General features: G+C 42.4%; 1 protein-coding gene across 1 annotated transcript; it reads right to left on the reverse strand.

The window, feature by feature from the left end:
• Window positions 1-8,514: 8,514 nt before the first annotated feature.
• Bms1 (BMS1 ribosome biogenesis factor) lies at window positions 8,515-51,025 on the reverse strand. Its single transcript, XM_036182178.1, has 23 exons — window positions 50,864-51,025; window positions 49,965-50,174; window positions 48,864-49,054; window positions 47,719-47,798; window positions 44,839-45,027; window positions 44,169-44,311; window positions 42,877-42,998; window positions 42,384-42,577; window positions 38,414-38,553; window positions 35,195-35,943; window positions 34,908-35,009; window positions 33,809-33,966; window positions 24,084-24,165; window positions 22,472-22,545; window positions 21,813-21,989; window positions 18,843-19,031; window positions 18,586-18,766; window positions 18,359-18,417; window positions 16,824-16,946; window positions 15,615-15,762; window positions 15,131-15,306; window positions 9,424-9,585; window positions 8,515-8,962 (listed from the first exon to the last, which is right to left on the reverse strand). Exons 2-23 carry the CDS (start codon window positions 50,138-50,140, stop codon window positions 8,738-8,740), a joined length of 3,840 nt encoding a protein of 1,279 aa, XP_036038071.1. The 5' UTR covers window positions 50,141-50,174; window positions 50,864-51,025; the 3' UTR covers window positions 8,515-8,737.
• Window positions 51,026-52,676: the final 1,651 nt, after the last annotated feature.

The following is a 52,676-nucleotide window of genomic DNA, read 5'->3' on the forward strand; positions in this document are numbered from 1 at the left end:
TTCAGGAACTCACCTCAGCCTCCCTGGGACAGGGATTAGGAGGCCTTCCCCAAGCCCATTCTACTGGATCCTGAAACCCTGGGTCAGCAGTTCACCCTTCCGTGTCCACTTCCCTCCCCCTGCTTCCTGTGATCGGCCCAAATTAACTACCTTAAAAAATGTGCTGAGGGGCTGGAGAGGTGACTCAGGAGTTAAGAGCACTGCCTGCTCTTCCAGAGATCCTAAATTCAATTCCCAGCAACCACATGGTGGCTCACAACCATCTGCAATGAGATCTGGTGCCCTCTTCTAGCCTGCAGGCATATATATTCAAGCAGAGTACTGTATACATAATAAATAGACAAATCTTGGCACAGCACAGGAATGACTTTGGGTCTCTTTAGGGGAGCACGGTAGCTAGTCCCAGCACCTGTTGTTGAACACCAGTGTTTCCTGTCTTAGGGATGTCCTGGACTAGAACATGGTCATGTGTCTGATGGTTCATCATGCCTCCTTCCAGGGCTGTCCTACAGCGGCCTCTTCCCGAAGGAAGGACCTGTGCCCAGATGCCCAGATGCCCTCTCTGGGCTAAGCCTTCTCTGTGCCTCCGTTCCTGCTCTGTCTACTTTCTCCATTTCAGCTGTGTTTTCCTCTCCCTCCCCAAAGCATGGGATGAAGCCCCTCTCCCCAGCCTTACACCCCCAAACACGACCCTTAGGCTGCATCTAGGAGGCTTCTCTCCTTGACAAATGTTTTCCACCAACTCCAGAGCATTCCCCCTCATCTCTCAACCCTCCCTCTCTCCCAGCATTAACCTACACCACACGTACACACCTTAAGAGGGTTCTACAGCTGTGATGAGACACCGTGACCGGGAGCAACTCAGGGAGGAAAGGGTCATGTCACTCACACTTCCACATCACAGTCCATCACGGAAGCTGGGCAGGACCTCCAGCAGGGCAGGAACCTGGAAGCAGGAGCTGAAGCAGAAGCCGTGGAGGAACACAGCTCACTGGCTCTCTCCTCATGGCGTTCTCAGTCTGCCTTCTCAAGCCACACAGGACCATGGTCAGGAGCAACACCGCCCCCATATCAACTGTTAATCAAGGAAATGCACTATACAATCTCGTCCGCAGGCAGATCTTATGGGGGCATTTTCTCAGTTGAGCATCCCTCTTCCCAAAGGACTCTAGCTTGTGACATAAAACTAACCAGGACACTCACACTCCGATACAAATACACACATGCATTCCCACAGGCGTAGGTGCACATTATACCCATGCATACTCACCCACATTTATGCTAAAGATTGATTTAATATAAAAGAATATATATATAATCGACTCAAAGTTGTCCAAAGTCACATAACTACTGACTGGCAAAATTAAAGGCTTTTGTACTTTTAGCTCAACACTGGGTGTTTTAAATGATACTTTTTTTCTTTCTTAAACAGCAGCAAACAAGCAAGCAAACACACAAAGTTCCAGATAAAATGGGCAAACTCACGTTATGTAGTTACCCTGGGAATACAAGCACTAAATAATCGTAAGCACTCTGACTAGCAATTATTCTTGTGGTCAGTGCTCATTGTATGCATGGGTCAGCCTCCCTGGGCTGGCCACAACCATCAGCCTTCTGTCTAAGGGGACATCTGAGCTCGAAGCTCCCCAGCCCCCAGTCAGGCTGGCCTTCCCCTTGCAGCCCTTGCCTATGGCGCCACCTCGTGGCTGATGCCATAACTCCCACTGAAGAGGCCCTGATGGGGATTCCTGAGACTGCGCCACAAGGCAGCTGCTGTCAACCTCACATGGAGATGCAGGGAAGGGGACTCATGCTCACCCCTTTATCCCCTAGGCTCTAGAGGGGAAGAAAGTCCTCAGAGTGTGATCCAACCGCATGTGACTTGTGTTTACTACTGTAAACATACAATGCAGCCTCCCTGAGTGCATTCAGACGCACATTGCAGGTGGTCGCATGCAGCTGTACACATTTCACCCCTTCCCTTCTACTCACCCCCTGTGGAGGTACAGCAGCTTACACAAGGAATCAATGCTACTTCCAATCACAAAGGCAGACATCAGAGCCATGGCTTATCCCTGGTTCAGCTTATCATACAGATAGGAAAACCGAGGATCCCCTGTGTGCATGCCTAGCGTCTGCTGCCCTGCATGTCCTGTGTGAAGAAGGGCCCTGGGCCAGCTCCGGGCCCTGAAAAGGCAACTCAAGGGAACAGCCACCAGCTCCGCTCCTGGTCACGGCAGCAAAGCCTCAGAAGGTACCCAACCACAACTGGTCAGCCTTCCAGTCAGGTGATCAACAGATGTAAATAGTTAAGAGATGGCATGGGCGCCCCAGGGGACAAACGACACAGGAGCCAGTGCCTGGCACGAAACTGGGTGAATCTAAAGTAGTGCAGGGCAAGAGAGATGCCAGGGCTACAGAGGAGGGAGGGGCCACTGTCCAAAGGCTCCTGGAAGACGGTAGGTAAGCTTAGAGTGGGTTCTGGGGAGTTAGCTCAATTCCTAGCTTCCTATGGGCATCATGGGAATACTCATTTTACAGTTTTTACGGGCTTACTATATGTCAGCTCCCAACCTATTAGCATACTGGATACTGACATCCTAACTGCTCTAGAAGAGAGGAAGTTTTTATCCAGAGGCCCTCAAAAATATTTGGGTACATATCAGCCTTTGTGGTCCATGAGTCCTATTTAGAGGATTCTCACAGCTTCATTCCCTTCTTGGAGACATATGGCAAAAGAAAAACATAAGTACTTACCCATTCAAAGTTTTAGAGATTCATAGTCTCTAGACTAGGCCAATTGCTCACAGCCTGTAGCAAACCTGCCAGTCCACTCCAGCAGTGTTCTCAACCTTCCTAATGCTGCTCCATAAAACCCCCTTAAAGCCTGCCAACAACCCTAGACTGCACACAACCCACCTCCCTCATTCTGGTCTAGAATTTCAGAAGGCTGGATCTAGGGACCGCAGTCTACAGCTTCAGAAGACTTCAGCTCTACTGGAGGCCAGGCTGGGCCTAGTGACCGGAGACCAGACCCGATCTAGGAACCCCAGTCTGCACCCCTCCCCCCTCTCCTGAGCTCTATTTCCTGGTCTACAACTTCAGAAGACTTTGGCTTTACCAGAGGCCAGGACAGATCTAGGGACCCCTACTCCCCCAAAACCCCAGAGAGGACACCCTACTGGACCTGAAGACATACTAGTCACCAGAACTTTTGCCATTTAGGCCAGAAGACCAGAGTGGAAAGAGAAAACAAGGAACAAAAGACCCATCTAACAAAGACAGATGCAGGAATCAATACCTAGACCTATAATCACCCTAAATCCAATGCCTAAATGCCAGTGTAAGAACACAATCAATAACAGAAGAGGCAATACAGCATCACCAGAGCCCAGCTATCCTGTAACAGCAAGACCTGAACAATTCAACATAGCTGAAGCACAAGAAAATAACCTTAAAAATGACCGAGGTCCTTAAGGAGGATATAAACAAATCCCATAAAGATATTGAGGAAAAGACAAACAAAAAGTTGAAAGAAATCAATAAATCCCTAAAATACAGCCAAGGAAAAAACCCAAACAATCAGATAAAGGAAACTGTTCAAGACCTGAAAATGGAAACAGAAGCAATGAAGAAAACACAAACAGGGAATCCTGGGAACGGAAAATCTGGGTATTTGAAAAGGAACTGCAGATGTAAGCATCACCAACAGAATACAAGAGATAAGAGAGAGCCAGGCAGTGGTGGCACACACCTTCCCAGCACCCAGGAGGCAGAGCCAGGTGGATCTCTGTGAATTCGAGGCCAGCCTGGTCTATAGAGCGAGATCCAGGACAGGCACCAAAACTACACAGAGAAACCCTGTCTCAAAAAACCAAAACCAAATAAACAAAAAACAAAAACAACAACAACAACAAAACCCAGATTCATCAGTTAAAGAAAATGTTAAATCTGAAAAATTCCTAACATAAAACATCCAGGAAATCTGGGACACTATGACAAGACCAAACATAAAAATAATAGAAATAGAAGAAGAAGAAACCCAGGGAATATATTGAACAAAATCATAAAAGTTCCCCAACCTAAAAAAGGACATGCTAATAAAGGAACAAGAAGCTTACAGAACACCAAATAGACTGGATCAGAAAAGAAAATCCCCTCACCACATAATAATCAAAATACTAAACATACAGAACAAAGAAAGAATATTAACAGGGGCAAGGGGAAAAGGCCAAGTAACATATAAAAGCAGACCTATAAGAATCACAGATATTTTATAACAAAATCAAATTTAAACAATATCTATCCACAAAACCAGCCCTACAGAAGGTACTAGAAGGAAAATTCCAACCCTAGGAAGTTAACTACACCCACAAAAACACAGGCAATAGATAATCTCTCATCAGCAAAGCCCAAAGAAGGGAAACAAACACACATACACACACACACACACCACCACCACCACCACCACCACCACCAACAACAACAACAACAAAATAACAGGTATTAACTATTATTAGCAATTATTAACATTATTAATTAATAATTATCAATATCAATGGACTTGATTCACCAATAAAAAGACGTAGGCTAACAGAATGAATATAATAACAGGATCCATCCTTCTGCTGCATACATGAAACACACCTCAACATCAAAGACAGACATTACCTCAGAGTAAAGGGTTGGGAAGAGATTTTCCAATCAAATGGACCTAAGAAGCAAGCTGGTGTGGCCATTTTAATAGCTAACAAAATAGACTTTTAACCAAAATTCATCAAAAGAGATGGAGAAGGGCATTTCATATTCATCAAAGGAAAAATATACCAAGATGATGTCTCAATTCTGAACATCAATGCCCCAAATCTAAGGGCACCCACATTTGTAAAAGAAACATTACTAATGCTTAAATCACACATCAAACTTTATACTCTAGTAGTGGGAGACTTTAACACCCCACTCTCACCACTGGACAGGTCATCCAGACAGAAACTAAACAGAGAAGTAATGGAACTAATAGATGTTATGACTCAAATGGACTTAATAGATATCTACAGAACATTTTACCCAAACACAAACGAATATACCTTCTCAGCATTACATAGAACCTTCTCTAAAACTGCAATATACTTGGCCACAAAGCAAGTCTCAACAGATATAAAAAAAATTGAAATAACCCACCCCCTGTATCTTATCAGATCACTGTGGAATAAAGCTGGATTTCAACAACAGAAACTACAGAAAGCCTATAAACTCATGGACACTGAACAGCTCTCTACTGTGTTACCACTGGGTCAAGAAGTTAAAGACATCCCAGAATTCAATGAAAACATACCCAAACTTATGGGACACAATGAAAGTGGTGCTAAGAGGAAAGTTCACAACACTAAGTGCCTTCATGAAGAATTTGGAGAGATTTCATACTAGCAACTTAACAGCACACCTGAAAGCTCTAGAACAAACAGAAGCAGACACACCTAAGAGGAGTAGACTGCAGGAAATAATCAACTGAGGGCTGAAATCAATAAAGAAACAGAACAATATAAAGAATCAATGAAACAAATAATTGGTTCTCTTTTTTCTAAATTTTCTTGATTTTTTTTTTTCTAAATCAACAAAATAGTACAGAGAATCAACACCCTTTTACAATGGCCTCAAATAATATAAAAATATCTTGGTGTAACTCTAACCAAACAAGTGAAAGACCTGTATGACAAGAACTTCAAGTCCTTGAAGAAAGAAACTGAAGGATATCAGAAGATGGAAAGATCTCCCATGTTGATGGATTGGTAGGATTAACATAGTAAAAACTGCAATCTTACCAAAAGCAATCTACAGATTCAATTAAATCCCAACAAAATTCTTTACAGATCTTGAAAGAACAATCAATACTCAACCTCATATGGAAAAACAAAAAACCCAGGATAGCTAAACAATCCTGTACAAAAAAGAACTTCCAGAGGTATCACCATTCCTGATTTCAAACTTTATTACAGAGCTATAGTAATAAAAACCACATGGCATAAAAACAGGCGGGTGGATCAATGGAATTGAATCAAAAATCCAGACATAAATCCACACCCCATGAACACCCGATTTTCAACGAAGAAGCCAAAATTATACAATGGAAAAAAGAAAGCATCTTCAACAAATGGTGCTGGCATAACTGGATGTCCGCATGTAGAAGATTGAAAATAGATCCATATCTATCACCCTGCACAAAACTCAAGTCCAAGTAGATCAAAGACTTCAACATAAATCCAGATACACTGAACCTGATAGAAGAGAAAATGAGAAATAATCTTGAACTCATTGGCACTGGAGACAATTTCCTAAACAGGACACCAATTGCATAGACACTAAAATTGACAATTAATAAATGGGACCTCATGAAATTGAAGTTTCTGTAAGGCAAAGGATACCTGAATAGGACAAAACAGCAGCCTACAGAATGGGAAAAGATCTTCATCAACCCCACATCTGACAGAAGGCTGACTTCCAAAATATGTAAAGAACTCAAGAAACTTGATATCAACAAACCAAATAATCCAATCAAAAAATGGGGTACAGATCTAAACAGAGAATTCTCAATAAAAGAATCTCAAATGGCCAAGAGACACTTAACATCCTTAGCCACCCGGGAAATGAAAATCAAAATGACTGAGATTCCATCTTACACCTGTCAGAATGGCTAAGATCAAAAACACAAGCAACAGTTCATGTTGGAGAAGATGTGGAGCAAGGGGAACCCTCCTCCATTGCTGGTGGGAGTGCCAACCTTCACAGTCACTTTGCAAGTGTGGCAGTTTCTCAGAAAACTGGGAATCAACCTACCACAAAACCCAGCTAAAACCCGGCAAATACCCAAAGGATGCTCAATCATACCACAAGGACACTTGCTCAACTATGTTCATAGCAGCTTTATGTGTAAGAGCCAGAACCTGCAAACAACCTAGAAGTCCCTCAACCAAGGAATGGATAAAAAAATGTGATACATTTACACAACTCAGCTGACAGGAAATTTAAAGGCAAATGGATGGAACTACAAAAAAATCATCCTGAGTGAGGTAACCCTGACCCAGAAAGACAAATATGGTATGTACTCACTCGTAAGTGGATATTAGTTGTAAACTAAAGGATAACTATGCTACAATTCACAGGCCCAGAAAGACCAGGTAACAAAGAGGAGGGTTCATGGGGGAATACCCAGATCTCCCTGGGAAGGGGAAATAGGGTGGGGGTGGGGGTGGGGGGTAGGGAGGTGGGGGTAGGAGATTATTTAGGGGGAGAGTACTGAAAGGGACTCCTAGAAAGGGAGTAGCATTTTGGGGTCAGGTAAAAACCTGGCACAAGGTAATCTCCCAGGAATCTACAAGAATGACACCAGCTTAGACTCCTAGCAATAGCGGATACATATCCTGAACTGGCCTTCTCCTGTGACCAGACTGGTGCCTAGCCCAATTGTCATCAGTCATTCAGCAACTGATGGAAAAAGATACAGACCTACAACCAAACATAGACAGAGTTCTGGGAATCCTGCAGAAGAGGAGAAAGGAGTGTAGGAGCCAGAGGGGTCAAAGACACCATGAGAAAACTCACAGATCAACTAACCTGGGCTCATAGGAGCTCACAGAGACTGAACCGACAATCAGAGAGCCTGCCTGGGACTGACCTAGACACTCTGCATATGTGTTACAATTGTGTAGTTTGGTCTTCTTGTGGGTGTTCTAACAATGTGTCTGACTCTTGCTGGCTTTGGGGACCCTACTCCTCATACTGGCTTGTCTTGCCCAGTGTTAATAAGAGGGGAGGTGCTTAGTCTTACTGCAACTTGATATGCCATGTTTTGTTGATATTCAGGGAGGCCTTCCCTTTCCTAAACAAAAACAGAGGAGAAGTGGATTGATTAGGGGGTAGGAACAGAGGGGAAATGGGGGGAGGGACTGGGAGGAGAGGAGGGAGGGGAAACTGTAGCAGGGATGTAAAATAAATAAATAAATTTATTAAAAACAAAACAAATATAGTTAAGTATAATGCATGAGGATCATCTAAGCCAGGACCACAATTCACTGGCTTAAAGCTTTTTAAAAGGATTTACTTTAGGCCAAGCATGGTGGTACCTACCTTTAGCCCCAGCTCTCAAGATGCAGAAGCAGGTGGTAGATCTCTGTGAGCTCAAGGATGGCTTGGTCTACATAGTAAGTTCCAAGACAACCAGAGCTACATAGAGAGACCCTGTCTCAAAAACACCAAAAACAAAAAGTACTTACTTTACCTAGCTATCGTGTTAACCCATAAAATAAGACATGAAATACCCACTAGGAACAGCGATAAAAGAGATTAAAAAAAAAAAATCAAGAAAAGATTGCTAAAACAATGCACCCTTCACACAAAATCTAAAAGCTTGAGTTAGTATTTTTTTCTCCCTAGGAATCTCATGAACATAGTAGAGTAAGCAGTTATTTATAAGCAAACCATCATGTATTCACCCCCAAACAAATCACTAGGCCAAAATTAATGGGAAAATAGTTTAATACTTTTTATAGCACAAAATAAACCGAGACAGGAAGAAGCAATGAGCTCATTCAGGCCTAGGTGACCCTGCCGTGACCTGTCTCACAGCACACATCCCTCCAGCAGGTTCCACAGTCTTCTCAAGCTCCCACCCTGACTTGTCATAAGCACCGAAGCACCATGGCTGCAGCTCTAGAGGACAGCCCCCCATTCTGGAGACACTTCAGCTCTCCTCGGCTCCTCTCAGACTAGACTTCTGACTTCGTTTCTGCTTCTGACCCTGGATCCGGAAGAGCTTCTTCCTCAGGTCCTTCTGCCGCCTCAGCTTCTCCTCTTCCTCCTTCTGCTTCATCTTCACATGCTCCTTGTTGTGCAGGTGTCTCTGCTCTTTGGCCTTTTTCATTTTCTGTCTGTGTATTGTGCTCAGAGCATCAAGCAGAGCCAGGACCTGACAAGACAAGAAGGGGTGAGCACAAGCCAGGGGGAGCCTGCCTGTCACCTATGTAATCAGGACCTCACCACACTGACTGCTGCTATCAAATGAGATTCAATCCCAAGTGAAAATTGAGTGAAAATTCATCACAACTTGCATGGGGATGTAGGTATGTATGCAGTTTACCTTTATGATAAAGACCCACATTTATCACTATATGGAACCAAATACAACTAGCTGAGTGGTTCACCAGATAGGGGTCCCTTACTCCCTATCCAAATATAGGTGGACTATGAGTAACCAAGGGTGTCAAGTCGCCTCTGGTTCTTCCTCCAACTTCCAGGTCAAGGGCCCTGCATCAGTGTGGCCCCTGTGCTCCTGGTGAGCTCAGAATGCAGCAGACATGACAAGTGTGCTGCTGGAAGCCCTGTTTCTGTATCTAAATGCAATGAGAAATAGTCACTCTCGGACAGTACCTTCCTCTCATGAGGTTCACGTATGACAGCCGGTCTCTGCCTGTCTTTTGGCACTCTGCCTGCCTTTGCTTGGATCTTGGGCTTGTTCTTAAATGGCAGAGCTTTCTGCAAGGCTTTTGGAATGTGCAGTGAGTTAAAATGTTTCTTTTGTCTCAGGATTGGCTGAAAAGGAAAAAATAAAACAGAGACTATGTTTAAAAGTATAACTTACATGTACTTAAAACCATTATGTAAGATCTTCTCGTGGATTGACTTTTCTACAAACTCAGTCACACCAGCATCTGCTGACTACCAGAAATCAGGATTCAATCACCCATCCGATGTGGACAGCCTCAATGGGCATCTACACAGCTAGACAAAACAGAGGCACACATGACATTTACATTCTTCTGAAAATTCAACTGGGCCCAACAGAACAGAGAAGAGATTCAAGGTAGCTCAGGAGAGAACTTGGGTTTTATCTTTGAGACTCTAGGGCGGTTCTCTTCCAGCATAACAAGGACAGTCTAGCTTCTCACTGTGACTGTCAACCTCTCTTCCCCAGCAGTCAGTTTAACTCTGATTCTGACTGACCGATGGCAGAATAAGAATTAATCAGCACATAATTCTGTGTTCAAATTGAATAGTTTGCCTTCGATATTTAACCACTCCAGTGATAACTATAAAACAGAGTTCTGCAGGAGCCAAGCCAATGGAGAAAAGCAAGTGTGCAGAGAGCATCTCTACTGGGCTTCCATTTCTCTAAAGACATCACCCATTATCTTGGTTAAAGAACTCAAACTTCCAGATTTAAAGAACTCAGATAAACCTTCTCCAAAAAGGAGGTAGAGCCTCACTGGAAGGTGGGTCCCTAGAGACAGGTCTTGAGGGTCTATGGCCCGGACCCACGTTCTATACACTCTGCTTCCTACCTGTGGATGCAATGTGACAAGCCTCTTCTTGGTCTTGCCATCATGCCTTCCTTAGCATGATGGACCATCTCTTCTTAAAATGTGAGCAAACCCAACCCTCCCTCCCTAAGCTGTTTCTAACCAAGTATGTGGTCATAGCAACGAGTTAAGTAAATAATGGACCTTACTAATAACTTCAGAACACATTGGGGACTCTACACTGAAACCGGGCACATGTGCAACCTGTAGCCCATGTTATACCTGTCTGACTTTAGAACGGTCCAGATGCCCAGAAAAAGAAAGAAACATGGATTTAAAAAAAGGGGGGTATGATTAAAGAGCAATTAACAAAATAGCAGAAATAAATCTTTCCCTAATATACACAGAGTAGCTAGATGAATTTTTAAAAAGACAGTCCTGTTACATGCTGCCCAGCAGAAACACAGTTTGGTGTTAAGTACACCTAAGTTAAAAGTGAAGGTTCAGAAGATATCCAATGCCATTAGTAACACAAAACTAACAAAACTCATACTCTTTATATGCTCTGGATCTATCATCCAGTCTAAACGTCAAGATAATGGAAAAATAGGAAACAATAAAAACTCATCCATTAACATCATCTTCCCTAATTATTGGCAGCTTCATATTAACTAGAATAGCATTTCTTATAGGATTCTACTCAAAAGACCTGATTTATAGAAGCCGTTAATACATCCTGTGCCAATGCATGAGCCCTTTTAATTACATTAGTTACCACATCACTAACAACTGGCTACAGCACCTGAATTATCGGTTATCTGCTTATGTCAGAGAAAACAGGTTAAGTCAAAAACTGTTACAAGAGGGGCTGGAGAGATGGTTCATCAGATAAGAGCACTTGCTGCTTTTCCAAAAGAGCTAGGTTCAGTTCCCAACACTACAGACATCCATAACTCCAGTTCCAGGAAATCCAATGCCCTCTTCTGGACTCTGCAGGCACCAGGTGTACACATAGCACACATAGGCAAAAGACCATACACATAAAAATAATAAAATCATTTTTAAGGAAAAAACCTCTTATAAGAGACAAAGATATGAATGATAAAAGTCCAACTGACTGTGATGACATAACTGTAAGCACACATATGTTCCCCACATGTATGTACCTAAATATACGCACATGCTACAGACAATAGAGATGGGCAAAGCTCTTAGCCTAAGACCTGAAACTCTGAAGCAGCTATAGGGAAACAACACACTGGCACAGGTAAGTCACTCGGGAAACGAGACCGGTGACTGACAAATAGGGCCTTGTGAAATTCAAAGAACCCTGCCAACCATGTGAGAAAATGGGCTACGGAATGCAAGGGAATCTTGGCCATCTATACATCTAGCAGGTGACTAACAGAACAAAGAACTCCAAAAACACTATAAACAAAAAAAGCAAACAGCTCTACCCAATGAAAAGACGCTGAATACAGATTTCCCCAAGGAAGAAATACAATGGCTAATAAATTATTTTTAAAACTGTTCAACATCCTTAGCCACCAGGGAAATGCAAATTAAAACCACTCTGAGATTCTCTATCATCCCACTCGGAATGCTATCATCAAGATGACCAATGACAACAAATGATACAAAGTGTGTGCAGAAAGAGGAAGATTCATTTACTGGTGACAGAGTGTAAACTGTTCAGCCATTATGGAAATCAGTGTGAAATTTCCTCAAAAAGTTAAATGATAGGTCTTCTATATATATGACCCAACTATACCCCTCTTGGACAAACACTCGGAGATCTACATCAAACTACAGAGGTACTTGTGTTCATGTTTACTGCACATCTCTTCACAACACCAAGAAAGGAAACCATAGGACATCATCTATGACAGACACTGATGTGAATTTTCAAAAGTATCAGAAGAAATGGAATCCAGAACTAAAAAGTGATTACATGTAGGATTTATCCCTATGATACAAGGAAAATCAAACTGATACAAATCAATTAATGTGACTGGTTAAAAAGCCACTCACAGAAAAATGTTTATTTGGCTCACAATTATTGTGGGATGGTCAGGTGATAGGAACTTCAAAGAGCCACTACCCAGTCAAAAGCAGAGAACAATGGAACACAGTACAGTGTTCAGCAGGCTTTTTCCATTCTTATACAATCCAGGATCACCATCTCTCCAGCCCCTCTTGTAACAGTTTTTCACTTAACCTGTTTTCTCTGACAATTTATAGATTTGATTCAAACCCTATCAAAATTCCATAGAAATATAAAAACAATTCTAAAATGTGTATGTAAATATAAAAAACAAAACAATAACAAAAATCAAATGGCCCAAGGCAAAAAAAAAAAAAAAAAAAAAAGTAGAACAAGGTATCCCATTTCTTGATTTAGGAAGGAACACTGCGAAATGCTACCTTCTGGACACGACAGACTGTACTCATGAGCCTACAGTGGCTCATCTGCACAGACCTGCACAGACCTGCACAGAAGCAAGCCAGTCAACATTCCAGCACTGGGGATGGGTTTGGGGGTGTGAGGTTGAGGAGCTACTGGTGTTTGATGGCTAATGGAGAAGTAATTCTTCTGGGGGTACAGGCAATGGTAGGGGACGGACTGCCTACTGCCTAGACCCACGTGGATTCAGTAGATTATTCTTTAAAAATAAAGAAGAGAACATAAAGGTGTAAGGTAGGACTTGGGAGGTCCAGAGATATCTGGGGGTGGATATGATCAAGATACACACTTATATGTATATGCCTATTGTTGAATATTTGTTTAAATATAAAAATAAAAAGATGTGTTGCATTTATTTAATTAGGTAAAGATGTGTTGCTGTTTTACTTTGCTGCCTATTAGTCTAGGCACACTACTGGTCTAATAAAAAGCTGAATGGCCAATAGTGAGGGAGGAGGTACAGGCAGGACTTCCGCACAGGGAGAGTAAGTAGGAGAGATTTAGGCTCAGGGAAGAAAGAGACACCAAGGAGACACTAGGGACCAGCCAGCCAGACACAGAGGAAGCAGGAAAGTAGGTCACAAAGAATGAAAGAAAGGTAAAAAGCCCTGAGGCAAAATGTAGATGAATGGAAACAGGTTAAATTAAGTTATAAGAGTTAGTGGGACAAGCATAAGATAAGGCCAAGCATTCAGTTAATAAGTCTCTGTGTCTTTATTGGGAGCTGGGAGCAGCCCAAAGAAAATTCTAACCACAGTATATACTCACATACATGATTATATATTATATAATTTATATAATATAAATGCATGGCCAAAGAATAAATAAAATAGTCTTTAGAAACTTGTATTACTAGGCTATAATAATGAAAATTGCAACATAGACCATTAGTATGGAAGGAGAGCAAGAAATGACTCCAGACCCACATGGTCAGCTAACTATATGCAAGGGCAAGCAAGAGGATACAGGATAATCTTGTCCATCAACATGTGAAAACTGTCTCATTAAAAGTACGAAAGTAACACTTAATCATACAGCTAAATCAACTCAAAATGGCTCAATGTTAGACCCTAAATGTTTTCCAGGAGAAAAGTGCCTAGATTTTTTTTTGGATATCACACCAAAAACCCCCCAAACCCCAAGGGAAATGACATTAAAGTGAAAAGCTTTGGCACTGCCCACAGAACAATCAACAAAATGCAAAGGTAAATGCTAAACAGGAAAGGAGTATTGGTGAGCTGCCCACCTCACAGGGCTTAGGAAACAGAGCTTAAAAGGGCCTCCCAAGCAAATCACACTGCAACAAATAAGCAGAGCCAGGAACCAGCTCAGTCTAACAATGAGAGCGTCAATGCGTGAAACCTGGGTCCAATTCCAGTAAGCTCCTCCAAAACAACCTGTCTAAAGCAATGGGCAAAGCCCCCAGCAAGCATTTCTCCAAAGATATAAAAACGGCAGAAATGCAGGATGAGTGTGACAATACCCAGAAGAGATAGGATACACACAAGAACCATAGCTTACACAAATGTTTTGTGTTTGGGACTCTTGTCAAGTAGACTTTTGAGTGAGGGGGTGAAATGGCAGAAATGCTCGGCTGCTTCACCCACAGTATGTAACCAACCATCTTACCAAATCCATATGTATTACAATGTCATTAGTAATCCTCAAATATAACATTATGATTTTACAAAGCGTTTTAATCTCATTTCCAATTTGGAGAAAACCACTATAATCATTTTTCTGTTCCATCTCCAAAACAGCAAATATACAACTATTGAGATCAAATTTAGCACCAGACTTTACACTTGAAAATACAAGTCACGGACTGGAGAGATGGCTCAGAGGTTAAGAACACTGGCTGCTCTTCCAGAGGTCCTGAGTTCAATCCCCAGCACCCACATGGTGGTTCACAACCATCTGTAATGAGATCGTGTGCCCTCTTCTGGCATGCACGCATCCATGCAAGCAGAACACTATACATAATAAATACATAAATCTTAGGGCTGGAGAGATGGCTCAGTGGTTAAGAGCATTGACTGCTCTTCCAGAGGCCATGAGTTCAATTCCCAGCAACTACATGGTGGCTCACAAACATCTATAATGAGATCCGGTGCCCTCTTCTGGCCTCCTGCAAGGACACATGCAGGCAGAACAGTGTATACATGATAATAAATAAATAAATCTTGGGAAAAAAAGAAAATACAAGTCACATAAATAAGACACTATAGGGTTGGTGGACTAGCCCAGAGGTAGAACACTTGCTTAACATATACAAAGCACTAGGTTTGATCTCTAGCGCCACAAAAACTAAAAATATTGCAAATAAAGCAGCTGTGTGATGCTGTCTAGAAACACAGACACATGAGGCCTGTACCTTGTACAACGAGTCCTTGTTTGGCTTTAGTTTGATGCCATGGGCAAGCCTCAGCTGATGTGTTGTCCGCATTCCTGACCAGGTGTCTTTCTCACCCACTGGTTTCAACAAAGATGTTACAGGGTTATAGAAGGCCGGGATGGAGACAGGATACCAAGTTCGCATGAAAACAATATCTAGAAGAAGAGGTTTTGAAAGAAGGTCTGTATCCATTTCAAACAATATACAGACATGTGCACACCCCAAGTCATCCCAACATCTCTACTTGGTTGAACAGTATTGGAAAGAGAACTTAACCAATTAAATTACTGCTAACTATTGCAGAGCTCCGGGTGTGAGCCCAGCAGGTACAGTGTGAATCAGCTGAGTACAGGATACTCAACTGGACAGGGCTGGAGCTGACCCGCCAACTCCTTCAATCAACACCAGTGAGAATCAGTAGCAAATGATAACACAGTATCAACACAACACAAAGGAGTCTTACCACTCATTAGCAACTTGTCCTCAAAGCTGGCCCTGAATGCTCCTTCTGGAGCCCGGAGTGCTTTCTTGATCTGTCCCCTTATGCCACTGACAGTTCGAATGACGGCACCTTCAAATTTGGCTACTTCCAAGGCAGAATTAAACATTCCCTACAGACAACAAAATAAAAACACTCACATACATTATCACTTACAGCATTGGTTAAAAAACAAAAAGCAATTCACTAAAAGTGAAATACTATCATCAAAAGTATACTACTCAACTTTACGTTCACTGAAATAACCTCTTTACAAGAAGAAAGGAGTATCAATGGGTGTGAACTGGCCTGGACTGCCTTGGCCTCCTCTTTTTTGCAGTGCTGAGAACCAAACTCTAGGCCTTACACTCTATCATGGAGTACTACCACCCTCCTTATACAAGCACTCTATCACGGAGTACTACCTTCCTCCTTTGTATATAAGCACTCATCACTGAGTACTACCTTCCTCCTTTGTATATAAGCACTCATCACTGAGTAATACCTCCCTCCTTACACAAATACTCTATTACTGAGCTCCACCTCCTGTCCTTAGGATCTTTACTCTGAGTCTTTAGTAGAGACTCCTTCCTGAATGAAACTTTCAAACTACCATCTGTAAATAATGTATAGTCTGCTGAAATCTTGCCATTTGTTGCAAACTGCTAGACAAACTTTCTATTCAACAATCCGACAAATTTAGGATTTTTTCCCCTTACTGACACATCTTTAAAGTAATACAACCCAGTGGATGAGTCTGTGTTGTCTCTGGAACAGACTGTGTAAAAGTCACAGCTGTAGATACTAAATATCTCTGACTTTAAGTACAGTACAAATCAATATAAATAAAACAAAAATATCGAAGGTCAAGATTTCAAATACTTTTCTAAAAACTCTAAACTTGTACTTTTGAAATACAGGAAAATCTGCTATTTAACCTCATTTGATGATTCCCAGTCAAAACAAAGGCCTACTTTGAACACTGTTAACACGACCTTCATGTTTGTGGGTAATGTGTATATGACACACAGATCTAAGTTTCTATCCCAAAGATAGCCCACTACAAACATAAAACTATTTCAAAAACTGAGAAGAAAGTCCATATTGGAAATACTGCTAGTGCTAAATATTTCAGGTAAATAAAGAGTATTCTACTCTTCCTTTAACAATAATTTGTAACATGAATATACAGACCTTAATAAATGAAGTATTCTTGAATATTTTATAAGGAAAACCAGTTAGTTTTAATTTCTTCACAATTTTTATGGATTTATCCAGGTCAAGGACAACTCCAGTGGCAGCAATCCGAAATTCAGGCTAAAAAGAACCACAAAAAATTGAAAATAAGAGTAATAGGAAAAGAAAAATTACAATTCTCTGTGATATAATGCCAAAATTCCATTCACTTAAACAGTTAGCTACGAAAGACAGAATTTCTTTTATTTCCTTACTAGGTACTTACTTATAATTTTGTTTGCTTGAGAAATGGTTTAATGTAGCCTAGGCTCACCAGCTATGTGGCAGAGGATGCCTTAGAAGGCTGCCTCCTGGGAGATTTTAAGTATGTTAAGCCACGACAGCTGACTTCATCATTCTCCTGAGAGTGATTTCATGGTAACAATTTCACAACGATCAATTCAGAACCAAAGGAAAAGGCAAATTCAGTTGCAACATTTAAAAATGAGATTTTGGACCTCTAGGTGGGCTACTTCCCTTCTCTCATATGTTATGTAGAACCAATAAATGAGGCTTGCTCTGTCCAGTCAAAGACTACTGTGAACATACTTTGTCCACAAAATGTACTGTAATAATTAGTATCCAGTGAACACTGCTTAAATACTTTTTAAATAAGTCCAAACAAGGCATAAAAATATACAATGCCATCATTGTCATTATAATTCTCCCTCTCTTATGACTCCCACACTCAAGCTGGGCGGTGGCACACGCCTTTAATCCCAGCACTCAAGCAGAGGCAGGCGAATCTATGTGAGTTCGAGGCCAGCCTGATCTACAGAGTGAGATCCAGGGCAGGTTTGAGAGAAAACCTGTCTCAAAAAAAACGGAAAAAAAAAAAAAAAGACTCCCACACTCTACTTAGGAAAGCCAGGCAGGGCAATTCACACCAGGAATTCTGACATTCAGATGGCTGAGGCAGGAAGATTGTGAGTTCTAGGCCAGCCTGGGTCATACATCAAGACCTTGTTAGAAAGAACAGGAAAGGAAGGAAGAGAGGGAGGAAGGGAGGGAGGGAGGGAGAGAGGGAGGGAAGGAGGGCAAAGGCTGCAGGAAAACACAAAGCAATGTAGTGGGTAGCCATTCCAGCATTGGCCTGGAAGTTCCAACCCCCATTGAGGCTTCGGTAATGGTCACGCCCACAAGGTGGGGCTGAGGGAGGAAGTTGAAGACCCAGGATCCAGAGGAGGTCTCTCTCTTGGTTCTGGGACCCTGGACGCTGGAGGTAGGTAGACCGAGCAGAGTTCTCCACAGAACACCGCCTGACTGCGTCATACCTTCGCCAGACCCTACAATCTACCTACCCCTTCATTTGTAAGTTACCCCACAAAATAAACCTCCCTTTTAACTACGTGGAGTGGCCTTAATAATTTCACCAATAAAGCAAGGAGAGTACTACATATTAAAGGTAGCTGATTTTCAATTCAGCTTCATGAATTCAGTTCAGTTTCTAGTTCACTTGAAAAATCGATAAAGAACGCATCTCTGATATTTACCATCACACCACTGACAGACTGTATTGCCAAAAATCCAGTTCCTTGTGGGGTGATAGGACCTTAAAGAAAACAGAAAAGAAAAAATAGCAAACCACATATTTTACTCCAACCCCTTTTCTCAAAGAAACAAATCTTTCAAGTTGGGGTTTCATAACAGTAAAAGAACTATTATGACATAAGCCTAAATGGTATAAACTGATCTTATAATTATTATAATCACAATTTACCCCAAAAAGTTGCTCCACAATGCATGTGCTGCGGGGTGTACTTTAGAAGCCTCTGTCTGCCATTGTGGTCTTCAATATAGTACAGTGGGATTGTCTGAAACCTCCTCCATCCTACAGAAAAAATAATTGGGTCTCGAGACTTGAGGATTTTCTTATACCAACGATGTTTCTTGAGGCGCATCTGGAGACATAAACAGTCAATAAAACACTGCACATGCAAAGAACCTATCTCCAAGCACGCAGCAAAGGGTACCTACCTGCACATATCCCACAGTGCCCTCACTATTGCCCAAACCACCCAGAATAATTGGGTAGTGGGGGTCAAAGTTCTGCACGAATTCACAAGGGATGTTTTCAATCTCAATTCGGACATACATTCCGGGTCGAAAACCCTCGTACTGAACTCTGGTTTCATCTTCTTGATCTTCAAATTCAGCATGGTTAAGCTACAGATGAGATAAGGGGACAAAACAGAAGCACAATAAACCCACAGTATTCTTAATCAACATTAAGATTAAATTTTAGAACATACAAAGGAACCATGGACACAACAATTTAGGTTTTATTGTAATAAAAAGTTCCTCTTTTTATTACAAGTCCTCTTCACCTCTGTATTTCAAGACATGTACCAACAGTGTTTTCTGTTGCTCCAAGTCACAGCCACGAAGTCCAAAAGGATGTTGCTTAGCGAAGGTGCCTGGGCTATACTCCAACTCCCTGTCAATCACTTTATGTAGCTCTGCTCATCACTGGTCGAAGAACAACCAGTCTCCCCTCCCTTGTCCTCACGCTCAGCTGACGGCTAGCCCTGCTTCCAGTCAGCTGTGTTCTGGTGTCTGTACCCACACCACCTTTCACTGTCGCTCTGCAGTGTGCGCTAAGGACAAGCAACTACTTGGTAAAAACGTTTTTTGGAAACAAGATCTATGTAGTCCAGGCTAGCCTTGAGTTTTCAATCCTCCTGCCTCAGTCTTCTGAATACATGAATTACAGTTGCACACCACCATGCTAGGCCATAAATTAAGATTAAGTAACATTAAATACAGTTCTTCAACTGCACTTGTATGTGGCAGGTGGCTGGGATGCTGGGCAGCACAGAGGCAATCTACAGATTATTTAACCACACCTCTATTCAATGCCAAACTTCTGGCCCCCAAAAGATCTTCCTTCTATTATTTTTCTCATCTTTTCAAAACCTTGTGAGTCCTCTTTCTTTACCAACTACTTTTCTATTTCTCTGCTTTACTTTGAACAAAACTCCACGTTTCCTAAGAGTCAGTCTCCAGAGCTGGTCTCATAACCGCTTTCACCTAGCACTGCATGAAAGAGCTTGTCAGTCACCACAGACCTTCCAGGCCGTACCCGGTTGTCAGTCACCACAGACCTTCCATGCGTACCCAGTGGTGGCTTCTCCCCGGGAAGAGCTTCTACAGCATGTGTAGACTGCCGGCTTCTGGCACACCAGCCCTTGGAAATGTATCTCTTGGCCACTCTTAGCCCTTCGCCTCATCTCCAATCTCACACACTCCTGTTCTCGCTCTGTGCTAACTTCCCCAACTACCTTATGGCTTGAAGGAGCCTTTCCTTCTCAGGGACCTCCACTTAGGTAAGCCAGGCCCATTAGAACTTCAGGGCGACTAGAGAGAGGTTAAGTTAGAGTGATTTAGCTAATAAGAGAGACGGCAGTGTGCAGCTACAGGTCAGGGTGTGGACGTCTTGAGAGTGAGTCCTACTTAGCTGTCCTTACAATGGTAGGTAACTTCCTGCATCTATGCAAGGTACAGGTTTTCAAAGTATGTAACTTACAAGGTATCGGCTGAGAAACTAAAGTCTATTTAAGTGAGACTCTATACACGCTGGTTTACCTGCTTATCTTACAGCACCTTCTTCAGTGAGTAAGAGTGCTTGCTGAGCCAGACAGCGGTAGCACATGCCTTTAATCCCAGCACTCGGGAGGCAGAGGCAGGCAGATCTTTGTGAGTTCGAAGCTAGCCTGGTCTACAGAGCAAGATCCAGGAAAGGTGCAAAGCTACACAGAGAAACCCTGTCTCGAAAAAACAAAAAACAAAAAAACCCCAAACAACAACAACAAAAAAAGTGTTTACTGTGCCCATAAAAACACACATTAAAAAGTCAGGCATTGCTGTGGATATCACTCTGTGTAAATAAAGTTCTGTTTGGCTAGTGGCCAGGCAGGAAGTATAAGGCGGGACAAGAGAGAAGAGAATTCTGGGAAGTAGAAGGCTGGGGAGACACCGCCAGCCGCCGCCATGAGAAGCAACATGTAAAGACACTGGTAAGCCACAAGCCATGTGGCAAAGTATAGACTAACAGAAATGGGTTAATTTAAGATACAAGAAACAGATAACAAGAAGCCTGCCACGGCCATACAGTTTGTAAACAATGTAAGTTTCTGTGTGTTTACTTGGTTGGGTCTGAGCAACTGTGGGACTGGCGGGTGAGAGAGATTTGTCCTGACTGGTCCAGGCAGGAAAACTCTAACAACAAGGCATGGCTGTGCATGTCTACAACCTCAGCTCTGTGGAGGGTGAAAATGGAGGATTGATAGGGCTCTGGGGGCTACCAGCAGACCTTTGGCAGGGTCTGTCTCAAAGGAGCATGGCAGAGAGTGACAGAGCAGGACAGATGTTCTCTCAGCTGTGTACATGCACACAGATGCATTCACTCACATGCACACATACAGGGAAACAATTTTCCTGTGTAAATGAAACTTTAAGGTTGTTTCCATGTGATGCACTGTTTAGATTTAGAATGCATTCAGAGGGAAGTGCTAACACATTTAAACTCAAGGCCACAAACATTATGGCCTGAAATAAACATTGTTTGAGGATTTTTAACACTCTTGAGGTGTTATCTTTGTAGGTAGTTTTGATTTTTTTTTCAACTGTGTTGATGTTTCTTGACTCTCAGTACAAAATGTAAACTGGATCTCAGGATGAGTCCTTCTCTTCTACGTTCCCTTACTTTTCTGTCCTTCTATCCTGCCTCAACTGCATGCGTTCCTCAGAAGCAGAGACCATGACTCAGTCATGACTGCTTCCCGAGCATGTGGGGCCTGGTACAAAAGTGGTGCTGATGCCTCCCAGTGACAAGAAAAAGCAATCTGAAGAATCCCACCATACATTTCAAGCTGGGGCTCAAAGGAAAACGGGGAGCAGGCCAGCAGGTGGCGCTGCCTCAGCAGCAGTCCAGGACCGCTTTCTTACCTGTGCTTGCCTCTGCATCTCACCCTTCAGATCATCAAAATACGTGCTTTCTCCTCCGTCATACTCTGCGTCAAATAGCTCTTTCAACTTTCTCTTCTTACTCAGACGCTTTTTCTTAACACTTTCCTCATCAGGTGGGTCAGTTTCTTCCTTAACGTCTTCTTCTGAGTCTTCAATCTTAAGTTTCCAGAATAAAAGGTATTGAGAAGTTTATGGAGAACGTTCTTCAAATAAATAAAGCAGATTTTTATACAGTGTTTGAGCTTAAGAATTCTTTGTTATGATCATCAGGAACAAACAGACTTTGGTGCTGCTCCACTCTTCATCTGGCTGGGTGTGGCAACATGCATGAAACAAGTGTCTCCCACTTAGATGCTCCAGACACTGCTCAAAGTATATCAGGAAGAATAAGGAATCTTTTTATGGTGCTTTTAAATTTCATCATTAAATGAGAGCAAAAGAAAGACAAATAAAAAGCATGAACTTGACAAATGACTACAGCAGGGGCGGGAGAGATAGTAGGTAGCATCCATGAACTGTACAAATGAACCGTTGCCACTCTTTAGAAGCTATCTATCCATCTGACAGATGTCCCAAAGCAGATCTCTCTCAGGACATAGTGACTGGATCAAGCCTGCAGAGCCACATCAAAGCCATACCTGAGTATCCGGGCCCGGGTTTCCCTTGTGCACGTCCCCCGTTTCTAGGTCTTCAAAGTCACCATAAAGCTCCTCTGAAAAAGAGCATTTAAATGTCTGTTCTGTGACTGCCCAGCCTAGTCAACCCTGTGTTCTGCATTCCAAACTTCATCTCTATTATTCCCATCACTCTACGTGTCAGGAATCTAAAAAAAAAAAAAAAAACTTATATGGCTTAAAAATAAACATTTCACTATTTGCTTAGGAAAAGTAAATGGACCCAAGACTTGAAACCTCATTTAGCTAATGACTATCTTTCACGTCTAAGTAATGAACACTATGAGAGGCACAAGTGCAGCCTTGAAGGTCAACTCCAAAACAACATTTCAAAGAGTAAGTGAAAAGATACAGCCTGATAAGAGCAAGGAAAACTAAAAATACATTTACAAAAGTTGATAAATGAAACCTAAACCCTAGCCCAACGTTTATCTATAGTAATCAATGCTGAATGAAGCAATAAAGCAGATGCTAAGTGTCCCTCCTTATGGGCACACAAAGAAAATGACCTTCAGAAAAAAATTTGGTAATTGTGAACTGCAAAAGGTGACCAAAGAGTTATCTCAAAATCATACTGTGTGTGTGTGTGTGTTACCAGGAATGAACTTATCAAGGCCTATGTACATGTTAGATGAGCACTCTACTACTGAGATGCATTCCAAGCCTTTTCCATTATGAGGCAAGGTATTACAGTTGCCCAGGATGTCCTTGAATTTTCTACATAACAGTGCTCTGTAACATAGACAAAATACAAAACTCGACATCAGATCCTGCCTCCAGGTTCCTGACTTGCATTCCTCCCTGATGTCCCTGGATGATGAACTACAAGCTGTGAGCTGAAATAACCCTTTCCCCCCCAAGTTGTTTTTGGTCATGGGGTCTCATCACAGCAGGGGGACACCCTAAGACAACAAGTGAACTTTATACACACAGTTTTAAATGAGTAGGAGGAAAAATCTCAAAACGTTAACAAGTCTTTTATGTGGAGTGGAATTTTAGTATTATATGTACTTTCTAAAATTCTCTGCTATAGATATGTACTTTTTATTATTAGTTTCACTAAAACAAACATGCTGAGGACAACCCACACACAATTCCTATTTGTAACTATAGGAGGTTTCTCACTTTCCTTTAAAGTCCCCAAATAGCAAATAGGTCAGCTAAGGGCAGAAAACAGGCTACCATTTGTCAATTCCCCAAAGCATTTACAACTGACCAATTTTCAACCTGACAGGAAGACATTAAAGAAAATATGAAGGGTAGGAAAATGGCTGTTGGTAAAGTGCTTGTACTTGCTAGCTCAAACGACCTCAACTCTCTCCCTAGAATTCATGTAAACAAAAGCCAAGTGATTTGCAATCTTGGTTAGAGAGGCCAATCCCTGGATCTTCCTGGGCAACCAGCCTACCATACTTAGTGAGTTCAGGAAAAGAAGAGACCAGGCCTAAAAATAAATAAATAAATGGGCAGGCAGTGTCTGAGGAAGGGACACCATCTGAGAAATAACAGCTAAGGTCCCTTGCTTCCAGAGGCATGTGCACACTCAAACACACAAAAATGCACAGCCCTGACTTACCGTCCTCTGCTAAGATCTTGGCTGCATCTTTCTCGTCTTCCCACTTCCCAGTCACAAAGCAATCTCTGATACTGTTCATAACCTACACAGAAAAGCCAGCACTTAGTAGATTTACACAAAATAACTATTTTTCAGAAATGGTAACAGACAACAATTTGCCTCTAAATATTTCTCAGGACATTTCAAACTGGCCCTGTAATCCTAATACATACCTATAATCCTAGGACCAGGATTGTTGAAGCAGGAGAATATTCAAGCTCTATCTAGATCACACAGTGAACCAACTTAGAATACACAGAGACTGTCTCAAAAATATTAACAAGAAAGCAAATACACACTTCTATGGATACATTCATTCTACATAAGTGTGTGAGATAATTCTTACAGAATAGCAGAAAAATATCTGCAAATATATAGAAGGGACATATACCCAGGATATATAAACTGATAAGGGATATGTTCTCAGAATAAACAACTCTTATAACTAAATGCCTAAATTTTAAAAATAGGCAGCTGGGCGGTGGTGGCGCATGCCTTTAATCCCAGCACTCAGGAGGCAGAGCCAGTCAGATCTCTGAGTTCAAGGCCAGCCTGGGCTACAGAGCGAGTTCCAGGACAGGCTCCAAAACTACACAGAGCTCCAAAACAAAAACAAACAAACAAAAAAGGCAAACAGTATGAACAGGTATACAAGAGATAGCAATCATCTGAAATGATGCTTGACAACATCAGCTATCTGAGAAATGTAAATCAGTATCATGATATGACACGCTTCACACCTTCTAGTGTGGCTAAAAAAAGATAGATACAAAAAACTCTTGAAGATGTAAATAAACTCGAACCCACAAATATTGCCGTAGGAATGAGAACTGCACAGCTGTTTTTTAAAAGAATGGAGAATATATGGGAGAAAACTTGTTTTCTCTAATCTTATCAACAGTAACTAACACACTGTTCTGATACAGTTTTGTATATAACACTGAGATAAATGAGATGAGCAATTACATGACTTTTCTAATTTTACTCCTTCAATTCAACCAAGGGCTAATTCTCTAGAAGGAATGTAATTAAAGATATAAATAGATAAATAAAGAACATGAAATTGAGAAGCGGTGCAGGATGGATATGATTAAAATACATTGTGTGTGTGTATGAATATGAAATTATCAAAGAATATCATAGTAGGTTCCCTAGCCAAATTTAAAGGGAAAATGACTTCCTCCCCTTCCCCGCCCTTCTGCCAACCAGCCGCCATCTACCAAAGAACAAGCCCAGTTCTAGACCTGAACCCTCTTCCCCTGAACCACCTTTGCCATCTGTGCAGACTAGGTCTGGGTCAACTTGACACAAATCATTTGGAGTGGGAGCATCGGTGGAGAAAATGCCCCCACTGGATCAGCCCATGGGCAAGACAGTGCTGCATTTTCTGGACTGAAAATGATACGGAGAGCCCAACTCACTGAGGCAGTGCCATCCCTGGGCTGCTGGTCCTGGGTACTCTAAGAATGCTGAGCAAGCCATGAGGGACATCAGTTCCTGCTAACATGTTCCTGCTTTGAGTTCTTGCCCTGACCTGTCTGGATGACGGAGTGTGAACTGTAAGGGGAAACCAATCCTTTCCCAAGTTGCTTTTGATGACGGTGTTTTACCCCAGCAAAAGAAACTCTAAGTAAGACCCACCACCCTTGCTCTCCTGTCACTATTTGCAAACACAAAGGCTACTTCTAGACCAAGGTCCACAAACCCTCTTTATATCATTGCTGGCCAAGTCACCTCCTCCCTCTCCATCCCCTGCATTCCTTCCCAAAACAGCTACCACCTCCACCCCCACAAATCTAGCTCCAGACCCATGGCCTTTGAACCTGCTTCCTTCAAGAGCCATCTTTCCTTCCCTATATGCCCGTTGTCATCTCTGTACTCACAGGCCTAGCTCTAGACCAGGGTTTGGGAGCCATCTTTCCCTGGACCAATTATACAGCTCATTCACTAATTTTATATAACCTACCTCAGGTCATACATCTGCACTGGCCCAATCCAAGGAAGGTCAGATTTTCACTTTCAGACATACAGCCAAAAAAAGAAGTCCACATGCCCAGGTCAAATCACCAAAACAAAAAAATAACATGAATGACCATGACAGCCTGTTTCCCATTAAAACCCAGCAGTCTTACAGGAAGTGTTCTCTATTGAGAACTACCTACGTGAACCCTAGCACACAATTTAAAAGCACAATTATAAACTTTATCAAAGAATTCACAGGAATTTAACGAAGGCATGAACAAATACTTCATTAAATTCCACGAGGGTAATGATAAACACCTGAGAGATGTCCAAGAAAATACAAATACATGGCTGAATGAAATGATGAAGATAATTCACAATTTGAAACAAACTGAAGTGAGGATACAATGAGAAAATGTCAACATCCTGATTAGAAAACTGCAGGGAAAGCCTGGCCAGCAGAACAAGACAGGACACCAGGACTGGAAGATGAGCAGAGCATCTGGACTGAAGCAAAGACTATGGAATAAATACTAAAGCACAGGAAAGGAACATTCAGGAAATGTGGGACACTCTCAAAAGACCAAATCTTCTCATTACTAGCATAACTGAGGAAGAAGAACCCCAGATCAATGGCATAGACCAGATCTTCAACAAGATCACAGAAGCACACTTTCCCCGAAATTAAGGAAAGACACACCCGTAGAGATACAGGATGCACACTGAATACCAAACAAGGCCGGAAAAGAAACACCCCACAGCAAAACACTAAGGATACAGAACAAATAAAAAACACTAGAAGCTGCAAGAGGAAAAATACAAGTCACATATAAAGGGAAATCCTTCAGAGCAATACCTGATTTCCCAGACATGACTTCTCACTTCTGGAGCAATGCACTCTAAGTTCTAACATCACAACTACCAACCACGTGGTCACTGTACTCAGTACTGTACTTAACTATCTACTAAAGTTAAGTGAAAAGAAAAAAATTTTCTATGATCCAAACAGCCTAAAAAAATTCATTTCCAACAACAACAACAACAACAAGATGCTCAACAGAATCCTGGAAGCAATACTCCGAACTGAAGAGAAAAACAAATACAGCCAAGAGACTTAGGAAGAAAACGAAGCTAACCTTTAATGAATGCCAATTACCAGGAAGAACACAAATTAGCAGGAAAAAGCAGCAAACAGACTGCGAGCTGGACACACCTGTTCAACAATACCCTTCATTTCCTCAACTCTCCAGCCAAAAGACAGGCTGGCTGAATGGATTGAGAAACAAAACCCAGAGGACTGGAGGGGTGGCTCAGCAGTTAAGAGCACTGGCTACTCCTCTAGAGGACCCAGGTTCAATTCTCAGCACCCACATGGCAGCTCACAGCTGTCTCTACCTCTAGTTCCAGGGGATCTGACACCCTCACCCAGACATACATGCAGGCAAAACATCAATGCACATAAAATAAAAAAGTTAAAAGAGAGAGAGAGAGAGAGAGAGAGAAAATCCATTCATCTATCATCTACAAGAAACTCAGCTTTAAAGATACTACCTTAAAGTGAAAGGATGGAAAAAATATTCCAAGAAAATGGGATCAAGAAGCAAGCAAGCATGGCCATCCTAATAGCTGACAAAATAGAATTCAAACTAAAACTAACCAGAAGAGACAAGGAAGAGCACTTCATTCTAATCAAGGGTCAATTAATCAGGAAAATATCACACGCACCAAACTCTGCTGCGCCCTATCTGGCTCAGCAGCTGCAGTTACGAGCACTCTTCCACAGGATTTAGGTGATTCCCAAAACCCATATTGTGCCTTGCAACTGTCTGTAACTCCAGTCCCATGGGATCTGATGTCCACTCACCTCCACGGGCATCAGGTACACACAGACATATGAGCAGACAAAACACACACACACACACACACACACACACACACACACACATAATTTTTTTAAGTCTTAAAAGAAATTAAAAAAAGAAAACACACTAATGACACATATTAACAGAAACCCAACAACTGTAGGTGATTTCAACACACCATTTTCTCTAATAGACAAAAAATAAGAGAAACCTCAGAATTACATGACATCAAAAACAGATCTAACAGATGTTCCACCCAAATGCCAACATACATTCTACTCAGCAGCTCATGGAAGCTTTTCTAAAATAGACCACATGCTTGGTCACAAAAAAAAAAAACCTTAACAAATACATAAAATCTGAAGTAATCCCATGTATCCTATCCAATATTACGCAATAAAAGTCTATAGCAGCCAGGGGGGCGGTGGTGCACACTTTTAATCCCAGCACTTGGAAGGCAGAACCAGGCAGATCTCTGTGATTTAGAGGCCAGCCTGGTCTACAGAGCAAGATCCAGGACAGGCACCAAAACTACACAGAGAAACAGTGTCTCAAAAAACAACAACAACAACAACAAAAGTCAATATCAAACAAAACTCCAGTAAATGTATAAACTCTAAAATCATGGAGATTAAACAACTTATAACTAAATGATCGGCAGGTCAGAGAAATCAAGAAAGAAACAAAAATATTCATAGACATAAATGAAAATGAAAAAGCAACACAGCAAAACCTCTGGGACACATTAACAGCAGTTCTAAGAGGGAAGCTGGATCCCTATGTGCCCATTAGGTTAGAAAGAGCACAAATAAATGACGTAAGGATGCAACTCAAGAATTTGAAAACACAAAAACAAACCAAGCAGATGGCAGGCAAGAAATAATAAAAATCAAATTAATAAAATGGAAACCACAAACAAACAAAAACCAATACAAACAATCAATGACTCTAAGGCTAGTTCTCTGAGAAAAGCAAGGACAACAGATTCTTGGCCCAACTAACCAAAGGAAAGAAAAAGGAGACCCAAATTAATAAAATTAGAGACAGGCAGTGAACAGCTACCACAGACAATGAAGAAGTTCATAATAGGTTAAGGGAATACTTTAAAACCAAAATAACCAACCATTACTTAGCAATCTTAAGTTCTTCAAAGACAGAAACAGAAGGATCACTCCCAAACTCATTCTAAGATACTCATACTAGTATCACTCCAGTATCAAAACAAGGCAAATGCCGGGCGGTGGTGGTGGTACACACCTTTAACTGCAGCACTCAGGAGGCAAGGGCAGGCAGAGATCTCTGTGAGTTCAAGGCCAGCTTGGTTTATAGAGCGAGATCTAGGATAGCCAGAGCTACACAGAGAAACCCTGTTTCAAAAAACCAAACCAAAAAACCAAACAAAGAAAAACAAGCAAAGACAATAAAACTACAGACCAATATCTCAAAATCCTCAATACCAGTAAACTAAATAAAAGCATGTAGGAAGATCATCCACCATGATCAAGTAAGTTGGCTTTATCTCAGAAATGCAGTATGGTTCCTAAGTCAGTAAGTAAAATCATAGAAATGGACTTAAAGACAAAACTCACATGTTCATCTCAAGAGATGCAGAAAAGGCCTCTGACAAATCTAACACGCTTTCATGATAAAAGTCCTACAGAGAGTGAAACTAGAGATGCTGTGGATATCGCTCTGTGTAAATAAAATTCTGATTGGCCAGTGGCCAGGCAGGAAGGATAGTGTAGGCGGGACAAGAGAGAAGAGAATTCTGGGAAGTAGAAGGTTGGGGGGAGACACCGCCAGCCGCCGCCATGAGAAGCAACATGTAAAGACACTGGTAAGCCACAAGCCATGTGGCAAAGTATAGATTAATATAGAAATGGGTTAATTTAAGATAGAAGAAGTAGATAACAAGCAGCCTGCCACGGCCATACAGTTTGTAAGCAATATAAGTTTCTGTGTGTTTACTTGGTTGGGTCTGAGAGACTGTGGGACTGGTGGGTGACAGAGATTTGTCCTGACTGGGCCAGGCAGGAAAACTCTAACTACAAATGGTGCCCAACGTGTTGGCAAGAGTTTCCACCTAAAACCTGAGAAAAAAGATTCTAAGACGGAGCTAAAAACAGCTTCCTAATTGTCTCTCTCAAGTTAGCGGCAGCCTGCTGGTTTCAGCTACTATGGCGGGTTCCTGTCGTGTGCGTCTGACCTGCAGTGTGGCGGGAATAAGGAGTCTACAAGCAGCACTTTGCTCTGCTGCATGGTGGATTCAGCCTTTGCTAGTTAAAAAAAAAGTTTTCTAGGCTATGCGCTGCTTTGATAGAACTGCTTCTGATAGTTGATGGTACACATGGCTCCAGACCCAGAGCTGGCGGTAAACTGTACCACCGCCATGTTGGGAAGCTGAGGTGGGCGGAGCCAGCAGCCACAGTGGCGTTTCAGTCTTACAAAGATGGATATTACACAGAGAATCTGGTTTGTCTTGTCTTTGGGATTTTTAACTGCGGAAAAAGATTTGATCATAAAAGCTGTTGAGTTAAACAAATATGTAAATTTTAAAGGTACCTTGACTTCAAAATTTGGATATAAGGATATGTTGCTTTGGAAAAGAGTCTCTGCTTTTGTTTCCACAGAAAGCCAGAGGCTGTGGATTTGTTCCAGATTAAGATACATCAGGTTTGATCAGCCAAGACCACCTGAAAGGTCTCCGATGACACCATGGCCCAGATGATCCAACATCCAAAATGGTTTCAAGGCAACTGGCTCAGAGGTTCACCCTAATGGACTACTCCATAATCCTAAAATTTTCTTTGTGTCCCCATAAGATACAGCGCCCCCCTCCAGCAGGAAGTAGTAAGAGAAACTACACCCACATTCCCAAAATTATCAAGCTGGCTTTGGAGATGGAATTGGCTCACTCCTTCTCTAAACCCAGACATATTGCTAAAAGAAAAGGTTAAGAGATTCTTGTGTCCCAAATCAGAAGAGCCCTCTGGTGTGGGACAGAGAAAAACCAATATTTTTCTTTAAAGCAGTTTGATTATAAATGAGATCTCTTTCTAAAGAAGAAAAGGGGATATGATACAGATATAATAGGATGAAAGGGTAGATTAAGGAACTTACTTCTAAAGAGCAACAACTTGTTTAAAATGTTTTACATTGGTTTAGATTTTAGTCTATTGATACAAACTTAGTTAATTTTGTTATACTATGTATATATTTCTACTCGTGTTTAAGGTTTGTATAGCTCATTTTAAATTAAAATGGATAATTAAAAATAGATTAATAATTAGTCATCTATGATAATCATACTCGTAGCCATGTTAGTTATGTCTTCTAAACATACATAGACATATTTCATAGATAGGTAATCTTCAAATACTTCAAAGACCTACAGAATATGGCATTTAAAATTTAGACTTTCTGGACAGTGAGACATGTCTGCTCCTGGCAGCACCGATTTACTTCAGAGAGGAGGATGGGCATTGAAGACACTTCATATGGAGTTTATCTTCACCTTGGCAAAAATAGCCATTTGGGCAAGAAACTGTTCTTGCCTGGACTGCTCGATCACCTGGACATGCAGGACCCATTGAAAGGTGACCACTGTACTTTGCTTTCAAAATGGTCCTTCAGGTTCCTGCTTCACAAAGGAAACTGCCAGACATTCTACAGGACACTGAGAGAAGTGACCGAGAGACTCTATCCCTGTGGGCTGAAGACAAATGCCCCAACTTTACAAAGGAACATTAGGTGACTGTCCAGGCTGCCAGCTGTCTCTGTCTACTCTTGCAAGACTCCTAAAAAATGCTTACATCCTTCTCCCGGTTCTCAGGTAATATTATATCCTTCTGAGGTCTTTGATGTGGTTGAAGGCTAAATAGTTATAATTTCCTCAGTTATGATAAAAGATAAGTTAGATATAAAACCTTAGACTCACAAATATAAGATAGATAGGGTATCTTCTTTAACATTGAAACTGTAATTCTTGCTAGATAATTGTTTTGTTATATGTAATTGTACTATGTAAAAGTTAAAACCTTCCTTTAAAAAAAAAAAAGAAAAGGGGAAGTGCTGTGGATATCGCTCTGTGTAAATAAAATTCTGATTGGCCAGTGGCCAGGCAGGAAGGATAGTGTAGGCGGGACAAGAGAGAAGAGAATTCTGGGAAGTAGAAGGTTGGGGGGAGACACCGCCAGCCGCCGCCATGAGAAGCAACATGTAAAGACACTGGTAAGCCACAAGCCATGTGGCAAAGTATAGATTAATATAGAAATGGGTTAATTTAAGATAGAAGAAGTAGATAACAAGCAGCCTGCCACGGCCATACAGTTTGTAAGCAATATAAGTTTCTGTGTGTTTACTTGGTTGGGTCTGAGAGACTGTGGGACTGGTGGGTGACAGAGATTTGTCCTGACTGGGCCAGGCAGGAAAACTCTAACTACATAGAGAAACACATCTCAACATAATAAAGGCTATATAAGACATATCCACAGCCAACACTATCCTAAACAGAGAAAAACTTGAAGCAATTCCATGAAAATCAGGAATGAGAGAGCTCCCTGTTTGGTTGGAACCCCTGCTCACCCCTGTTTGGTTGGAACCCCTGCTCACCCCTGTACAAGCTGGGGAAACCCCATCTGCCTTACTTCCTTCCCCCACCTCACCTGCACTAAAAAAACTTTGAACAAAGGAATGGCGCCAAAAGCCCGGCTGCAATCCGCCTTTCTGACATGACCAGCCCACTCAAGTGCCTGCCAGGGGCTTAGCTTTTGACCATACCTGGGCACAATCCAAGCTCCTGGCTGGCACATCATCACCCCTCAACTAAGGTCTATAAAACCTCCCTGCCTCAGTCCAGGCGCGAGTTCTCTGTCCCCGTTCTTTAAGACCGTCCAACAAATCTGTATTTATCTGTTTTTCATCTCGTGTGATCTGGCCTCGGGGGAAACATGTCACTGCCCACTGTCCCCACACCTTTTCAGTCCTGTGCCTGAAGCACGAGCCGGAGCAGTAAGACAAGAGCAGGAAGAGAGAGGGACACAAACAGGAAGAGAAGTCAAAAGATCCTTATTTGCAAATGGCATGAGATCCTAAAAATTCCAACAGAAAACTTCTAGAAACAAACAAGTTCAACAAAGTGGCAGAGTAAAAAAAAAAAAAAAAAAAAAAAAATCAGTAGTTTTTCTATACACAACAGCAAACACACTGACAAAGACATGGTCACACTCCCATTAACCGCAGCACCAAAGACAATAAAGTATCTTGGAATAAACCAAACCAAGGAGACAAAATACCTCTACAATGAAAACTTCAAAAGTGAAAAGACATCATGTGTTCATGAATTGGTAGAATACTGTGAAAATGATCATCCTATGGCAGACTATTTATAGATTCAATGAAATCCCAATGAAAACACCCACAACATTCTTCCCAGAAATAGAAGTAAAATTTAAGATACATATGGAACCAAACAGGAGCTCAGAGAGCCAAAGCAAGCTTGAGCTTTAAAAATAAAAAGGCAGCATGCTTTCACCCAGCAGCTGAATATTTCCTTTCCATCTCACCCCACCCCAAGGACGGACAGTCTGATTAAATTCAGAACCTGTTACTGCTTGTATGCCAGAAACACTGACATGGGGAAATGATCTGTTAGAGAACCAAGAAGCCAGTGAGAAACACACAATCCTGAAGTCAGAAAATGTTCTTCTAAAGTAAGACTTTCATTATTTCACTGCATTTCAATGTGTGTGAGGGAGGTGAGGGCTGGTAGGAATTGTGTGTCCAGATGCTAGGTAAGCACTCTGCCACTGATATACTTCCAGTCCCAAATCTTCCCAAAGCACACAGACTGCTCAGCATTACCTCCTCTAAATCCCAATCATGAGGCGCCTCCACAAGAAATCTAGAGCAGTCCAGAGAGTCAGCCTTGTGCTTACACCCTCTGTCTGGCTGGCTGACTCGGAACAGCCCTCCAAGCTCTTCTAGGGTGTCTCCATCTTCGTCTTCATTATCCTCTGTCACTAAAGAGACCACCATAAGAGAAAGGTAAAAATAAAAATTTCAATCTTAGAGGACTTCTTGCCCTGAACTAGTTAAACCACACATCTTAGAATTTAAGGAACTGTGGTCCCTGTTCATTATAGACATGTTGTGTCCCTGGGCCACTCACCCACAAAGAGCCAAAAGGCCAAATAATGTGTCTGGAAGACTTGTCCCAGAGACCACCGAGGAGTAAATACTGGAGGCTGGGGAAGGGAGGCATTTAAAGGAAAAGATCTTCCAGAAGATCGTCTATGAAGAGCTCCCTTAGAACTTCTGTCAGTAAATGTCTAAATAAAGAGCAGTACAGATCACTCTCCAATTTCCTCTCATGGGGCAACTTATTTCTGCATTTTTTTTTTTCCGAAAAAGAACTGATACACAAATTTAACAAACTATAAAAAAATTAGTGAACATGGGCAAAGAGAACACAGGGTTCTCATTCTTACAAGGAAAGGGGGTGGGGGTTGACTTTCATAGGCAGAAATATGATCCTAACATTAAATTTAACAAAACAAAACAAATCCCATGAAGGACTTTATAAAATGATATAATGGATAATAATCTCATTAAAACTTTCATGCCAACTGAACAATATGTTATAAGACCAATTTATGGTCCCTGTGACATGATTATAAACATCTGCCAAGGCCAGCAAAAGGCTCAGCAGGTGAGGATGCTTGGTATGCAAGCCTGGTGGCCTTGGTTGGAACCTGGAAACCCATAAAAGGGTGAGAGAACCAAGTACATTTAAAGTCTGTTTTTAAAATTTCTGGTAATATATATATATATATATATAAGCTGATAGCCAGAAATAATGGATGTCAAAAGTGTAATTCCAATCCTTTTGTCTACCTCATTTCCTTTTCAGAAAACAATCTAAGAACCTACAACATTTTGAGCTCTAAATAGAGTTCCTCACCTGTCCCATAAATCAGCTTTCGAAGATTTGGAGCCGCTTGTTGCTGCCTCAGAAAGGCCTCTGCTGCCTTCCTGGAAAGGTCTTCCTTCCACTTGAGGGCACCTGAAAGACCAACACCCAGTTACACCTGCTCACTGGCCTCTGCCTCCAACTCCAAAGTTCACCCATCCTAAAACATGCTCACAACATGTTTAAGTAGTTAACAAACCCAAAGAGCAGACTCGGAAATGTAAACATCCTATTGACACCAACAGTGGGAGGATGCCTGGCATTTCTGGAGTATTTACCTGACGTTTCTAGGGAGCTGCTATTCTCTTCCTTGTGCTCTTCTTCCTCTTTGAGTAAAGTTTCAATGTCACTGGTCTCATCAACCATGTTCTCTGACTCCAGTTTCCGCCCACTGCCCCGCTGAGGACTTGCAAGCTTTCCCCTGACAACCCCTTTGTGTCCCGAGTCTTCATCCGAACTGAGTTCTTCAGACTCATCTTCAGATGGGAACGCCTCTTCGGCTGTACAATGACCAGAATCAGAAGTGGTGAGGGCTGCTTTTCTCACTAGGGAAGGCTGCTCTACATCCAGACGGTCCCTCCACTCATGAGCTGCTGACAGCCTTGCCCCGCTATCTCCTCCAGCAGATTTGGAGTGCCCGAAGTCTCCCTCTCCGGCAGCAGAGTCGTCATCTTCGCTGCTTTCGTCGGCTTCCTCCGCCGCCTCCTCTTCCCCAGAGCTCCTCTCAAGATTGTCATCGCTGTCGGCAAACGCTGGCGAGTCTGCCTCACTGTCCTCCTCCTGCTCCTCAAGTTTTGGTCGCTTGCTTCCCCTAACCGACTCGTATTTACAGTTGGTGGCTTTAGCCCCTTCCTCTTCCTCTTCCTCATCACTGGAGCCACTTTCCGTTCTGTCACCTTCAGACATTTCTCCATCATCTTCACTGTCTTCATCTCCAGACTCATCTTCTGTGTCTCCAAAAACAGCTTTCCGACGTACTCGACCAGTCTTCACATCCAGCTGCTTTTCCTCTTTCGGCATCCACAGCCTATATTTCAAATAAAAAGAACTAATTCAAAGTGTACAGCAGTTAGCTAGTAGAAATGCCAACCCACTATGCTGAGAAACGGGAGGCTGAGGCAGTAGGGGTCAAGGTTCTAGCCTGCCTGAGCTCACAGGAAGGTAAGTTTACAAGGGCAACTTGGTAATTAGTGAGACCCTGTCCCCAAACAGAAATTTATTTCTATGGGGTAGAGTTGTTGGTAGAACTCTGCCCCGGCCTGTGCAGAGCCCCGTGCTCACTCTTAGCATTACTAAAGAAACAGCACTATTATACTCCCAAAATGACAGCACAAGGAAATGACAGGTAACTAGTAAGCAAACCCATACAGCTGCCTAATGACACACTCGAAAGGCACTAACAGAACAAGGAGACTCTTGTTAGAAACGAACAAAGCAACTTCTATTTTAGGAAACCGAGTCCAAAGGGAAGCTAGTACTTAGTACACCTTTAAAAACCAACTCCAGGTCCAAAGGACAATGTAAGCCTGGGTCACCTGTTGTTTCAGAAAATACTACACCCATGCTCACAGATTAGTGGGATGTGTCTACATGACACGAGACAAGATACTGAGGCTCACAGCTGAGACCATGCAGACATCAGAGAAAACAGTAATGGGATGGGAACACACAAACTAAAACCAAAGTCCAGAGTCAGCAGTGATACTGAAAGCAAGCGGGAAGGGAAAGCTCGTGGTTAAAGAATGCCAGCTGGCCGGAGTTCTGAACAGCGCTCTGCGGGTTGGGGACTCATTTTTTGGGCGCTGCTGAGTTTGTAGAGTATGATAAAAGAGGCCGAGGAGCCGGGTGTTAGTGGCGCACACCTGTAATCCCAGCACTCAGGAGACAGAACCAGGCGGATCTCTGTGAGTTCGAGGCCAGCCTGGGCTACCAAGTGAGTTCCAGGAAAGGCGCAAAGCTACACAGAGAAACCCTGTCTCAAAAAAACCAAAAGAAAAAAAAAAAAAAAAGGGCTGAGGAAATGCCCCAGCAGTTCAGAGCACTCACTGATCTTACAGAAGACCTGGGTTCCATTAAGTGGTACAGAATTATTGAGTTGGTAAAGTTATGAGATAAAACAACTGCAATTTACCCTAAGACAGTTCTTAGGTCAGAAACACAAATAGCAGAACAATGACTATATAAAAAAATTTATTAAAGAATACATAGACAAAGAAAATGCTCAGGATATTTAAATTATAAAGTTATTAATTAATTATGTGTATGTATGTGTGTGCCTACAGAGTTTATGTGTACCATGAGCATGTAGGTGGCCAAAGCAGTCAGAGTTCCTGGAACTGGAGTTACGGGCATTTGTAAGGTTATAAATATAGGTGCTGGGCACTAAATCCCAGTCCTCTGCAGAAGTAAGATGTGCTCTGACCCACTGAGCAATCTCTCAAGCCCCAGGAATAATGACCCTTAAATGAACTCTTTAATTTTTCAAGTTACCATGCTAGGCAATAATGCACAATATACTAAATAATACTATAGTCTATCTTTCAGAATGACTATGAAGCGTGAGTAGAACAAAAATCAATGTTTAGCAAGCACCCACTAAGTACAATGGCACATGAGCATACAAACTCCCAACCCGGGCTGAAAAATGAGCCATGCTAATGACATCTACCATGGCGACAAAGCAATGTATGGAAGACTTTCAGCGACAAGGCATGTGCCTTTGGACAAGACCTGAGTAAGCAGCTACATACTATTCTAGAATTTTGGTCGCTAAATAATATCCAAGCAGTCTCCTAGAAAACTAAAAGCAATCAACAGAACAGTTTGTATAGTACTTGAGCAGTAATAGGAATATTTCTGTTGAAAATAAGTCTTGTATTTTATCATGAGAAAATACAATATTATGTAATGCTACATAAGTGAAAACCCAACAAGAAGCACATGAATATACACAGTAAACCAAAAAGCCTGGAGTCAAATCCCATCAAAATAAAAACTGTGGTGATAGAATGGTAGGTAATGTAATTTTTACTTTAACTTTTTTAAAATTAAAAATCAGGCCGGGCGGTGGCGGCACACGCCTTTAATCCCAGCACTCGGGAGGCAGAGGCAGGCGGATCTCTGTGAGTTCGAGGCCAGCCTGGTCTACCAAGTGAGTTCCAGGAAAGGTGCAAAGCTACACAGAGAAACCCTGTCTCGAAAAACCAAAACCAAAAACAAAACAAAACAAAAAAATAGGAAAAAGCTAGTAACATGGGTCACCGAGTAAAGGCACTTGTTGTCAAACCTGACTTTCTGAGTTTGATTCCTGGAACACAGTAAACAGAGAACCAACTCTAACGATCTGTATGCAAGCTCGCTCGCACTCGCTCGTGCTCTCTGTCACTGTCACACACACACACACACACACACACACACACACACACACACACACACACATACACACACACACACACAAATGCTAATAAATAAATAACTTAGGAAAATGGTAGACTTACCCTTGATTATCGATATCTTCTGACCCCAGCGGTTTGGAATCAGAAAAAAGTGTCACTCTGCTTGAAGCCATCTTGGCATCGATACTGGCATGGGTGGAGATGAGACTCTGGACCAGTTCATGGGTAGGGCCTGGTTCCTCCTGCCAAAGCCAGGAAAAATGTGCAAGTGAGGAAAACACAAGGATTCTGGCGACACGCTGGCTGCATCACTTCTCAAAACTACCCTAAACTTGAGCTAGAGACGACTCAGCAGTTCTGACTACACACTGCTCATGCAGAAGACCTATGAGCTCATTTTCTAGCACAGTGCCCATGCCAGAAGGCTCACAGCTGCCTGGAACCCCTGCACCATCTGACATGTCTGCCTCTGTGGCCACCTGAACACACATATGTGTATACATGTATACAGAGAGACACAGACACATACACAAAAATAATAAATCTTTTTAAAAATTACCTTATAGTTCTAAAAACCTTCTTAAACTTGATCCCCAACACTGTAAACACCTCTCAATTCACGCAGTACATAATCTGGTAACCTAAGCCCTTAGCTAGGAAAACTCCAGGTCTCTACACTACAAGCAAGAACAATTTTAACCCAATAAGATTACATTTCAAAACCTAACAAAAAATCTAAGTCCCCATCATTGCCAAGGCAAAGGGAACACCATGGAATACAGGATGGAGGCCAGGAATAATGCTATGTGACACTGTCCTCTGCACTAGGCTGGGCCACTGTACTCAAGAACTGACATCTGCTGTGCTGAGCTACACAAGGCGGAACCTGTCAACATTCTCACTTGGGTTGGGGAGGGGTTCATAAGGCATCATCTCTCCCTGAGGAGCAACCGACAGTTAATGGCTGCTGAGGGGAGTCTCTGTTGTTGTGTTTTAATGTGTAGCATGTAATGTGTTTTGCCCACACATTTCCATCTGTGCACTACTTGCATGCCTTTATGCCTGCAGAGGCCAGCAGAGGGTGTTGGTTTCCCTGGAACCAGAGTAAAAGTCAGTTGTGAGCCACCATGTAGATGCTGGAAAGGTCCTCTACAAGAGCAGATAGTGCTCTTAACCTCTGTAGTCCACATCCAGTAAATAACTCCAAACCTATTCTTATGTAAACACCCTAATTAAACTCAGTGAGTCGTTATAAAAAAATGACATGCTGCCGGGTGATGGTGGCGAACACCTTTAATCCCAGCACTCAGGAGGCAAAGGCAGGCAGATCTCTGTGAGTTTGAGGCCAGCTTGGTCTACAGAGTGAGTTCCAGGACAGCCACAGCTGTTTCACAGAGAAACCGTTTTGAAAAATCTTAAAAAAAAAAAGAAAAAGACATGCTGAGAAGCTTCAGCAGGAAGATGAGGGGCACAAGGAGGGAAGTGAGTATGGAAACTGCTGGACTCCATCATGGACACACGCTGGAGCTAGGCAGGGTGAGTCTGGAAGGAGGAGCACCTACTGAAGGTGGCCAGGAGTGTGGGGGAGAGAACTGGGGTGACAATGATCAAAATATAATACACACATACAGAAAATATCAAGGAAATCCTTCCAAAAGAACCTCAAATTTCTTACACTTACACACACACACCTGGCTCTAACACAGGGAAGAGAAAGTTCAACAGGAAAAGCAAGGAGGATAAACAACACATAGGATGTTTAATAAAACCTCAAGAAATCACTATTTTATATTACATATATAACACATGCAGGCACAGGTGTACACACACAGAGTAAGAGATCCTAAATGAAGTATGCCACTGGCAATGCTCTTAGCCACAGACTATCTAACAAAACCCCCAGTACCCAGTACGAAAAACTTCCATGTGAGTGGTTGGTCAGGGGATCCAAGTGACTCCCAGAACAATTCAAGCTACTGCTGTCGTCCTTGGTTGCTTCTCAGAGGTTGAAGGTAAGGTCCTATTGCTGAAGATACCACGTACTTCGGACACAGAACCTAGAGGATTCAAGCTAGATCCAACCTGAAAGCTCCTAGTGATCATAGTACCAGGAAATACTAAGCAAGCCACCAAGGGAAGGAAGCAATGAACAGTCCTACCCAGCTGCGATGCCAATGAACTACAACAATGGCCGATGTGGTAAGATGTCCCTAAAGGTGTAATATCGGCACTCACATCTGGGTGATAATCACCAGCTGTCTAAATGGACTAAGGAAGGAAACCATGCTTGGTATTAGAAAGCTAACCATGAGGGGCCAGTGAAGTCATAGATCTTAGAGGACTTACGACCACCACTTTACAAGACAAGCTTAATTCCCAACTGCGTCCTCAAATGTATCCATGTACCCACACAGAAGTGTAACTATCACCCTCATCCAACAGCTTCTCTACAGCAAACAGCAACCACTAGAGGAAACTGTAACTGGTCACACTGCAGAGGTCAGCAGATGGTGGGGAGCCCAGTCTCAATGGACATACAACACAACCCCTGACCTAAGCTTCAGAGAACAAAGAGGGTCAGAAAGACTGTAAGCACTGGAGGAGCAGCAGGTCTGTGGTTAAGACTGTTTCCTAGAAATGGCAGGGCAGCTACACCCTTGACATCTCAACAGAATGGCTGCCTAGACAAGACCTGAACTATGACAACACCAAAAGTCACACTAACTCGACAGGGGGAACCTTCACGAGATCCCACCCACAGACAAAGAACATGACAGCTGAGGCCTGCTGAGGGAGAGAATTAGTCTTCCCCAGGGATGAGTCCCCTGAACAATTATCCAATACAAACTGGTCAGCCCTGAAATACATACAAATACCATCAAAAGAATAAAAGAAAAAATACCACTAATTACTTACACACACACACACACACACACACACACTACACATACCAGCCAGAGCTATGTAGAGAGACCCTGTCTCAAAAAAAAAAAAAAAAAAAAAAGACAAGAAAGAAAAGCAAAGCCAGAATAAGAGCACTAGACCTAGGAAACACCAGTTTTCTAGAAAGAAGATGAGCATGGCAGGGGTGCTAACAAGTGGGGACTTCAAATCTGAAGAGCAGGAAGGACGGGATTTTTATTTTCTGCTTGCTACAATGAAAACCATCCTTTATAACCAATTCAATTCTTTTTATCATAACTTGGATTAAAAGAAATAAAGCTTTAATAACTAGAAGATGGACACAATAGTTGACAAAAAGATTTGCAAAGAACAATTCAGAAAAGAGACCCTTTCTTATCCTCCCTGTGCTGATTCCCTGCGGGACTCCACCCTCCTGAATGCTTAAGGGAAGCTCCTTGTCTGTGAATCCAGCATATTGGACGTTAACTGCTTAGATGCAAGATTGTAAAACATCAGGAGCGGGGGTGGGGCTTTAGCTCAGTGGTAGAGCGCTTGCTTAGCAAGCACAAGGCTCGGGGTTTGATCTTCAGCTAAAAAAAAAAAAAAAAAAAAAATCAGAAGCGAACTTCTGCCCACCAGGGTTCTCCCATTATGCTGTAAGCCTATATTTAAGACCTCCCTCCTTCAATAAATGGCATTCGGCATTCAAAAAAAAGAAGGAAAAGAGGGAGGTCAAGATCATGATGGGGAAACCCACAGAGACAGCTGACCGGTGCTAGTTGGAGCTCACTGACTCTGGACTGACAGCTCAGGAACCTGCATGGGACCGAACTAGGCCCGCTGAATGTGGGTGACACTTGTGTGGCTTGATCTGTTTGTGGGGTCCTTGGCAGCAGGACCAGGACTTATCCTAGGTGCATGAACTGGCTTTTTGGAGCCTATTCCCTGTGGTGGGATACCTTGCTCAGCCTTGATACAATGGGGAGGGGCTAGGCTCTCCTTCAACTTGGTATGCCAGACTTTGTTGACTACCATGGGAGGCTGTACCCACTCTGAGGAGTGGATGGGGGTAGAGTGGGAGGGAGTTGAGGAGGTGGGAGAGGGGAGGGAGGGGGAACTGCGGTTGGTATGTGAAATGAAAACAAATTTAATAAAGACCCTTTCTTACCATTGCCTGAAAGCCATGGCTACCACCGAGGTCGACGTAGACAGCATCTTTGTCATACAGCACACCCCCAACGCCAGAGAGAGGAGCATAGACCAGCTTCTCCTTCTCATTCAAACAGCGCTTCTTTTGCTGTTCCGGGAGAGCACAGGGGTCCGGGAGAAAACTGACATCACTGACAGCAAAATCCCCTACGCCTGGAAGACAGGACCCAGGAAGCAACTTGACAAGAAGTCAAATATTCACAAGTGTCCAACGTTGGGAAAACACATCCCTGCATCTGCAGGCTTGAGGCGTGACCCATAAAAGGCACTGAGGCAGTAGACCTTGCTATCTAGACAGTATCTCAACATTTTGGCAGATGATACACAATTGGGTTATTTCTAAAACCTCCAGACCACGGTTCTGCCTTCTTTGGTCATTTCTCAATGTTCTGGAGGAACGAAACCACCCCAAGAGGTTGACAAATACAGTGTGCTTTCCAGTAAGAGAATACCTGGCATGTGAATCTGGCTGTTATTTTTCAGGTAAGCCCCTCGTAAATAACCATAAAGAGACACCTTTCGGTCACACTTGATGTTTGTGCGGATGTCCTCAGGGTTTGTTAAATCTTCCATCCTAGAAAAATGAATACAATCACACTGCAGGAAGAAACGTAAAAAGTACTTACACTTCTCGTCACATGTTGACCACTCTTGTTCATGGGCTGGGAGCACAGCTAGGTGGTTCAACACTGCCCAGCACATAAGGCTTGGAGCTCAATCTTGAGCACCACAAGAACAAGACTTGCTCCTTAAGCACATCATTTAGAAAACTACAAGATACAGAAATATGGAAGCATGGTTCACTGTGTTCCAGAGGACAAAGGAGCAAAACTATGACTGCCTCCAACTGGCTCCATATGGTAATGCACTTCACAAGACACTGGGTCAGGGAAGAGCACAGAACATGTTTAGAAAAACCCTTTATGGAAGAATTAAGATTAAGCTGCTGGCTGAGGTTTTGCTTTGTCTTGGATTCCTCTAAGGAAGAAATTGGAGGCTGAGAAAACAAAACACAAGTAAAGCAGAGGTACCAAGTAACTGGTACTCTAGGCACAAGGACTTCATCACTGACGCCTCAAAATTTTCCCATTTTTCTGTTAGCCAGTTTGTTTGGTTTTGTGTTGTTGTTTGGTTGGTTGGTTTTTCAAGACAGGGTTTCTCTGTGTGTAGCCCTGGCTGTTCTGAACTCGCTTTGTAGACCAGGCTGGCCTCGAACTCAGAACTCAAGCAATCCGCTTCTCTCTGCCTCCTGAGTGCTGGGATTAAAGGTGTGTGCCACCACCACCTGACCACCCAACTTTGTTTAAAGAGAGAGAGAAAGACACAGACAGACAGGCAGGCAGTAGCGGTACACGTCTTTAATCCCAGCACTCCAAGACATATGTAGGCCAGCCTGGTCTACAGAGTGAGTTCCAGGGCAGCCAGGACTACACAGAGAAACTTATCTCAAAAACAAAACAAAACAAACAAACAAACAACAAAAAAACCCACACAAACAAAAAAGAAGAAAAAGACAAAAATGCTAGGAATCAGTCGGAGGCTTTGTGCAAGCACTCTAATGCACTGAGCTGCATCCCCAGCCCTTAGCTTCACTGGAAATGTTTATAATTATTTGCCCTAGAAAGCACAGCATCTTCCAGTGACTGCACATAACAGGCACTATCTCTGATCCTTCTCAAGCCTTAAAAAAGTGAAAGTAAAATATACAGACCTGGACGAAGAGCAACTCACACTTATATTTTACCTGTCTGCCAGGATGTAAGGATGAGAAGTTTGCCATGTGAGAGGCCTAAACTTCATAACTGTAATAAATCGGCCCAGGTTGTGAATCTCTTGGTTCTGATATTCTCCATGTACCATTCCAGAAAGGTAGAACAGCTTGGCACCCTAAACATTAAAAAGAAAAAAGAAGTAAAAATGAAAGTCAATTACATGCATGTCAACACCACAAGAAGCAGGGTCATTAGAATAGAAGCCAATGTCTTGGTGCTTTCAAAGCTGGCTGCTTTCTTCAGGACTTGTCATGTGAGGGTCTCACCAAAGCAAACTCCTCTCAGTTAAACACCAGCGTCTGTGGAGAAGAAGGCACTGAGGTTCCTAAGCAGAGAAAGGACTCTGTGACCAATGGGCCACAGTAGTACGAGGAGAAGAAATGGCAGGTCCTGGTCCTGAACTAGCAAAAACTTGGGAAGCACTGCATCAGACCAGACCTGGAGAGGGTACTCTCTCTGACGGATGTGTACAGAAGCAAATGTGATACGTCAAGAGACACGGATAAAGACCACATGGGGAAACAGGCCAAGGACGAGAAATACGCGCATACAGCAAAACCCCAGAGATTTATGAAGAGCTCTTCATTCTGGCTGCTTGAAAGGGGCACAAGTGCAGGACTCGATAATAGTTTTTCTTCCTACCGGGTAGACTTCTGTCCAGAACCTATGCTTTAACCTCTTCTTGGTCTTCTTGAGTTGCTTGTTATGCTTGAAGGAGTCCAGATGGGTGAGAACGCCCATGATTTTAGGAAAGCCGTGTACTTGACAGATGTTTAGAAACTCAAATGTCTCCATTTCAAACCCAAAGCTGGCATCTATAAGCATTAGCACCTAAAAACAGAACACAATTTCTCACAGAAGCCAAAACAATCCTCCACCCAGACCAAGAGTCAGCAAGTTACAGCCCATGGGTTAAATCCAGCCACTCACTTGTTTGCTTAAATATTCAAAAAAAATGACACAAAAGGTATCTCCACTAATATTCATGCGCTCAAAACTACAAAATCATTTGTATTTCAGTAATTTAAAAAATATAAGGCTTACCAAGTTTATACTAGTTGTACTAAGAGTAACATTATTAATAAACCCCGAGTTAAAAACAATGTGTCTTTATTATCAATACAGTTTGATGGGACTAGAGAGAGGTGGTTCAACAGAGCACTTGTTCTTGCAGAGGACCCAGGCTCAATTCCAGGACCCACATGGCAGTTCACAACCATCTATAACTCTAGTTCCAGGGGATCAGACATCCTCTTCTGACCACTGCAGGCACCAGGCATGCACATGGTACACAGACTCACAAGCAAGCAAACCATTCATATACATATAATAAATGAATCTTAAAAAAAATTTTTAATCAGGACAGACTGGTAACTTTTATATTTTGGAGTCTTTCTGGTTCAAAGAACAAAAATCTATAGCTCTTGACATCTGGCATCTGGTTAAATTAATCTATCTCTCTCTCTCTCTCTCTCTCTCTCTCTCTCTCTCTCTCTCTCCAGGATATCTGTTATCCTGCCATGCTAGGTTAATAGACAACTTAAAAAAAAAAAAGTAATGACCACCACCAGTTCCCAAATTCAACTGGGGCTCCATTTTTTTCTTGTGCTTAGTACTATATAGATTTTCCATCGATAAACCCTGACTGCTTCATCCTACCATAACTGTGGCTGGATTTTTTTTTTTCAGTCCATCTGGCTCCTGTAGCCACTCAGACCCAAGTAAACATACAGAGACTTGTATTATTTATAAATTGTATGGCCATGGCAGGCTTTTTGTTAGCTAGATCTTACATCTTAAATTAACCCATTTTTATAAATCTCTATCTTGACACGTGGCTCGTGGTTTACCAGTACCTTTACCTCTTGCTTCCTCTTTGTGGTTAGTACTATATAGATTTTCCATTGATAAACTCTGTCTGCTTCACCCTACCATAACCATTAAGAATGGAATTTTATGCAACATACAAACTGTTGGGGGGTGGGGTCATCAAGCATCTTTCCCAGCTGTGAACCCCATGAGCTACAACAAAGACGACCTGCCAGTCTAGTTATGTACGCCACTCAAATGACCACTATGGTGGTAACCAACTGCCTTTTGACTGAATTTGAGGCCTGTTCCACATCTAGCATTGTAAACCTGGTCAAGAGCCCATGACTGGGGAGGTCATAGGCTCTAAAGGAGTCTACTACTGGCGTTTTTGTTAAAAGGACACGGTGTGAGACTGCCTTCTAAATGGTTATGTTTAGCCAGGGATAGTGATGCACACCTTTAATCCCAGCATCTGGGAGACAGAGACATGCAGATCTCTGAGTCTGAGACTAGACTGGTTTACATGGTAAGTTCTAGGCCAGCACACAGGGCTCATAGTAAGATCCTGTATCAGAAGTAAAAAACAATACAAATTGGATTAGTCCAATTCTAGGACTTTTCCAGAGATTCTTTTTGCGATGGTAGTTAACAGATTCGCTGCTGGTCAAAGTGCTAAGAAAAATGACTGTAGAGTGCTTGGCCCTAAAGAGGACATTGTCCCACTGTATCACCCTCTCCATGGCTCAGCAATGCTGCAGAACACAGGGTGAAAACAACTGTTAAAGCCAGCAGATGGGGAAGAGTGCAGTCAAGAATTCACTGTATCTGTGATTACCTGGACAAGACTGAGCCTATCACCATTCCCTCATGCATAAGCCTGAGACTCCATGCAGTTAATGGATTCTGGGAGGGACATTGGTCATAAATTGCCAGTGTTCTAATAAATAACCATAAGCAAATAAGCAGCCATAATTAAACACAGTGGGTCAAATAAATCACTAAATAAATAAATATAAAGACATTAGCCAAGCATGGTGGAGCACACCTTTAACTCTAGCACTCAGGAGGCAGAAGCAGGTGGATCTCTGAATCTAAGGCCATCTTGGTCTATAGAACAAGTTTCAGGGCAGCCAGGACTACACAGAGAAATCTTGTCTCAGGGGAAAAAAAATACGAACGAGAGAGAGAGAGAGAGAGAGAGAGAGAGAGAGAGAGAGAGAGAGAAAGAAAAAAAGAGAAAGAGAAAGAAAGACAGACAGACAAAGGGCTCATTCCAAGACAAATTTCTTAGCTGATGAGAGCCTTGACTTCATTGTATGTAAAGTACACATAATATCTGAATGAGCACATTGGTGGTAATGTGAGCCAAGTTTACAGAAAGCTATTAATAGGGAGAGTTCAAGAAATGGCAGGCAATGTACAAGCAAGTGTGTGTATATGTATGTGTCTCTGCATGCATATACTAATACAATCTTGCCGTGTTTGCCTGTGATTATTCTTATATTAATCTTGCCCACGCCTATGGTTTCATTTGGCTTTAGAATGCATTCATCATGCACATTCCATTTTTATGATAGTAACAATATCATAATTTCAACCACTTCTACTCTACCTTTCCTTAACAGCCACCAGTGTTCCCCTGCAATGAGATAAAGAGCCCATCACACTGTCACTCTCTCTGCCATGATCCAGGCCTCCTTACTGACTTACCAGATCTGCTACTTTAGCCAGATCAATCATCACATTGATGTCACACCCACATTCAATAATGGTAAGTCTGCGCTTTTTACCTGTAAGGACAAAGATGAAAGTTTACCTTTCAAAATCTTGAAAACACTCTATCATTAAGTCTATAATGATGATGTTTCTAACCGCACCCAGTAAAACACCATACACCTCTACAGGAATGTGATAGTTGTATCAGTTCCATCCTGGTTTTCTTACATTGGTCTCTCCTTAATTTTAAAATACAACAACTGCACCCAGATAAATAAAGGTATTAAAAAAGGTACAATCCTAGATGGGGTTTCTAATGACCATGATGCTGCTGATCCACAGGCCACTCTTTATCTCCATCAAACTTTTGTATACTCTCAATATGGCTAAAAAAGTCATCAAACATAATGTAACAGGATGTTCATGGTATAGTCATATGATCCTGTTCTACTACTATAAATAGAAATATCCCCAAACTAATAAGCCAAAATGTTTGTGGAACAGTAACTTTCCCAGTTAAAATATAATGATTAAGGATATCCCAAAGATAAAGAAATGTCCTACTCCACTGCTGCTATAACAAGGCACTTCTGTTTCTACCATTACCATTTGGGGAACTGACTTCATTTTCCCTCATTTAATAACAGAAATCTGAAACCCAGTGCTTGGGAGCCAGAGACAGGTGCATTTCTGTGAGTTCAAGGTCAGCCTGGTCTACATAGCAAGTTCCAGGGGTGCCAGAGCTACACAAAGAGACCCTAATTCAAAAACAGGAACAACAACCAAAAAAAGCATATAAATTCTCATAAAAGTAGCTTTGAGAAGCAAAGCAAGTGTCTGTGGTACATGGGAGCTAACTTATTACGAAATGCACATGCTCACAATGACAGGACCAGTGCTAAGTCTTTCCAAGAAGCACACTTGACAAAGTCAACCAGTCAGACTAAGGTGGTATATATCAACATCGTTATGTCTAAGAAGTTACCTTTGAAGTTACAGGCAACTCAGTAAAAGCAAACATGTGGTTATACGATGTAACAGCATTGGTATTATATTTTCTGTCTGAGCAAACAAAACTCAGGTTTGTTAGCCCTCAGGCACAATACTTGCCACACCAGCTCCAAGGCAGCACTCCCTACCTGACACAATTGTCACAGGGCCTCTGATCTCAGTCAACCTCTGTCTGGTAAAATTCCGAATGAGGCACCGTATCAAAGTGCTCTTTCCAACTTTTGGAGGCCCCATCACCACGACCACTATTGGTGGAGGTTCTAGTGGAGTTCGGTCAACCACTGGAATGTGATGCTTTTTTGTCTTTAAATCCTGAGTCCTAATGGTTTTGAAGGAAAAAAAAAAAGTTTACTTCCAGAACACAAAAGACCTTAACATGTTAAAGTTAGATTTTATAGAGAAAAGATAATACAATTAACTTTAACTGGCTAATTTCTAACCCTCCCCTCCTTCCAAAATCTATTCTTCACTAAAGATAAAACAGATGACTAAAAAAATAAAGCTAATAATAATCAAACACATAGTAAATCAGATTGATTTGACTTTAATGTTTAAGAGAATGGACAAAGATGGAGACAGTATATAACACAAGCAGAGGTATAGGAGATAATGAAAATGTTCTATCAATCAACTGGCTATTTAATTTGTGCCCTGGACCTGTTTTCTTATCCACAGAAATGGGATAAGAATAACTCCTAACCTCTTAATGCACTTGAAAGAATTGAATTAGGGCTGGGCAGCAGTCACACAAGCCTTTAATCCCAGCACTCAGGAGGCAGAGGCAGGGGAATCTCTGTGAATTTGAGGCAAGCCGGGTCTACAGAGTGGAGAAACCCTATCTTGAAAAAGCAAAAACAAACAAAAGAACTTAATTCAGTAATGTTTAAAAGACACTGCTGGATATATAGAATGTCTCCCTAAATACAATTATTTTAGTACTTTACATTAAATGAAGGGTGGGGGAGGGGCACATATTACCATGGAGATAGTTAAAGTTTACAAAATTTTTCTGTGAACTAATATAAATTCTTTTCTCTTGGGGAAAAAAAAAAAAGGCAAAGGACAGATGTTGGAGGCAAAATGCTCCTTTGGTTGGAGTTCTAAAATGTTAGGGAAAGCAATATGGCATTGCCTATGTCTTTCAGATCTTAACTAGACTCACAAAAGCCAATGTCATCTGAGAGGCTCCGACTACTTAATGAAATGGAACCAACGCCAGCTAAACACACCTGTGAAAGGACCGAGCCATCCGCACAGCAGACTGGACTGCAAAAGCTTTAGGGTTTCTCTTCCGGGCATCCTCTTCTTCTCCGAGCTGGAGATCCTGCAGGTACCGTTTCTTTTTCTTCTCAGCTTTAGGCCCACTGTGCTTCTTTCTGTGTTTCTTGTGATCCTTGGCCTCCATGGTGGCTGTTTATCAACTATAAATAAGTCTTAACCTATATGGAACAGGGTGGCATGGGGTGAGAATATGTTATAATCAGGGCAACGGGGGGGGGGGCAGTAATTTTCATTTGTTTATGAAGTAATGATATATTTATTCTCCAAACAGAGGTAGAAACTGCTTGGCTATCTTCAAATTCATCTCTTATGCAATAAAGTAGAAGAGTTACTGGTACCAATAGTATCCTCTTCCTATGTTTTATATATCTTAAAACCATCGGCAGTGTCCATTTTTGTGATGACAGAAATATACTCTATCTGCGACTCTCAATAGAGTAGCCATTAACTACACGTGGTTACAGAGAATTTCAAAGGTACCTTGGGAAACTGAAAAACAATCTTTAAATTTTAAACTGAAAGGGCCATATGTGGCAAGTGCCTACTATCCTGGACAAGTCAGGCCTAGCCATTCACTGAACTAATGAAGTGGCTTTCTAATTTAAACGAAAACATACGAGTTTAAAACATCACAACAGTGCTGGCCAGACCCGTCTCGCAGCAACTGGAGGAAGCACATTTTTCCCTACCTGTGCTCTCATCTTTTTGCTCCGGAAAACACACCGAACAGGAGCTGGGTAAGCCCCAGGTCACCTGCTGGAAGCACCCCTCGCCGCCCCATCTCCTCAGGGTCGGCCACCCACCCTCGCACTCCCCGGAGCACCTCTCCGGCGGTTGGGAAACTTGCCTTCCAGCCCCGACGCGCGGCTCGGGAGCAGCCTGTCGGAGGCTTGAGGACCGACCTCACCGGGAACCAGACTGACCGCCCGCACCTACGGGGCTCGCAGAATCGTCCAACCTCACAGCTGCAACTGCTCCAGCCCAAAAGCACGACACCGGAAGCGGATGTTGTCCCTCGCACGCACCCGCCGGAGGGAAACGAGAAACGGGAGAGAGAGACCCGCGGACGGATGGCTTTCAGGGGAAAGCCAGAAGTGAGCTCTTGATTGGCTGAGCGTGTGCGCAGGCGCGTTTGCCGCTTTCGCCCTGGCTCCACGCTCCTCCAAGTCCCTCCGGAAAATCTCTCTCTCTCCGGTCCAAGACAGTCTAGACTCCTGGTCCTCAGGCAGAGCGACCCAGCTGCAGGACTCCGGCAGAAGAGAGCCGCGCACGCTGCCCCCACGCCAGGGATCGCCCGCTTGAATACCCGAGTAAAGCCAGAGGGCGCTTCCAGTCACAGCTTGAAAACTCAGAACCCCACTGCAGTCCAACAGGCTATGGCTCACTGTCTGTCATAAATGTCATCACTGAGAGTGCCTCGTTTCTTCAGCTCTCTAATGCCTTCTCGTGCCAGGACCGATGGGCCGAGGGCAGGAACAAACCGTACTTCTTGTTCAAGAAACATAGCCGGTTACCGTTTTCTATGTGTTCAGCCTTGTATTCCCAGGACTCCTTCCAGTCCCAGTTATTTGCTACAACTATGCCGGACTCAAAACGCAGTCCCTATCTCAAGAAGAATAAAAAATAGGTTATTGCACCAAATATGAGCGACTGTGGCCTGGGAATATGGATTTAGGTTCCCACCAAATAACATGTCCATACAAAACATAGCTCTCAGGTCAAAGAGCTTATTGTTCAACTGAATAGCAGCGATAATGGGTTAAGAACACGGGTTCATGTTGCCTCAAACTACCTTGTTTTGTACCTTTCCGTAGCATATCAATACAAAACAGATGTAAAAACGTATATGGAAATCATGAAACAAAATCAAAGGTTTAGCTATTTACAGTCTGTAAGATCTGCATTCCTCTCTCTCTCTTCCCATTCTATGAACATCTTTCCAGCGATCATCATTCCAACCTTCCTGCCCTCCTCCCCCAACAAATGCCCCTATTTCAGCAGAAACTAGTTATAGGAAAGATTATGTTGCTCTTTACAGTCAACAAAACAGCTGAGATGTAAGGTCTCAAACTCAAGACAAATGGCGAAAATGCCTATTTATCGAAGTGGACTCTAGCAGCCAGCCTCCCTCAGTCCCTACCCGTTGTAGAGTCATCCTGGCTGACATACCAGATTCCCTACCCTTAACTGTCCAGCCCAGGCTGGGCTTCCCTTTCCTTGTTTCTCTTTCCTACATAACCCAGGCATTTTGGCTATGCCAGCCTCTTTGTTTCCTAGTCTCCTGGCTTGCCCCTTACCTCCTAACTCCTGATTCCTCTATTTGCCGGTCCTGGTCAGTCTGGACCCTTCCTGACTATGCTCCTCCTTGTAGCTATACTAAAAAAAACTCAATCCCTTAAAAGCAGTTGTGTCTTTTTGGCTCTTTTTTGTTCACGGACTAGTCAATTTCACTATGTATATCTTTCTATTAGGACTTTCACAGTAACCGATATGTATTCCATTTATCTATTACGTGCACTACATGGAATGTAAAGTGCTTGGAAACATTTGTTATTTGTACTAAAGAAAAAAAAGTTGATCATAATATAGTGGCACAGCCATATCTGAATGGAATGGCAGAAGTCATAGAGCCAGCACAGCTGCTTGACAAAGATCCAGCT

This window comes from Onychomys torridus, chromosome 3 (assembly GCF_903995425.1).
Source record: "Onychomys torridus chromosome 3, mOncTor1.1, whole genome shotgun sequence".
Lineage (NCBI taxonomy): Eukaryota > Metazoa > Chordata > Mammalia > Rodentia > Cricetidae > Onychomys > Onychomys torridus.

Bases quoted from the DNA above. Each gene is read 5' to 3' on its own strand.
- Bms1 (XM_036182178.1), bottom strand. From the start codon at position 50,140: ATGGAGGCCAAGGATCACAAGAAACACAGAAAGAAGCACAGTGGGCCT. The intron at 24,166-33,808 runs GTAATGCTGAGC...TTTTCTGTGTAG, and splicing joins ATGATTGGGATTTAGAGGAG to GTTATGAACAGTATCAGAGA. The intron at 18,418-18,585 runs GTAAATTGTGAT...GTTTTCTTTAAG, and splicing joins TTGTGGAGCAACTTTTTGGG to GTCCTATCACCCCACAAGGA.